Source organism: Silene latifolia, chromosome X (assembly GCF_048544455.1).
Source record: "Silene latifolia isolate original U9 population chromosome X, ASM4854445v1, whole genome shotgun sequence".
Classification (NCBI taxonomy): domain Eukaryota; kingdom Viridiplantae; phylum Streptophyta; class Magnoliopsida; order Caryophyllales; family Caryophyllaceae; genus Silene; species Silene latifolia.
This window is the reverse complement of record NC_133537.1, coordinates 333,880,347-333,952,435: the sequence shown is the minus strand read 5'-3', so window position 1 is coordinate 333,952,435 and position 72,089 is coordinate 333,880,347. Positions and strand designations below refer to the sequence as shown.

Here is a 72,089-nt window from a genome sequence, read left to right as displayed (position 1 = left end):
TAATGCCCACAATCTTGGAGTAATGCCTGGTTTTAGATCTCTAGAGCCTGGAAGTTGTCTTTGGTCGTTGCCTGGCCTATATCAGTCGCAGGGATAATTTAGGGCCCAACAATTGCCCCTTATCTTCTTATTCCTTTATTGGGTCCGGCCAGGAATGAGGAGATAAAAATTTGGGCCAGGCAAGTGATTTGTGCGGGGACTTTCTATCGGATTCAGAATTTGAGTTTGCTTCAACTTCTTGTAACGGTTACTTGCCATAAATAGGGTAGGTTCACAAAACCCTAGGAGAGTCATGATTGATCTTAACCACTTGCTTTCCTAGCCGTTATGGTTTTGCGGCTATAAATATCTTGTTTGTTTCGTGTATGTCTTCACATTCCAATCTCTAACTTTCTTCTTTCTCTTTCTAAAAAATTCTTCCTTTGCAAAATTTCATCTTTTAGAAAAAATAATATATGGCTGGTGGCAGGAGAAGGGCAAAAGACTTTCAAAAGCTCCTACGAGGTTGAAAAAGTTCTGTTGAAGTTGAAATGGCTTCCCGAGGTTGAGGGGTCCCCGAAGTCATTCCCGAGGATGACGTGGTGGAGGTTGTTCCTCCTCCGCAGATTCTGTCCATGTCTTATAAGGGGGTTGAGTATTCTCCTAATAAGGCTTTAGCAGTCTCTTTCCATGAGGCTAATCAACTGAAACCTGCTTTTGAGCATTATATCAAGGGCAGGGGTCTCATTCCTCATGGGGCTGAGGTTTGGATTCCTGAGAATGGTCCTATCAGGGCTAATTGGAGTAGCCCGGGTTGGTTCTGTATTTTTGAGTGGGCTTTCAGGGGTGGTGGTCAACTTCCCCTTTCTCCTTTTATGGCTGAGGTGGTTAGGGCTATTAGGGTTCCTCCGTTTCAACTCATGCCAATGGTTTAGAAGATTGTCCATTCTATTGAGCATTTATGTTCTAAGCATAAGTTGGTTATTACTCGGATGATTTTAAGAATGTTTATCATCCAGAGTCATTCTACTTGGGAGGTTCAATTTTCGGTCGGGTCAAAGATGGCTCACCCGATCACCAATTTTGATTCAGGGGATGATAAAGGTCAAACTCAAACTTATATGTTTATCAAGGTGATTCAATTGCTCCCGACTGGACTATCTCAATTATCCAGCTGTTGAAGGAGGTAATCTTTCTTTCCTGCATAATTTTTGGTTTGGTAATAGTATTTTTTGGAGAGTTTACTTACTTTGCCCATGTTTTCTTTTAGTAAATGATTGGGTGAATAATCCTGATGCTGAGGGATCGGCTGACCGGATAGCAGCGTTTATGGCGTTGTTCAAGAGGAGAGGGCTTGGCCTCGCCTGCAGGGCAAGTCATATGCCTCGTTTTAAGAAGGCTAAGTTGAGCACTTATAAGCCTGTGAAGAGCACTAAGGTTCCAGGGGCATCTTCATCGGGAGTAAGTTCTCTTGCTTGTTTTGTCATTCTTTTTCCCGGATCCATGCTTTTATTGCTGATTTTAGAAACTCGTCGTGCGCTACCGGGCTTCGCCAGATTGCTAGTTTTGGTCTGTCTTTGGTGAAGGCTGGGGTTTCTCAAATTACAGGGGAGAAGTCAAAGAGCAGTGAGGCAACGGGGAGTGATAGTCTTTCAAATTCGGAATCTGGCAGGAGCTCGGTTGGTATCGCTTTGAAAAGGTTGTGGATGAAAGTGATCGTCCCGAGAAGAGGAAGAGAGTGGATGAGTCTTTGGGAGGAGTTCATGAGGTCGGGGAGTCGGGGCTCGTATGGATGAGGTCCAGGTTTGCTAAGGATCAAATTCAGGCTCGGGCTTTTGTGGTTGATGATCCTTATTTTAAGTACCAGCAGAGGAGGCTTCGCTCGTGCTTTGGCCGCTATGTATCGTTCCGGGATTATGCTTGCCAACCTGGTTACCATGCTTCAGGAGGTATATATTTTTTGTCTTTGTTTTTTGTGGGTTTTTGTGTGTGTGTTTTTTTTTTTTTGTGGCTTAGATGGGCATTTTCTTTTGTTTTTAGAATGTTAATGATGTCTTTGAGGAGTGCCTGTCAACTGAATCACCCATGGTCTAAAAATGCCTTGGATTGGGAGGTACAAATCTTGAAAAAAGATGCTTTGACAAGTTTAAAGCGATTTGGAGGTGTCCAAGGCCGAGAATCATTCGTTGAAGGAGGATAATGAGGCGGGGAAGGCTCGGTTGCTGGTGGAGTCTGCTAGCTGAAATCGCTCAGATGCCTTGAAAGCTCTTCGTGCCAAGTTTGATATTGCCCAGAGGAATTGAAGGTCGGTGCAGGCTATGCAGAGCGATTAAAAGTAAATGAAGAATTGGCTGTGGAGAGGGACGAGGTTCGTGCCAGGTATAAAGATGCTTTGCCCGTATTTCTTTGGCAAGGGTCGTGTGGATGCTATGAAAGAGCCTGCCAAGTCGCCTTTTGGAATCCCGATCGGAATTGGGCGATCTCAATACCACGTATCCTGAGCTTTGTAAGTTGCATGCTGATGAGGAGGTGGACTCTCCTCCATCTAAAGGGAAAAATAGTGATGTTGAAGGGGATGGAGATGAAGAAGAAGAGGTCAGCGATGAGGGGATTGGCTCTCATCGTGTCCAAGGTGGGCTAGTTTGAAATGTTTTTTGTTTTTTGTTTGTGTTGTTTTGGCCTATTCAGGGGGGGATGTTCCCTGAACAAATGATTTAGGATTTGTTTTGGTTTTTGTTGGCTTGGCCTGAATGAACGGTGTGTTCTTTTTGCCTGGGAAGGATGTATTCCTGGGTAGGTTTGAATATATATGTCCTTTCCCTTCTTGATTTTCTTTCTTTGTTTATTGGAATTTGTACCTGCTTATTCATGTGATATTTTTGTTAGAATAATGCCTGTCAGGAGGGCTTATGGCCCTCATTCCCGTGTTTATGGGGAATGGTGGCTTTTTCATCACGTCGAGGGCTTTTAAGAATGAGGGTGGTTGCCGGTCAGGAGGGCTTATGGCCCTCAGCCTGTCAGGAGGGCTTTTTGACAAGTACTATGGTCTATTCCACCTTTGTACTTGTCTTTTTATGTACTGAGCTCAGTTTATTTTTCGGGTCAGGCAGGCAGGTGCCAAATTAGAGCATTTTTAGAAATGCTGTTCAGGTTGGGTGGAGTGGCCCTCAATCCTGAACATTTGTTTAAGCCTAAAGTATAACATATAATAAGTGAAAAGAAGGCGTAAAACAAGTTTTCAGGATTTGAAATAAAGTTTTAGGTGAAATTAAGAATGATAGGCAAGTAATTTAGCACATAGCAGGTATGAAACTTAGCACATGTATATAGGGTGAGTAGTTTTACCTGCTTCCTCGATATGAAATAGTTTTAAGTGGAGAATGTTCCAAGATCTGGGGATCATTTCTCCTTCCAAAGTTTGTAGCCTGTAAGCTCCTTGTCCCACTATTGAATCAATTAAGTACGGGCCTTCCCATGTAGGGGCTAGTTTGCCTGCATTCTTTTCTTTGGTGTTGGGGAAAACTTTCCTTAATACCAGGTCTCCTTCTTTGAATACTCGATATTGACATTTTTGTTGTAACTTCCTGGCTACTGTCTGTTGGTAGGCGGCTATCTGGACTTGGCTGCATCTCTCGGTTCCTCTCATTAAGAGTAGGTTATCTTGTAATAGGGGTCTGTTTTCTTCTATTGTGTTTAGGCTGCTTCTGGTAGTTGGCACATGAATTTCAGCTGGTATTACTGCTTCACAGCCATAGACCAGGGAATATGGTGTTTGGCCTGTGGCTGTTTTGGGTGTGGTCCTGTCAGCCCATAGAACTAGGGGGAGCTCTTCTGCCCATCTTCCTTTTCTTCTTTTCCACTTTTTCTTCAGTGCAACGATTACTACTTTGTTGCTTGATTCTGCTTGGCCGTTGGCTTTAGGGTAGCCTGGTGTAGATGTGACTAAATTGATATTCCATTGTGCACAGAAATTAGCTGTTCTTTTTCCCACAAATTGTGTCCCATTATCACAGACTATTTCTGAAGGTATTCCATATCTACATATGATATTTCTTTTGATGAATGATATGACATCTTTTTCTTTGACTTGCCTGTAAGAGTCTGCCTCTATCCATTTGGAAAAGTAGTCAGTCATTGCTAGCATAAAGACTTTTTGTCCAGGCGCCTGTGGTAGCTTTCCTACTATATCCATGCCCCATTTCATGAATGGCCAGGGGGCCGAGATGGAATGTAGTAGTTCTGATGGTTGATGGATGTAGGGGGAATGGATTTGACAGGCTTCACATTTCGAGTGTATGCTATGCGATCGCTCTCGGGTTGGCCAAGTAGCCTGTCCTGAGAATTTTGCTTGCCAGGCTTCTTCCACCTTTATGATTTCCGCAGTAGCCATTATGTATGTCTTCTATAACCTGGCTGGCTTCATTTGGTTCCAGGCAACGTAAGTAAGGTCCAGCCTGAGACTTTTTAAACAAGGTGTTATTTATAATGGTATAAGTGGATGCTTTGATTTTCAGGGCCCTTGCTTCGTTTTTATTTGCGGAGTATCCCTCGTAGGAACCAATCATAGTAAGGTTTAGTCCAGAATTTGTATCTTCCTGAATAGGGCAAATTGTTCAGGCTTTTCTATGGTTGGTTCCAAGGGGACGATGGGTATTTTGTCAAACACAAAGGCTGAAATTTGATCCCATGCTGGCTAGGGCATCCGCCTGGGTATTTAAGTCCCTTGGTATTTGGTCAATGTCAAAGGTTTTGAATTTTTTGCAAAGGTTTTTGACATATTCCAAATAGAGTATCATTTTTGAATCTTTTGCAAAAGATATACTCCTTTAACTTGATTGGAAATTAAAAGAGAGTCGGTTTTTACCTTGAGGTTTGCTACACCGAGTTCTATACATACCTTTAGTCCAAAGAATCGTGGCTTCATATTCACCTCATTATTCGTGGCTTTGAACTCACAACTAACACTGTGCAATCAGGTCTCCCGTGGTGATTTTAGGACTAATCCTAGGCCGCTGCCTTTCATATTTGTTGCCCCATCTACATGGAGAATCCATTCCTGGTCTGTTTTTTGTGTGTCAAGAAGGTTGACCTCTTTTATGAGGTCTGGTTCTAGGGTAGGGTAATTTGAATTGACCCACGAAGTCTGCTAGTGCCTGAGACTTAATTGCCGTCCTGGGTTCAAAGGTTATATCATAGGTGCTGATTTGTACTGACCATTTTGCCATTCTTCCTGACAGCTCAGGCCTTCTCAGGACAGATTTGATAGGCAAGTTGGTTCTTACAATGATTGGGTGACTTTCAAAATAGGGTCGAAGTTTAGTACAGGACATTACTAAAGCAAGTACATATTTTTCAAGTAGGCCATACCTGGTTTCTGCATCTAGGAGACTTTTGCTTACATAGTAGACTGGATGTTGTTGGCCATCAACTTCTTTGGTCAGGACTCCACTTATTGCTGTTTCTGTGACTGATAGGTAGACTGTCAGGGGTTCTCCTTTGTCTGGTTTGGCAAGTAACGGAGGTGTAGTCAGGTATGTTTTGAGTTCCTGGAAGGCTGACTCATGTTCAGGCAACCATTTGAATGCTTTATTCTTCCTGAGTAGGTCATAGAATGCCTTGCATCTTACTGATGATCTGGAAATGAATCTATTCAGGGCTGCAACTCGTCCTGTCAGTTTTTGAATATCTTTGACTGACTTGGGGGATTCTAGTTCTAGTATGGCTCTTATTTGTTCTGGGCTAGCTTCTATTCCTCTTTTGGTGACCATGTACCCCAAGAATTTTCCTGAGGATACCCCGAAATGGCATTTGGATGGATTGAGTTTCATATTAAAATCTTCTAGGATTTTAAAGGCTGTTTCCAAGTCCCTGACATGATCTTCAGCTTTCTTTGATTTAACTACCATGTCATCAATATAGACTTCCATGGTGTCCCCTATTTGATCTTTGAACATTGTGTTGACCAGGCGTTGGTATGTTGCCCCCGCATTTTTCGTGCCAAAAGGCATCGCTGCAGTGTAGCAAGATATGCCTCTTTCTCGTGATAAATGCAGATGTTCCTGATCGAGATGGGTGCATCTTGATTTGGTTGAATCCACTTGAGGCATCCATGAATGTCGGGAGTTCATGTCCTGCTGTGGCATCCACCATTGCATCTATGTGTGGGAGTGGAAATGGGTCTTTTGGACAAAGCTTTATTGAGGTCTGTGTAATCTACACAGACTCTCCACTTGCCATTCTTCTTTTGAACCACCACTACATTGGCTAGCCAGCTGGGGTACATAACTTCTCTTATCATCCCCATGTCCAGTGGTTTGTCTACTTCTTCATTGATGATGGCATGTCTTTCAAATGGCAAATTTTCTTCTTTTCTCACGGGACAGGCTTATAAGACTCATCAACATTTAGTTTATGTGTAATAATATTGGCATCTATTCCGGTCATATCAAAATGTGACCAGGCAAAACATGAAGATTTACTTTTAAGAAAACTTACTAATTCCGGTCCGATATTGTCGTGACATCGATCCTACCAAGACATGCCTGTCCAGGGTACTCAGGGGTCTAAAATTACTTGATCAGTCTCCATTTTGGTTTCGCCACATGAGTTGTCCCGACAGGGTATCGTAATTGCTAGGCGAGGGACTTACCTGTCTTGGAAGGCTTCAATGCCTCAAGATAACATTCCTGGGCAGATTTTTGTTCACCTTTAATGGTTGCTACTCCCATTCTCGTTGGTATTTTGATGCACTGGTGATAGGTAGAGGGTATGGCTCTTATGTTGTGGATCCATGGTCTTCCCAATATAGCATTGTAGGATGACAGTACCAGACTCCAAATCTTTCATATGAAGATACTCCTTCCACATATGTGGGTAGGTGTATTTCTCCTAGCGTGTTTCTTGTTTCTCCACTGAATCCTACTAGGACATTAGACTTTTTTATGATTTGGCTCTCATCAATCTTCATTGCTTTAAGGACATCAAGCATGATCGGGTTTATCTGATCGCTCCATCTACCAGGATTCTCATGACACGTGCAGTCCCTATTTGCATGGTGATTACCAAGTCATGGTGGAGGTCCGAATACCCTGCATATCAGTGTCGTCAAAAGTAATTTGAGGTAAATTGATAGATTTAAAAGGAGATTTCATTTTTGACTCCTGGCAATTTTCTTAGCAAAATGAACTGTCAAAGCCACAAATTTTCGATCCTCCATTGATGAATTTGACTTCATAAATGGGTGGTGCAGGGGGTAGGTCACGTTGTTGCCTTTCTGTGTTTCTTCTTGTTCCGTCATCTTCCCTGTTCTTTGTTGGCATCAAGTCTTTCTGGTATCCTTTCTTTAGCAGGTAAGCCACTTGTCTCCGTAATCCCGGCATTCTTCTCGTTGTGTGACCTATGTCCATGTGAAATTCACACCATCTGGTGGTATCCTTTCTTGAGTTGGGGTTGTCTGACTTCTTTGGCCACTTGACAATGTCTCCCATATGGTCAAGTCTCTTGATCAATCCTGCAATGTCAACAGAGAAGTTATATTCCTGGACAGGAGGATAAGTATAGGAGTTACCTCGTTGTTCATGTGTATAGTTGACTTCTGATCTGTCAGGTCTTGCGTAGGGAGATGGCCTGGAATTGCTTCCTTTGTTGTTAAAGCTTTTCCTGTTGGTTTTGTCATATCCTGAGTTGTTGTCAGCATTGTCTGTCTTGTAGCCTTTGTCTTCTTCCAGCCTGATATAGCCTATGGCTAATGCTTGGACATCTTCAAAGGTATGACAGGGCTTCATGGTCATTTCATCATAAAAGTCACTGTCCAGGGGTAGCCCTTGCCTGAAAGCTTCAATGGCTGTTCCAACATCACATCTGGGGATTGATACTTTTTCTTTGTTGAATCTTGTCATGTATGATCTGATTGATTCTCCAGGCTTCTGTTTAACCCTGTATGGTCACCGGATCTCTTCTCTAGTTCCCTGCTGCTGGCAAACTGATGATTGAAAGAATTGACCAGGTCAGCAAAGGACTTGATGCTTCCATTTGGCAGGTTTATGTACCACTGCAAGGCAGGTCCATTCAGAGTTGTTCCAAATCCCTTACACATGCAGACTTGACGTAGTTCACTGGGAATTGATGCTGCCAGCATTCTTTGCTTGTAATAGGCAACATGGTTTTGTGGATCAGTGGTTCCATCATAGATTCTCATTGAGGGAATCACAAACTTCTTTGGCAGGTCTGTTTTTGCTATTTCATCCACGAAGGGAGAATCAGCATAGCTTTCTGGATTTGCTTCTTCAATTGGGGTAGGAACTCCTGGGATCTTTTCAAATCTCTCATGAAGTTTTTGGATTTCCTGGAGCATAGCCATCATAATGGCTGTGTTAGTCTGATCTTGGAGTTCTTGACTTTGGAGTTCTCCTGAGTCCGTTTCTTCTCCTGCTTTGGATGGAGTTGGAGTACCAATATTGGAGAAGTCAATGTTCCTTATGATGGAGGAGAATGGTGTGCCAGGCTGGACTTTCAATTTTGATCCTGAAGCTTTTTCTCCCAGCTGTATCTTTAGGCTGGATTCTGATTCTTTCAATTTTGCCACTTCACTTCACGGATCATTTTTTGTTTCAGTTGTTCCATCTCCAACAACTGTTGTTTGGCAGCAGCTAATTGTTGCTCAATGCTATCTCCTGCCATTTTTTCTTAGTTTTTTGTGGTATTTTGATGGTGGGCTTTTGATTATTTTTGAGTTAGATGCCCCACGGTGGGCGCCAATTGTTTTAGCAGGATTTTCAGTGATCTAGAGCGTCCCCGCCAGGATTTATATGTAGGGTGATCTAACTCGAATAACTTGCCTGATTGGTGTAATTAAATGTAAAACAAACTAATAAATAATGACACAAGGATTTTATACGTGGAAAAACCCTGGGAATAAGGGAAAAAACCACGGGCACCAAGCCAGGAGTGATTGTTACTATGATTTTGGATAGCCTGACAGAGTATTGTTGTATCAGGCGTGACAGGCGAATATATTGCTTAAGAATACAAAGTATATGAGTAAAAGTGATGGTCTCTCGTATCCTCCTTCTTGTCTTCCCCACTTTCTATTTATAGGTGGTTGCTTTCAATCCCTTTGTGCCGTTTAGGTTTTCCTGGTAAATAGGAATGTCCCTATTTACCCGGAGATGGTTGCTTCTTTCTTAGCCGTTGCTTTGACTGCTCCCTATATTTTTGCCTTCTGGAATTGGTCTTCCTTTTTTGTAGGGAACATATGAGATCGCTTGTTTGTTGCCTGCAACGGCCTGGTGCTTTATCTTTTTCAGCCGCTTATTATTTCTCGCCTGTCTTTAATCAACTCCTGCTTAATGCCTGTCAATCTTGGAGTAATGCCTGGTTTTAGATCTCTAGAGCCTGGAAGTTGTCTTTGGCTGTTGCCTGGCCTATATCAGGTCAGGCAGGATAATTTAGGGCCCAACACTATAAATACTCCACCTCTCTCATTGAGAAGGGGATCCAGAATCTAACCTAAGAACCACTTAAATTGGTATTATCTCTCTCATCTCTCTACAATTCACATCATCAAGCAACATACTACTTAATCACAATAAGTTCACTGACTTGAGCGTCGGAGTGAGTACGCTTGGCACAAAGCCAAGCCCTCAGTTTGCTCGTTGTTGCAGGAGAAAGCCGAGGAGAGCAATCAAAGCTAGAAGGGGCATTATTCGACAAAGCTAGCGTGGTAAACAAACCTACTTCGGAATTCATACCCGGAACAATTGGCGCCGTCTGTGGGGATAGATACTAGAAGCTAGTCATTCCCAAACCAAAAAAAAAAAAAAAAAAAAAAAAAAAACCCACCCAAAAAGCTAAGAAGATGTCAAAAGAACAAGAGGTGTTCAGAATCAAGAGCCCCTCCACCCGGATGATACCGTCCACAATTCTGAGTTGTGCAGCCCTCCACCAGCCGGATAATTCAACCGGAGTTCGGGATGCCAATAATGCCAGATACGCCGCTGCCCGCCGACCAGGTCACCGTCATGGGGCGTGTGGTTGATGCAGCAAAGCTGAAGCAGCTCCTGGACCTGATTGTCAGTGCGCCGGCTCACACTGTCACACCGACAAGAGCGGCGGGACCCGTCCAGGAAGCTAGGGCCCAAAAGGTGACTCCGAGAAACCTGAACGAAGCACTAAGAGAGGCTGAGCCTACCAAGACGCCGGGAGCCCAGTGTCGTGGTAGAACTAAGCCCTTCCCGCACTCGCGGAAGGACGATGTCGCCGCGACGCCCACGAGGCATGCCCCAGACGAGCGAAAGGAGTCCGACTCACCAGAGTCGGAGAAGGAGTCCGACTCACCAGAGTCGAAGAAGGAGTCCGACTCACCAGAGTCGGAGAAGAAGCCCTTCCCGCCACGGGGAGAGGGGCCGACTAAGGATGCGAGGAGCGATCGCCGCGTGTCATTAGACACGTGGTCGACAGCCCCTCGGTGCCTACGTCCTAGAGACCCAGTGTGCGCCAAAGCTAAAGCTACCATCTATATCATACAAAGGAGAGGGCGACCCAACCGATCATGCCGAGGCTTTCGAGTCTCACATGTCGGTGTGGGAGCAACCCGACGAGGTCCGTGCGGAATTTTCCCAACGACCTTGGTTGGAATGGCGCAAAGCCGGTACAAGGGGCTACCCGATGGGTCGGTATACTCCTATTCCGACCTAAGAGACGCGTTTTTGGCCCAAAGATTCTACCAATAAAGGAGAGCCGTCGAGACATCGGATCTCCCGACCATCGAGCAGAGGGAGGCGAGTCACTCCGGGCTATGTGAAGAGGTTCGATGCCGGGTTCGGCAGATTAGGGAGCTAAACAAATAACTAGCGGCCTTCGCACGATGAAAGGCCTCCCAGAGGGGACTTGAAAACGAGCTCATCAAGTGCGGTGGCCCGAGCCTTGAGTCCGCCAGAAATTGGCCGACTGTGCCATTAAGGTCGAAGACTATCACAAAATATGGATAGCCACGGCGAGGCCGGCACTCGAAAGAAAGAGCCACCGGGGAGGACAAGCCGGATGAAGGGCGCCGTGACAATAGGGTCGCGGACCGACAGCCCGCCAGAGCGGAACCCGGCGGACGCCGGGGAGTTCAGTCCGTACTACCATAAGAAGTACAAAGATCACACCCCCTGGTCGTATCGGCCGAGGTCTTCTCCCCGAGCGAAACGAGGGGCGAAGTGGGAAAGGCCCCCAAACCTAGGGGGACGGTGACACGAGCCTGTCTTTGTGAGTACCACGGCCACACCGGTCACTTAACCAACGATCACGCATTTGAAGAATGCCATTGAAGAGCCGATCCGAAAAGGAGCCTCGGCAAGTATGTTGCCGGAGGCCAAAAGACTAACGCCGTGGCTCGGATAAAAATCCGTCTTTGAACGAATAGAACAATTCATGTTGTCATCGGGAAACGAGAACGGCGGATCCGCCGGACACAAACGGCACTGAACGGATCAGACAAAGCCGTCAACTTCGTGCCCACTACAGCGGCCCACGCTTCCAACATCCCGAACATAACTATTAGGAAGGAGGACTACGAAGGAATCATCGCCCCGCATAGCGACCCCCTCGTAGTCCACTTAGACATAGCCAACCACCTGGTCATGAGATGCCTGATTGACACGGGTGCTTACACGAACATCATGTTCAGGGAGTGCTTTCTAGGGCTCGGCCTGAAAATTGCGGACCTTAGCCCATGCACCAACCCATTGTGCATACGGCTTCTCCGGGCAGGCTTGGTCCCCCGGGGTCTATCAAGTTACCGGTGATGTTCGGCCGGTCCGACGCGCCAAGAATGTGATGTCCGAGTTCGTGGTCATCGACGGCTCATCCGCATATAACGTTCTCATCGGTCGTATCACCCTGAGTGAGGTCGATCTTTGCCGTAATGTCCATCCGGCCCGACATCGATGTATGTCTCGACCGCGGAAGGTTCATAAACTCGTCTCAAAGAACGAAAAAGACGAGGTGGTCAACGTCCAAATATCGGCCAGAGGATGCAACATGCAATCCTTCAAGGTAGCAAAGAAAGAGGAAAAGGGAAGAACCCATCCTTACGACAGAAGACGAACCGATGAGCACCAACCACGCCGGCATGGTCGAAGGGGCGAGACCGAGCAGATAGAGATCGATCCGGACGCACCGTAATCGCTTGGTGGTGCGGCCGGAGCCAAAATTCAGGGCCGATCTCCTAGACCTGGGAGGAGGAACAAAGACGTCTTTGCATACTCAGCCGCCGAGATGCCAGGTGTAAGCCGAGAGGTCATCGTTCACAAGCTGAACGTACTCCCAGCGCCCGCCCCGCCCGCGAGGCGGGGGTGAGAAACTCCTCGGCCGAAAAAGAGGATGCCATCAAAGCCGAGGTTGATAAGTTGTTAGAGGCAGGCTTTATCATCCCTTGTACATACCCCGAATGGCTAGCTAATGTTGTAATGGTTAAAAAGTCATCAGGGGGGTGGAGGATGTGTGTTGATTTTACGCAACTTAATAAAGCATGCCCGAAAGATTGCTACCCCTTGCCTCGGATAGATAGCTTAATAGATGCGACGGCAGGCTACACAATCTGAGCCTCGCCGACGCTTTTCAGATACCATCAGGTATTCATGGCAGAGGAAGACATGCCTAAATGCGCATTCATCACCATACACGGCACCTACATGTACAAGATGATGCCGTTTGGTTTGAAAAACGCCGGCGCGACTTACACAAGACTGGTGGACAAAGTATTCCAAAATCAAAAAGGGCGAAACATCGAGGCTTACGTCGACGATGCTATTGTCAAGAGCAAGTCCGACGGCGAGCACCTAGCCGATTTACACGAGACATTTTGTTCACTAAGGAAATACAAGATGAAGCTTAACCCTACAAAATGCAACTGTCGAAACCGGCCGGAAATTCCTCAGCGTGCTTGTTAGCGCCAGGGGAATTGATGCCAATCCGGAGAAAGTCCAAGCAATTCTAGACCTGCCGGAGCGAGGAATCGCAAAGAGGTTATGATATCTTGGCCACCGGAGGATGGCGGCCCTTGCCCGTTTATCTCTCGGTCGCCAGACAAGAGCACCCCATTCTTCAAAGTGCTAAAAGGGAATAAAGACTTCTGGGGGGAGGAACAGAGCACGACCTTCGAACAACCGAAAGCCCATCTCGCAAACTCTCCCCCAACCCCGTCTGCACCGACGCTGGGGAAACGCTATATCTATATCTAGCAAGAACCTCGGCCACGGTCGATCTTAATCGTCGTCGAGAAGAAAACAAACAAGCAAAGAAGACTCAATATACTTTATCACCATACACTGTTGTTCGCCGAGAGAAACTACCCGCTGATTGAAAAAGCAGCCTTTGCCGTGGTTGTTGCCGCAAGGAAGTTGAAACCCTACTTCGACGCACATCCCATGACGGTCTTAACCGACCAGCCGTTGGAGAAAGCACGGAAAAATTCGAACAATCAGCAGACTTATCAAATGGGCAAAGGAGCTATCTCAAGCTTCGGCATTCAATACAAACCAAGGCCTTCGATAAAAGGGCAGGCGCGGCGAGACTTCTTGGCCGAGTGCACGTATCGGAAGAGTCATGTCCCTAAGGCATGTGGGAGGTATATACCGATGGATCCTCCACAACGAACGGCTCAGAGCCGCATCCTTATCATCAGCCCAAGCGGGGACGAGTTCGAGTACGCTTTGAAGTTTGCCTTCTCAACCTCAAATAACGAATCCGAATATGAGGCAAAGATAACCGGAGTTGAGTTAGCCGAGACCGGGCAGAGCACATCACTTTGAAAACAGACTCTCTCTTGGTGACTAACCAATACGAAGGAGAGTACGAAGCTCGGGACGATGGGATGGTAAGAGACCTGGAAAAGGTAAAAGCCGAGACCTCAAAATTGAAGTCATTCAAAATGCGACACATCCCAGTGTCCGAGAACAACCGGCCGACGCTCTCTCAAAACGCCAGTTCAACCATCGAGAATATCACCAACCGTGCTAGTGGACATCGTGAACGCTAAGAGCATTGACGAAACCATCAGCGTGGTGTGCGACGTAGAAGCCGAGACGACATGGATGACGCCGATAAAGAGGTATAAACTGACACATGAGCTACCGGAGGACCGCAATCTCTCACAAAAGATAAAGAGGATCGCAGCAAGGTACTTGGTATTTGAAGGAGAGTTATACAGAGGTCCGTGACAAGGCCACTCTGAAGTGTGTCGGTCCAGGCGATGCAGAGCTAATCTTGACAAATACACGAAGGCATCTGTGGGCATCACATGGGGCAAGAACACTAGCCCACAAAGCTCTCCGAGCCGGCTACTTCGCCCACCATGCTTGAAGATTCCAAACAAAACAAAAAATGCAACAACCGCCGATGCATGCTCCGGTGATACATGCACCTTCCCGAGACCCGCAGCCTGCTTAGTCCTCTTCCTTTTGCACAGTGGGGAATGGATCTACTAGGGCCATTTCCGACGGCATCCGGAGGAAGAAGGTTCCTAATCGTCGCCGTCGATTACTTCACCAAATGGGTTGAGGCTGTAGCAGTACCTGCCAAGACCGCGACGGCCGTAAGAAAGGTGATCTGGGAAAACGTCATAACTCGTTTTGGGTTACCCCAAGTCATGGTGTTCGACCATGACCGAGAGTTTTGGAGTGATACAATAATGAGCTGGTTGGAAGAACTTGGCATCAAATTTGCATACTCCTCCGTCCGCCACCCCCCGTAGCAACGGGCAGGAGGCGCCTAATAAAACAATCCTCAACGGCTTGAAGAAGACAGTTGAAGACCTCAAGGGAAGATGGGCCGATGAGCTACCCGGCGTTCGTGGTCCCTTCGAACCACGGAGAAAGAGGCAACGGCATACCCATTCCACTTAGTCTACGGGTCCGAAGCAGTCCTGCCGATTGAAGCAACGGTGCCAACATTCAGAACGGCTACTTTTAACCCGGATGAAAACGAGGAAGGCCTAAGAACCTCCCTAGACCTGGTCGAAGGAAGCCGAGACGCAGCACGCCTCAACTTAGCGATATATCAGAGCCGAATGAAAAGGGCCTACAACCGAAGGGTCCACAAAAGGGATCTAACGGTAGGTGACTGTCCTAAGGAAGTCAGCCGCCACCAATAAAGGAAACATTCATGGTAAGTTGACGGCCAATCGGGAAGGTCCCTACAAGGTAGTTGAAGAAATGAGGCCGGGTACATACCGGGCGACGGACATGGGGATGTACCTCATGAGCCATTGGAACACCGACAATCTCGAAAAATACTTTGTATAGCAAATGAGGTGCCCAAAACAATTGTTGGCACCCCAATGCATGTTCATATCTAAATAGGAGTCATCCCCATTTTCCATCAAAGTGTTAATCCCCTCCATAGTCATGTCGAGGAAAACACAACGGCGGTCACCCCAATAAGAAGGCATGCTAACGTATGTACACAGCAGACAGAGCCAAAACCTCGATCACCTCGGCCTTTAACGGGAGTGACGAGGGGACGAGCCGATATGCTAACATATGTTCAACGGCGGTCAAAACGTAAACTCCGTTGCCCAGAATCGACCGGAAGAGACGAGTGAAACGCAATCGCCTCGGCAAATTAAGACCGAATCTAAAGACGTTAAACACAGGTTGAGATACGCATTCTAAATCGCCTCGGCTAAAGCCAAAGGTAAAAACGAAAAGCGCTCAATTAATTAACGAATCGCCCTCGGCAAATTAAGACCGAATCTAAAGACGTTAAACACGGTTGAGATACGCATTCTAAATCGCCTCGGCTAAAGCCAAAGGTAAAAACGAAAAGCGCTCAATTAATTAACGCAACCGCCCTCGGCAAATTAAGACCGAATCTAAAGACGTTAAACACGGTTGAGATACGCATTCTAAATCGCCTCGGCTAAAGCCAAAGGTAAAACGCGAAAAGCGCTCAATTAATTAACGAATCGCCTCGGCAAATTAAGACCGAATCTAAAGACGTTAAACACAGGTTGAGATACGCATTCTAAATCGCCTCGCTAAAGCCAAAGGTAAAAACGAAAAGCGCTCAATTAATTAACGCAAGAAGACAAGTGAAGGAATAAATCAAAGGCCTCGGCCAAGCCGCAGGCGAAGCAAGCAAATTCTCATTAAGAAAAATATAACGAAGTTACAAGAAGGAGAAATACAGACGACGGCCGTCCCCTTTGGGATAAGCCAAGATTCTACCTACCAAGGTTTTACAAAATACAAGGAAGAGTAAAGCAAAAGGTTACGGATGGTTCTTTGAAGCGCCAAAAGGATGGCAGGAGAAAAGGCTTAATAGTTGGCCCCGAATAGCTGAAGCTATCCGAGACGCCGGTGAGCCTCGGTGACGACCGCCCGTCTCCCTATGCCTGTTCTTTGCTTGCCCTTGCCGCCATCGCGAGATCATCCTTGGTGGGCGGCTTAGATGCAATCTGGGCGCCTTAGCATCCTCGGCCTCCTTGGCGCCTTATCATCCTCGCTTTCTTAGCGGCCTTAGCATCCTCGGCTTTCTTGGCGGCCTTGGCATCCTCAGCTTTCTTGGCGGCCTTAGCATCCTCAGCGGCCTTGGCCTTAATGGACTCTTCTCTGGCCGCCCTCGTCTTCTCAGCAAGAGCCGCCTTTTCCGCGGCCGCCTCTTCCTCCTTCTTGGCCCTCGCATCCTCGGCAGCCTTATCCGCCGCAGCTTTCTCGTTAGCCTCGAGCCTATCGTCGAACAGCCTGTCAAATTTTGGCCACGGAAAGGAGCCATCCGGATACAGCTCCCCAATCACCTCCCTGAAGGTTTCTTCGGTCAGGTCCCTATATTGAGCACACATGCGGGGAATAATCTTCTTTTGAAGCATCTCAATATCCTTCTCCCTTTGGGCAAGGATAGCACTGGTACCCCTATGTGACTCCGCCTGGAGCCGGTACGCCCTTTTCGACTCCTCCCTTTGGGCGACAACAACGTCGTAGCCGCCCTTGTACCTGTCCCGTTCCTCCCGCAACTTGGCGGCGGCGAGGTCAGCAGCCTCTAACTTGGCCTTCTCGGCCGACAGCAGCTTCTCAACTTCCTCCACACGCGCTCGTGCAGCAAGGAGATCAAGCTTAGCCTTCCCGGCTACCCCCTTTGCGGCTACAACATCAAGCTTCAGCCGTTCTATCAACGGTCCCGTCTTGGTCAGGGCCTCTTCTTGCTCCCTAATGCGAAAGCCGGCCAGTTCGGACCACTTCCCAATCCTCTTGCCCAGCCTTGTGCCCTCCGCTATGAGCTGGTCGTTGGATATCGACGCGAGAATAGAGTCGGCGGTGGCATTTTTTCCCGCCGTCTGCACAGGCCTCTCCTCAATTCGCCGCCGACTGGGGACAGACAGCGCGGTTGATCTACAAAAATTCAATCAAAGAGTCCACGTCAACGTTCACGGACATACCGAGAGCCGGTCATCGTGGTATATCTAATGAGCCGGCTAAATCTGAGCCGCAAGTTAGATCTGTACCGGAGGGCTTGCTCTTCTTGGCCGATTGACCCGTTCCCTCGGCGCCATCGTTAGCATGAGCTGTGGCAGCAGAAGCATCGGCGGTAGGGGTAGGCCTCTTCCTCTTACGCCTAAGTGGAGATCCCTCAGCATCGGAATCCTCCCCGTCGACAATGTCGACGATTTCCACCTTCTTCTGGACAGCGGGAGTTGGAGGCGGAACTGAGGTTGACACCGTAGCCGCCGAAGACTTGGCTTTTCGGACCCGGCGCGGAATGGCAGCAGCTACCTCGGCCTGAGCCTCCGCCTCGTCCAAGCTCTTCAGCTTTTGATCCATGAGGTCAGTAGGCGACGGACGGCGGTCATGTACATCGACCTTCGGATTCCTCTCCTGCACGTTACCATCTTTGTCAAGTCCCATCTTCTTGAGGAATTGCTCAGACAGAACGGAGCCAAAGTTCTCTGTAAAAGAAACAAAGTAAGAGTTAGACAAAGGAACAAGTCAAGGCACAAAAACAAGAACGCTAAAACAGAAATGGGCCTCACACCGACCCCACTCACCCCGTGCTAGGGCCGGTATGAGGCCGACGTGGCAAAGCGGCTCATCCATCTGGATGACTTGCGTCGGGGGCAACCAAACTTTCGGCGTCCCATCGTCATCGACCTCGAAAAGCTTCAATGCCCGCGTCTCGTCCTCGTTGAGACAGACCTTTGCGGCGTCCATCTTATTCTTGCCCTTAGGGATCATCTTCTCACGCTCCCCCCTACTCTCGCACCGCAAGTTAACGTGGTGCTGAAAAGACCGAGGCAACGGATAATCATCTGGGACCTCGACATACACCCACCGTTCCTTCCAGCCCTTGCAAGAGGTGAGCTTAGGCACGGTGAGATAGCCTGGCTCGGTCCGGGACGCTATACCACCCCCGCCACCTTGAACATTCATTCGAAGAAAATGAATTCGGCGGAATAAGTTTACCGTTGGGATCACCCCCCTGAAGAGACACAGCCACACGAAGCCGACTATAGTCCTAACGGCCAAAGGGTGAAGCTGCGCCGCTGCAACGTTCATCGCCTGAATTATGGTAGAGACGTACATATTGAGAGGAAACCGGAGACCATACTCCAGGTGCCTCATATATACGCCAATGTGACCCGGGGGAGGGCAACAGACGGCCTGACCCTCTCCAGGGATAACGATGTTGTACCCCTGGCCAAAAAAGAAGTGATCTTCGAAAAATTCAGAGCCAGAGCAGCGGATGAACTTATCGATAAAACCACGATCGGCGTCGGTAGTACAGGCATCATAATGATGCAGGACTGTTGACCTCTCCCCACCGGAAGGATTCCTTTCCTCATCATCATCAACATCGTCATCATCCTCCCACTGCTCCAGGACTTTGCGGTCAACTTCAGGAGAAGGAGACCTAAGGCCCCCCGACCTTAACGGAACGGCGGCTACCGCCTCCTCCTCATCAAAACGCGCCGGGGAACCCCCCGGTGCAAGATAACTGGGACCGGCGTCAGCAGAAGACATGGTTCACAACAATTACTTAAAACAAGTTAAAAGATGATAAGTTTTTTTTGGTTTACCTTGAAGAAAAGTGCTACGCCGACGTAAAAATTCTGAAGATTGGAAGAGAAAGAAACACTTGAAGTTCTAGATCTAGAAAGAAGAAAAATTTTTGGAATGAATGAAATTAGTAACCAATTTCACTTCAAAGATCTGGTATTTATAGGCCAAGGCCCACAAAGGAGGACCAATCAAAGCGCAGCCCATGAAGCGTCGACCAATCAACGAAGAGACACATGTCGGCATGCGTACACGGAATGTCAATCGACGCAACAAATTGAATGTCAATCAATGCAACAAGAATAACAAGCATCTTCAACACGCCCCTTCATATCCCTTTGCCTATTCATCTTCCTCAAAAAATCCTAAAATATCTGTTCTCCGCCGGCAATATGATTAACCAAGCTAGGTAGCACCGGCCCGGGGGCAATCAAAGAACACACAAGACTCTCAACCTTGGGTCCGCCGGCCAGCAGCATCTTCTCTTCCACATTTGATGTCCAATACCCATCCATGTGGAGGGGGGAAAAGGCGGCCTGTACAGAAGTAAGCCGAGGAAGAAGAAGCCGGGGCAGAAAATGTTCACTTGCGCAGAATATACGCTCAACATACATCGGAGCCCATACCACGGCATAGACTACGCTGGGGGCAAATTGATGGGGCACATTCTGCACCCGCTGACCAAGTCAACATATTGAGCGAGGTCAAAGATATCCACAACAACAACGACTTTAAACAAAGATATCCGTGACGGCCTATCGGCCACCACCCCTCTCGGCCGCTAACTAACCAAAGGGAGACACATCCGCGCGTACTCATATCCAAGACCCCTCGGCATGGAGTCGACTGGGCCCTTCGGCCTGCCATGGGTCCCTCGGCCGAGGGTAGATCAGTCTTTCCACCTGCTAGCCACTTGGCCACTACGTGACAAAAGGTGAAAGTCTATAAATACTCCACCTCTCTCATTGAGAAGGGGATCCAGAATCTAACCTAAGAACCACTTAAATTGGTATTATCTCTCTCATCTCTCTACAATTCACATCATCAAGCAACATACTACTTAATCACAATAAGTTCACTGACTTGAGCGTCGGAGTGAGTACGCTTGGCACAAAGCCAAGCCCTCAGTTTGCTCGTTGTTGCAGGAGAAAGCCGAGGAGAGCAATCAAAGCTAGAAGGGGCATTATTCGACAAAGCTAGCGTGGTAAACAAACCTACTTCGGAATTCATACCCGGAACACTAATTATAATAGAAAAATTTTAAATAATTATTATCTCCTAATTCTAATAGTATATTAAAATAATGTGTGATAAATTTCACAATAAAATGGAATATAGACATATAATACATCGCTCATATCTAAGATTTTATGTATGTCGCATGACCAGCAAATAATTCCCGTTAACATAATATTGACATAAGAATAAAAGAGTGTTTGATTAATAAAATACTTTTTTTTTGGGAAAATAAAACCAAAATGAAATTTATATATATGATACTTGGACTGATAGTTTTTAGAATTTGTTCATTAATACTTGTTTGTTTTTCAATTGGTCAAGGAAAACAATAATATCTACTCTGTATAATCAACTCAATGATGCAACGAATCTTCTTCTTTCGAATAACAACCATAATTTAACCATTGCTGGATCAAATTGTAATATGTAAAAATATTTAGAGGTAGTTAGAATGTTATATCTCCCGGTCAAACTATAGAAGTACGTTTGAATGTGATCCAAATTCCGACGCAATACTACATGGCTATGGCTGCTTTTGACCCCGCACTAAAGGTAGTTAGAATGTTATATCTCCCAGTCAAACTATAGAAGTACGTTTGAATGTGATCCAAATTCCGACGCAATACTACATGGCCAGGGCTACTTTTGAACCCCCCCCCCCCCCACCCATCTTCTCATTTGAAACAAAATCTTTCACGCAGACCTCTATTTTTCTTCCCTATTCACACACATGATCTAAAACAATCTCATCCCTTGAAAGATCGATCATTGTCTTCGAAACTTATCTCAAATTTATCCAACCAAGTGAAAAACTAAACCCCTACTTCTAGAAAAATCCACAATCCAATGGAAACTAACCCTTGCTCTCGACAATGTTGTTAGAATTAAGATTTTACTTTAATTTGGATTGATGGGGTCAAGATTAAGTTTATCAGTATGATCTTTTGAGGTTTCTTGTTATTATTCATGTTACCTATATGTTTTAATGCAAGCGATATTTTGCTGATAAATAACCTTATTTATTATCACTATCCTCGTTAAACTCATCACCCTCCTCAAATGCACCCTCCCTACACCCCACTAATTTAACAGCGAAATAAAATATCAGCCACTGTGATTAGTTCTTACTATTTGAAACAACCTCCATTCCACTACCACTATCACTACCTTTATGCCACGTTTTACATCTAAGAAGTCATAAATCATATTCACCTCCATGAAACATCAATCTTTACTCCAAATGATATGGATCATCATTTTCCTTATCAAAGACAATTTATTTCTCCTTCAACAAAGAAAAGTTTAAGAAGCAATCTTCCCTCTTATCTCTCTCCCTTTTCCCTTCCTAGTCTTTTTCCCGTTCCCTCCCCTACCTCCATTCCAGATACTCAAACAAAGTGTTTAGGTACTATGTTTATAAACTGAATAAGTTTGAATATTATATATATACACGAACTTTTCTATTTATTTCATTTTGCATAAATAAATCTTACTACCTCTATCTCATTTTTATTGTCCTTTTTTCTTCAAATTTTATTATCTCATAATTATTATCCTCTTTCTAGATCTAGTAAGGAAAAACTTTAGTCAACCAACTCATCGCAATCAACCTCATTCCCACTCGAAACAACCTTTAGCCCACTACTTAATCCCTCCGGTTCACACATAAAACGGTCTAAAATGCAAAGCTTTCATCTCTCTCTTGAAAAATCCATCTAACTAACAGAAAACTAACCGCTACTTTCTGAACTTCATCATTTTTACATCCCGTGAAGATTAAGTTGAACACGACAAAAAAAATGTAGAATCTTAGGTTTTGTTTGATAATGACAAATTGAACATTTTTTTTTAGCATTTTGAGAGTTTTTACACTATTTAAATAACAAATGTGTTATTTTGAGTGTTGATCATCGGCATATTGAAATAGTAGATTGTGGTGTAATTTCCTGTTTTACATTATGACCTTTAATTAGTATATTGTAAGAAAATAAAAATTAAGTTTTTTTTTTTTTTTTTTTTTTTATCTTTGAGGAAATTAAAGATCAAACTTTATCTTTATCATATTTATAATTAATATTCTTCACTTAAAATATATAAATTTAAGCAAGTTCAAATAAATTAGCTAAAAGTTATAAATAACAAATTGTACGAAGCAGTGTAATCATTTTTTTTATTAATATGAAATAAATGTCACAAACTTCATGAGAATATTAATGCGGCAGAGAACTATAGAAGAGTTGGCAAGTACGTGACCCCCTTTTAGGTTTAAATTTTTTCATTTATTTTTATATTTTTGCCTAAAGGTGGTTAAAGCATTGTATTATGCATGACGAATATGTCTCACCCTTCCGCAATTCGTATTTCTCCCTAAATTATAGTGATGATGTGCTCAATTTACACAAAAAAAAAATATATATAGCATCAACAATAATTTGTTTGCTCCATATAATTGAATAGTACCGTTTTTATGCATGTAAATTTGTTAGAAGAAAAGCTTGAAATAGACGGTCTTCACTATGTTAGAGAAAGACTAGTATTACCCTTTTATGTGTTTTTCATTAATTTTTTTAATGTTGATAGTTGCTTGAATTGAATCTTAACCTTATACATATTTTTATAATAAGTGTATCTACTAATTTACCTTCAAGCCTCATTCAAATCTATTTTATTACTCGTGGTACCATTTTTACTTTAAATTGTAAAACAATCGTACAATAAAGTTTTTCAAAACATTTACTCATTTGTCATAATATGATATTTCAATTCGCAAATTAGCAGCAACTTTCTTTATCTTTTAATACTCCTTGAAAAATAGATATCAAACTTTGTACTTATCAATAATTTGTGAATATCTTATTTAAATTTTGATTAATATACTTTTATATAATGACAAATGAATATAAATAATATGTAATAAATTATCAATAGAAGTTGAAGTGTATTGTGAATGTTTTTTTCCTTCTAATTTAATAAAAAGTGAACAAATACTAAAGAATAATTTTTTAATATTAATAAATTTTAGATAATTAATTTATTTCCCGTTTCTAGTAATAAAATTGTAAAATAATTAATTAATTCTCATTTCTAATAGGAAAATCATATTCCTAATTATAATAGGAATTTTTTAAATAATTATCATCTCCTAATTCTAATAGTATAATTAGGAAAAAAAAGCCTTAATAAATTGTTAATTTATTTCCTATTTCTAATAGGAAAATTGTAAAATAATTAATTAATTCTCATTTCTAGTAGGAAAATTATATTCCTAATTATAATAGAAAATTTTTAAATAATTAATAATCTCCTAATACTAATGCTAATAGTATAATTAGAAAAAAAAGCCTCCTTTAGTTATATATATTGATTGATTGATTGATCGATTGATTTAAACTTATTTTATTTTGTGAGGGAAACATTCCTCCGTTCTAGTGAATTATTATTTACACTTGCTTTATTTTATGAGGGAAACATAAAGCAAGTGTAAACAACTAACCGGATAGAGGGAGTTATGGTGAAAAATCATCTATACTACTAAGAGAATAAAAAAGCTACAGATTTTCCCGCCTAAAAGCATAAAGTTAGAAGTTGGGCCTAATTTGTTAGGGGCTAATCTAGATTTATGCTGGACCTAACATTGGAGGTTTTATAATTGAGCCTAATACATGTTTATTTATTATTATCCAGCTACTCTCCTATATGACCGTCTTATTGTATATGACGAGTTCAATAATAGATGCTAGCCCAATTACAAATTTTTTGTAAAATAAAAAATAAAAACAACTATGTAGTTAGGGTGAGATTATCAGTCAGACTCACCAAAATCTTAAGACTCTGCCACATCAGTTTTCCACTAATTTTTATTATTTATTTATTGTTCAGACTCACCTCAGACTGATCTCAGACTTCATACATTTTCAGTCAGACCCACCTCAGACTCTACTTTTTCACTTTACTTGAGAAAATGTGGGGTTTAAGAAAAAAAGAACAAAAATAATATAACACTTGTCATTCTTTCATTGAATGTCTTCTTTTAATAGTGGGGTCAAGACTCATGTAGAGTCTTAAGTTGAGTCTTGGATTCCAAGACTCTACTTAAGACTTTGTCAAGACTTTATTAAAAGTATGATAGATTATTGGTAGTCTTGAGTGAGTCTTGTCTTATGACTCACCAAAGTCTTGTCTCAAAACTAACAATAATCTTACCCTTAGATTTAAGAAAATGTGGAGCAAACAAAAAAAACTGGAGGGGGTCCCACACACTTTTTCTAATTCAAGCATTTAACAAATACTAGTTTTATTCCCGTGCAAAAAATGCACAGGTCGTAATAGCAGGCGCTATCATTAGATACATGAACATATAATTTAGCGTGATTAACTGTTCAATGCCGTGACAATATAAATAGTCCATATTTGGAGATTCGAATATTTGATAAATATTAGATAAATATTAGATAATGTACAATTGTATTTTATTAGAATTATATAAATGTATTTGACATGTTAGACCCGTTGAATGTATGTAAATTGCAATATTTTATGTAAATTGTGACATTTTAACTTATGTTTTAACATAAATAATTAAAATATGAATAAAAGATAAGAATAGGAATTGTGTTGGGAGAGAGGGTAATTAAATAGATAAGAAAACATGGGGGACCCACGTATAAAAACTCAGCAGCCAATCAAAAGCCAAGAAAAAACCCAACTTTTATACTATGTAGATTACGCAAAATCAGTAGTCAATACTTAATACTAGTGTAGGTTACATTCATCATATTTTTCAAAAATCACACTGCTCCATCTAGGTCAACGTAAAGTTTCATCTTATAAACACTGGATATAGATTAAAATGTCTCGTTCTTAAGTTAATCAATATAAAGCTTCATACATGATACAAATTCTCAAAGAATAGAACTCGTGAGTTTGCAACGTAATTATCTAAACAGGACAATCGCTTTTTTTTTTTTTGGCAGCCGTAAAGAAAGTTTTTTATATAAAGCACCTATGACTCGATAGGTCCGGTGGTAATACTACATTATTGATACAAAAACTTAAACTTAAATTAGGGGCGGGGTTACTTAACACACGAGGTTTCTTCAAAGAGTTGTTGGAGTAACACATTGAGGATGTCGGTCCTTTTCTTTTCTTCAGTAATTTAGCTTTAGGAGAGTACCTGCAACAAGACACACTCACGTTACGAGAACGTGGAAATTTACCTGGGTAGATATAAACATTGCGTCTCGGAGATTCTTCTCTTCGGCTTTGCATTTTTGTTGATTGTCTTCTAGCATGAAACACTTTAGGAACCTTTAACTTCGATGATGTGAAGACGAAATATGGAGGTTGATGAGAATTAACACCATATGAGCCACATAAATCCTGGTGATTGACGAGCTCAGAGGAAAAACTTGGAGCAGCTTTCTCATAAGCCAGGTCACAATCAATAGGCTTGATAAAAATCATAGAAGGTAAAGGCAACACATCACTTTTGGTCCCGTCTGCCACAGTGGTCAGAGTACCAGCCCGCAAACCTTTCGTCCTTTTTCGTCTTTTTCTTTTCTTCTTATGGGAAGTGACTGAACCTGTATCAGGCTCCTTGATACATGGTTTTGGTTTAAGAACTCGAATTTGTAGAGTTGACAAATGTGATTTCTGGAAAAAAAACTCACTTTCTTACCATCAAGAAGTTTTTTATAAGTACACGAATCAATCTTTAGCACGGAGTGTCCTCCTCCCTTTTTACTAAACTGAAACATTTTCTTTTCCACACCATGAGGATCCCTGTTCAATTCATTGTTAGGACCATTCTCATCCAGAGAATTAACCATAGCACACCCATCAAAATTACAAGAGACCTCACTTGATGAAGACGAAACATCAATAACACAAGATTGTTGGTCCGAAACAAGCTTATCACTATCAAGCTCCATATCACACTTCTGAGTCACACACGATTGGGTAAGATTTTTTCCAGAGGTATCATGATAACTACTAAGACCAACTCTAGAGTTACTATCAGAACAATTATCGGACTCTCTCATAGCTTTCAAAGGAGGCTCATCATCTTGAACCTGAACTTTACCCTTTCCAGTTGGATCTTGAAGGGGATGGTCAACAATGTTCCTCTTCCCATTCGAATTAATTGCAAGACAATTCTTAACTACACACAATTCCTTAAGAATGTCCTTATTCCTAGGCTCAACCAATAAAGCCGCTTCTAAATCAGATTTAGCTTCTAAGACCTTATTCAAATTCATAAAAGCCAATCCTCTTCGGAAGAGAGCCTTAACATTATGGGGAAAAAAAGATAAGACTATAGAACAATGGTCCCTTGATGCCTCATATTCAAAAAGCTTTAAAGCACAAGCGGCTAAATTTAAATTCAAAGAAACCGCAAGATCAGACAAAGAGTTAGTATCATAGTTACCCTCCATACCAACAACAAGACTTAGGAGCTTACAAGCTTCATCATAGCAAGACGCAGCAGCTTCAAAACAATTCTGTTTGTAAAGATTATTACCCCTAGCCTTCAAATCCTGTACTTTAGGGATGGGAGATCCCTTTGTTTGCAGAATACAATTCATTATATCCCATCCCTCATCCTCAAAAAAATCATCATCTAAATGAGAACAAGCAAATGATTGGAGAAACTTCACACATATCCGATTGGAATCCATACCAGCAACCACTTCAAATTTATACCAACAACTAAGCAAACAAAAGCTAGAAGAAACCCCAACCAGCCAACCAGTACCAACAAAACGATAATACGGTAATTAATTACCACCCCAGCCAAGAGACATAAAAGAAACAGAAGCTTAATGTTTATTTGAGCAAGACGAAGCTATTAACTATTTGAGCAAGACGAAGCTATTAACAGTCACAAATCACAAGGGAAAATGAAATCACCGGTAGAGATGCACGAGGTGAACTGAAGACAAGCGCTCCAAGAAATCGCACCCCTTGATATTATTCGCGATCTTGATCGAAAAACCAATCGATTAACACTGCAGCTATAAGAAAAAACGATGATCACTGATGAAAAATTGTTCGGCTCACCGGCGACGGAATGATGCTAGCGGTGGGATAGACGGCCGACGAGCCGAGGACAGGCGATAGTGTTAGGGTTTTAATTTGGGGGAAAATCGCCTGGTACTTTCTCTCTCCTCGATACCAACTGATAACCAACTTAATCTTATAAGAAGAAAATCGAGTTCTAAACAGGACAATCGCTGGAACTGTCTGAATATCGATTCTGAAATGAATTTGATCAAAAGTAAAAGTCTTTGAAACTGTCTGTTCAGATTTTGTTTCGAAATATGTGAATAAATCGAACCAATGGGATATTTGTTTGATCTAGACCTATAACTCAACTAATGGTGAACTATAATCAATACCTATTGATTATAACTCGGATTAATGCTTGAAACGCGTCAAACAGTAACAAAATCGGAACAAAAATGCGTCGATCCTATGTTTACAAAACTTGCAAATACAATAAAGCAACAACTTCAATTTTCTTATTCAATATCGTAATCTGAAATAAACGACACAAAAGACCTCGTTATGTTTCGTTTTATGCCTTTTAGTTTTGTTTTAGTTTGGAACTTGTTCTTTTTGGGTTAATCCCGCTTCTTTTCACCAAAAAAATAATATAGGAATAATAAACCGACCTATTTAGACTAAACACATGCCTAAACTGATCAAAACAATAAGCTAGAAACTTACCTAAAATTGCCTTTCTTAAAGTTAACACAATTGTCTTATTATTCTTATTCTTTGATTAGGAAACTAGTAAACTTTCCTAAACCGAAAAAGTTTAGAATTTAGGAAACATGAACATCCAACACAACTAGGAAATAAATAACGTAGTTGCTCATTCATGTACGAGTTTTACTCATTCATGTACTTTTTTTCATTATTTTTCCATAGTATACCCTTTGCCTAGAAACAACAAAAAAAGCTCTCTCTAATTCTCTCCCTCTCCAAATTACTCAAATCCACAAAATTATTCAAATCCGTCAAATTACACAATTATGAATACTAATTCTCGTAACGATCAAATAATAATTCTAATTCTTAATTTTATTAATTATATCAATCATGGCATTCAGGAAACCGGAAAGATAAATCAGACCAACCAGAAAAAAATTGTGTACAGTTCATCAATTTGTTGGTTTTCAATTCAAGTAATTAAATGGGCTATTGTGGTGTCTCGTTGGAAGCCTGATCTTTTCCTTCCGGCACGCATGGCCGCCATGTCGTATTAGTTGACAAATCCATAAGGCTGATGCCATTAGCAGTCAACTGACTTCAGATTTGGTTGCTCATTGAAAGGTCTTTGTTCTTCCGTGCCCTTGCTCAAATTCTCATATTTCATCATCCAACTCAACAAAATGATCTTACATACCTAGTTCTATAATCTTCAATTTGTCAAAATAAGCAAATAATTCATATATCTAAGAACAACAACAATTGGAATTTAATCGAATCAAACCGAAACGAATAAACAAGTGACGAAAAATAGACCTCATTAAGATAATCATTGGGAGGCGGATCTGTGAGATCGTCTGATGAATGGTCGACGGAGGTTGTTAAGAGGCGGTGAGGGTGGTGGTAGTTAGAGTGAGAAAATAAGTAAATTAAGAAGATAGAGAGATTGAAAGAAGGGTATTGAAATAAAATCATTAAAATAAAAGGGGTATTATGGTCATTTACGTCCATGAATGAGTAAAACCCGTACATGAATGAGCAACACCCATAAATAATTCCTACTACTATTGAGAAATAATAAAATTAATACTCCTAGGATATGATTTCTTTTAGGAGGAAATGGAAAGTAAGAGAGGAAATGTGGAGTTACAAGTTCTAAGAACCACAATTTATAGACTAATAAGGAAAGTGGAAGATCTTAGTGAATTAGTCATTTTAGGAAATGTGGAAGATGTTAGTTAATAGGAGGGATTAGGTTTTAAAAAAATATATATGTTTTAACTTTATAAATTTAAATTTTTATCATTTCCATATCATGTGAAAAACAAGAGTAGTTGAGATTTAATGTTGGGATTTCAACTCAATATGCGGTTTTTCAAATACAAAATATTAGGTTTTCATCTTTTCATCATATTTAACGTTGAATTTTCAAACTAATCAATCAAAAGTTTCATAGTTAAAAGCATGGGTTTTCAACTTAAAATATAAAAAACCTCATACTTATAACTCCGATTATTTAGTAAGGTTAAAACCTCTAGTTCTCAAATTAAAATACATATTTTTGTAACAACAAACCTAAGTTTAAACTGATATTTTAAAAATAGATCTCTAAAATACTTAAAGTTTTCAAACTAAAATTAAAAGTTATTAACACAATTCCGAGTTTGAGTTTTTTTTTCTTTCTCTCAAGTAGAACTATAATAATTTAGTTGAACACAAATACTTCTCAAAACAAATTATAATTAACACAATATAGTCGTTCATAGTTTTCAAAAATCACAAATATTCGAACCCACATCTTGTGCCATTGCACTTGTTCTTCCATTTGAGCTAGTTAGCTTTTGAAAGAAGGTCACTTACAACCTGAGTTTTTAAGTTCAAATCTCAAGTAATCTGTTTAAAGTTCAAAGTTTTAGTTTAATACCAAGTGTATTAAAAAAGAATAAAAATGACTGACATTCATTTAAGATTTCAAATTAGACTAAAATTCACAAATTTGAGAACTTGACAAAATTGAATGACAGTCAATGCATATAAACAAAATGATCTAAAACATCAAACATAAAACTAAATAAAAGACACAACATTTAAGAGTTAAGAAACCCTAACATCAAACCAAAATTCTAGCTAAATACACAAAATAACTCGAAATTGTAAAAGTAACGTTTCATACCCAAAAAATGTGATAATGACCGAAATTGGACTGTAAATTGAACGAAAATAAAATACAAATAAGCTAAGAGAGGCAAAAAATTATTTGCTTTGTCATATCCGGTAAAAAATCTTATTAGAAGTACTACTGATAGAGATGTTGAAGAAGAAGCAAACACGAACAAAATAATTAAGATTACCAGATGAGTGAAAATGAAGATAGAAAGGAAAAGATGGAAGGGAAACAAAAACTGTAATAATAAAAGTGGTGGGTGGTTGTATTTTTTATTTTTTTCCTGTAAAAAAAAACAATATAATCTGGGTTCGGCTTCAAATAGGGAAGTCTTATCATATAAGATCATCTCTTTGAAAAATTTGTGATTTTTATCCTATTTTTCTCATGTATATACAGTCATATAGGTGAGTTGCTGATATACTATTAAACAAGTTGAAAAATTCGTGTGATGCACGAGGCTCCCATTAGAATGATCTGTAAAAATATATTATTAAATTGATAAAAAAAAAGTTCAACTATGTTGAATCATAAATGAAAAAAATAAATTCGCGAATGGTGTAGGTGATAACCGAGAAATTATTAGTGCTTTTAGCATAAAAACTTTGTCATCGACTATTATAACATCTAGTGACATAGTTATATTATCTAGATAGCATTTTCATTTTTTTACATGCACAATCGATTTTTAATTAAATACAAAACACTATCTCTATAAACATGGTGCATCTCACCAATATGAACCCTTAATAACGGAGGCGTGTCTTTATAAGTTTTGCAAATTATTTTACTACTACGTAAAACTGAACGATGTTACAAAAACAACAGGTATCATAATTAATTTAGTGCATTGAGATAAAATGTTATAACTCTTACAACATAATTTTACCTTGATTATTTATAATTAAGAGTATTTGCTCCTTATAAATTCTCCCAAAATCAAATCTAAACTGAATTCCATTCTAGTAACTAACATAAGCAGTCTTTAAACACAATCAAAATATCACGATCACCTAGTAGTATCACCTATGAGACTGTGACAACATCAAATCGTAGTTTATGTCATTATTAAAAGGAAAAATTACAAATAACCACCACATATTTGTCATTTGATCATTTGATCATCCATTCCTCCAAACCGCGGGTGTGACCCAAGACTATGTCGTGGCCAAGTTGGGAGTTGTGGTGGAAACGATGACAATTATGGTGTTGGGTGCCAGTCCGGCGTTTGTAAGAGGGGTGTCAGTGTCAAATAACATCGTGACCCAAGACTTCTTTAATGGCATCATTACTAGCCAAGCCTCCTCCAGGGAGTCTTGTCCTTGGATGAACCTTTACACTAGAGATGCATTCCTTAGTGCTGTCTCTAGTTACCCTCATTTTGGTACCACGGGTTCTAGCGATGATTCTAAGAGAGAGATCGCTGCCTTCTTTGCTAACATTGTTCATCAAACTCGACGTAAGTGAATAAATGATTCAACAGAGGGTTCAAAATTTCTAAAATCATGACACATTTTTGTATGTAAATTAAACATATTATTGTATTATTCAGGGTTTTGTAGCACAGAAGGGAAAAATGGTGCAGCAACCAACAAATACCCTTGCGTGGGTAGCGACAAATACTATTTGATTGGCTCCAATGGGTTCAACAACCCGAAAATTTCAGCAAATGATGCTGTTACTTCATTTAAGTCAGTCTTGTGGTACTGGATGAACAATGTTCATTCAGTGATGAACCAGGGATTTGGAGCTGCAATTAATGCCGTCAGTGGTGCCCTTGAATGTAATGGGCAAAACTCGGATGAAGCAAATGCTCGGATGAAGCAAATGTTTGTAGCATAACCATATATCAAAAATTCTTCAAATCAATGCCCTTGATTTTCTCAGACGCTGATTTCGAAAAACAAACATGGTAATAGATCGCTGTCCATTCTTAATTTCGAATATCACCGAGGAGGCGAGGCCTCATCTCAGCCAGTGAAAAGCAGTCGTGAATCGTGACAACATTCCATCCCATAGAAGGACTAAAACACCGGATTACAATTTTGGTCGGACAATGAAACCTTTGACGACCAAGTCCAGATGATTCATGCGCTCTTGATAAGACAAGGCAGGCTCAATCTGTCCTTTCATTGTACGGTGTGTCTCAAATTCTCCACCTGGAATGCGTATCCATTCGTTTAGTCGCTTACCATATATCAGTTCTTCGTGCATCTCTTTCCCATTAAGTTGCGTGTTGATCATCGTAGCACCTTCCACTTCATCTGTGAAAATTCTCCCTTGCATGTTATTGTGGCATTCTAATTTTGCAGTTACCTTTCTTATGTTCTGCTCTTTGTTTCTGTGTCTTCGTCGAGGATGCTGGCGTTCTTTCTTCCCGTGCTTTAAGCCTTCACTAATGTCAGGACTCCTCTCAGAAGAATTTTCTGCATGTTCTGGTTCTTCGAACATGATTACCCAATCAATTTCATAGTCCACTTCCACAGAGAGATTCCGAAGGTCAAAACTTCCAATCACTTTAGCGTAACCTGACGATATTGACGATTTTACTTTGGCCACTCTGACCATTGTCCCATCTTCCAAACTTCTCACCGGAAAAAAAAATGCAAAATACAAAGTCAAAAGTCAAGCAACTTCAGTTACCGAAGAGAGGGTATTTCAGAAATGTAAATACCTCTCTGTCACTTCTTTGAATTCAATATAAGGACAACCTTCCCTCTTTTCGCACTTTTGCTGGATATCTTGTGTTCCAGGTCTTCTAATCTTCGCATGTTTTGAACATACGCAAAGGCCTGGCGCATATACCATAAAGCTATTAATGCAGCTACCGTGCTTCTCTGTGACCCAATACTTCTGCATTGCATCAACATTCAGGAAGTCAAGCCACATTTAAAAAAGTTGAGCAAATTAACCAGCTGATACCTAGGCAAAGTAGAGCTGAAGAGCTTACCTTGGTTGTATTATCCAGGAAAATGCCGTCAATGAGCTGCTCATAGAGCTTGCGGATGGAAGAAGAGTCAACAGGGGAATCCGAGCGTGTAATAATGGATGCAAAGTTATGAGGTAGCCTAAGCTTTAGAGGTGCCCATCCATATTTAGTGGCTTGACTGCTAAATGCATTTGGCATGTCAAAGAACTCCAGCTGTTCAAGTGTTGTGACTAAAGGTAAACCTTCCGGAAAAAAATTCAGACACCAACATCTAGAAATCTCTAGCTTCTTAAGACAGGGCATTGCTCCCTCCTTAATAGTCCAATTGTTCAGAATAGGGAAACTCTCGACATTGAGATCTTCAAGCTGAGGAAATGAGCCAGACCTGCAAGACAGTGTGGTCCCTATATAGGCATTAGAAAGGTAGAGTTGCTTCAAGTGGGCTAATGCACCAAGAGCATCCATGGGATCGGCATCTTTGATCATGCTATCCTTCAATTCTAACCTAACAAGGTTGACTGGCAGTATGAGCATCAAATTCATTTGAATTTCCCCAATGACTGTCAGTTTGAGTAAGCGCTTCTGAAGAAGAAGAGGCTTTACATTGCGAAGTGCTAGCCCGTCTCTTAGCTCAATGCGGAAGGTGTGGAGTACATCGTCCAAGAGGCTTGGGCAATGAAAGGCAGCCTTCAATTCATTCTCACTTGACATTATAATGTTTAGCTTCTTTAGGGAAGTGCTTAGTTTTGGCAACTCCCTCAAAAAATGACTACTATTGTTGTCCAGCCTCAACCCCCATAGAGTCTGCAAATTCCTCATAGTACTCAGGTTCAACTCTTGCACACTCCAGGGATATTCAGTGGGCAAAAATAGATGCCGTAGTAGCACAAGCCCCTGAAAGACATTGGGGATTAGTATCTTTACATTTTCTATACGTTTTTTGTTTTGCAGATCAATGTCCCTGTAGTCTAAAGTTATCAAGTTGCTCAATCTTCCAATTGAGCTAGGAAGAACGGTAATATTTGTAGCACGTATTTCCAGGTACCGTAAGTGAAGTAAACATCCAATTTGCTTAGACAGGATGCCACTGACAGTCTTAATACCCCAAATTCTCAACACCCTGAGCAACTTAAAGTTTTGAGACACAAACTTGAAGTTTAGTGCCTCCTTGCAACTGAAAGAAGAATGTGAGATGCTCGATCGTGTCGGCAATATAAGTGACCTCAGGTGGGGAATGTGCTCAGGCAAAGCAGTGCTGCGAAAAAAAATACGATTATATATGAGCATGAGAACAAATTAAACATGATCAGGCACAAGCAAGAGAACGGAGAAGTGTATGTAACAATACAACAATTCTACCCGTGCCTCAAAAGCTCTAACTGTGGCATGGTTAAAGTGTTGAATATAAACGAGTTAGCCCTACTTTATATCAAATTACTTAGTAACTACAGAGCGGAAGCACACACTTGAATCCATGGCAAAAGGTTGGGATGAACAGATATTCAGGATTATGGATCGTCTAGAGGCACACACACCTTAAGGTTTTTTCCACTAACAAACAATGAACTAAACGAATATAATTATGGCGGGAATTGCAAATTTTAGCAACCCCGGAATCCAGATTTCAAGGGAGAAATGTATTGTGCCATTGATGGGCTCGGGGAGGCTACAATGCAGAGGCTTACCAGTTACCACCCACTAAAAGGATGTGGACAGTTAATAATTTCATTCTATCCTCAATCAAAAGAAGCAAATTGGAAGAGGTCACATGGAAAAAAGTTGCTATGTTGGAATACATGAGCTAATAAAGAAGCACTGAGGGGATTTTTCCTTACTTCCTTAAAAGTGAGATCAAATCAAAAGTAATCAATCTTTTAGGGGAGGGAGGGAGGAATTACCTGGAATAAACAGCAGCTCGGCGAGGTTGGATCGCAAATGTAGACACACGACTGCTATCTGAATTGCTGAATGGAGTATAGATTTGTAGAAAACTTTGCTCTTTCGCCTTTTGGACACTGAGATCACGTAGTAGATCGTGTACCCTAATAGCTTTTATCACTCCCTCATAGTTGGTCCTCACAACCTGAATCATGAACCGGTGGCTCAACTCCTCGATGCGCTGCAATGCTACATCTTCCAGGGACATATCACTGTACTGTGTCGAGACAAGGCCCTCTGCTATCCACATCCTGGTCAACATTCCTACCGAGATTTGGGAATCTTCCGGGAATACACCCATATAAAGAAAGCAAGGCTTTAGATCATAAGGCAGATCATCATAGCTCAATGCCAGCAATTCCCCTACTCTACCATACACGTTTCCGCATCTTCCATCCATAATTCTTGACCTCACTGCTTCACCCACCCTATGCCATTCCCCAATGGTTGTTCTTGTGTTCAATATCCCAGCTAATGCAACTATAGCCAAGGGAAGTCCATCACATTTCCTTAGCATGTCTTTGCCCACACTCTTAAAGCTTTCCTCGTCATAGTTTTTTCGATGCCCAAGGGAAATTTTACTGAACAACTCCCAACTTGACTCTTCGCTCAAAGGTTGTGGCTCATGCACACACAAGTGTTCCTGGTGACTTACTCGGAATTGAATGATCTCACGGTTACGAGTTGTGATGATGATCTTGCTTCCTTTGTTGACACTTTCTCCCCTCGGTAGTCTTTGGGAGTATTTCCTCTAGCACCTCCCTGCTCCACACGTCATCAAGAACCACTAAATATGATTTCTTTTGAAGGATGCATCGAAGCTTATCCACCAGCTCTTCCACACTCAATGTTATTTGCCGCTTGGTCGTCGTCTTCTCCGGCCCACCAACCTTCCTTAGGATTTCTGATAAGATATGTTGGGTGTTCCACTCTTGAGAGATGAAAATCCATGCACTACAATCAAAGCATTCTTTTGCATATGGATGATTGTATATCTTCCTAGCAAGAGTTGATTTCCCGGAACCACCCATCCCCACAATCGAAACAACACCCACTTGAGTCCTCCCCTCGCCCATAACCATATCCACCAGCTTTCGAATGTCTTCCTCCATGCCAACTACAAGCTCTCCCTCACTATCCTCATAGGGGTAGCTTAGTGGCCTTTGCCTACGATATCCATCTTCACGAGGAACAGGGCCTCTCTGTAAGTTGGTAATTCTTCTCACACCATGACTATTTAATTTTTCGCCAACTCGTTTCAAGCTTGTCTGGAGGATCTGGATCTGCTCCCGAACTTCATATATATGAGGACTCTTGTACATCAAGTAAGCAAATTTCATGAGCCAGTTTCCGTTGCTCGGTCGAACCTTGAGAATATAAGTGTCAATCACGTCTTCTGCATCGTAGGCAAGCTTTCTAACTTGGCGTACCAAAGCACAAATCTCTCGATCTTCTTGCCTTGCATCAGCATCATGGAGGTACTGCTGCATGAACTCCAGCTCTTCTTGAAGCCCCTGAATTTGAGTTTCCACTCCATATAAAGAGTTGGCTTCTTGGATGAGCAAAGTGCCGATCAATTGGACGGCTGATGCCACATCTGATGCTGCCATAAAAGCTTTAGGATTCAAAAACTTTTAAGTTTCTCTCAAAAAATACTGTATATAGTTCAGCCAGAGTCTTTGATACTCCTTTATGTAATTGATGATAAGTCAGCAGTCAACTAATAATCTTATCAGTAATCAGGCCCCCTTACATTAACTACCACTAGAAATGAAATAATCAAATAAAGAAAAGTGAATACTTTGCCAAATATTCCAGAACGCGTTATAAGGTTCCTGAAGATTAGTCCTCAATAACATTCCAAAGGAGGTGGGTGCTATGTGACAATAAATGTACAGGATTATCAAAGACTCAAGAGCACAAGTCATGTACAGGATTATCAAGACTTAAGAGCAGAAGTCAACCACTCCAACTACAGGGAGTGTATAATAATGCTAAAAGCAGTACATGATTGATTGTAAAGTTTTCGGTTATAGATCCCACTCAAACAACCTCTCTTATTGTCAAACCAGGCATGGGCACTTTTAAAAACACGAGTCAATAGCAGCACGGGCACGGCACAGTTGGTTGCTGGCCTGCAGGTTCCAACGCCATATTTCTATTTGGACACACCACACCATGGCCACTTGGCCAGCCTCTTTGTCAGCCTATGCTGCCATTTTGGGGGTCGGGATATAAGGCATAACCCATTTCCACCTTTAGTAGAGGAAATGGCGTGGATGTCCGACTCGTTGCCCACTAGGAATGAGAGCATCTTCATAGACGATGGGGTAACGACCCTTTCAACAGAATAAATATCTTTGTTTAATACACTTCCATGCCATTTTTAATTTTCAAGCTAGAATGTGGAGACTAACAAGGACGGGATTATGGTTTAGAGATGAAACAAAGACGCTCAGATCATATTCATAGTCACCGTCACCATGCAGGTAGAAGGTTGAATGTAAGCATCATTTCCCCTATGGTAACAAAGATACTTTTCACTATGGTAACAAAGATTTTATTCACTCAGAAATCCGTAATCTTCACAATTAATAAAACAGTTCCTCTCTTCTGCCTATGAACGTAGCTAAAACACTGTTAGTGAAACACGTAAATCTACATGTTATTTTATTTGTGTTTCTTTAGTTCTTTCTTACATCCGTTATAACACGAAGAATGACTACTATTAGGCTATTAGCCCATATAGTATCAGCAATTGTGTCATCATCTCTTTGACGCAAAACATCAAACAGTTGGTGGGCAAGACAATTTATGCTTGTACTGATGAAAGTATAATCAAAGAAAAATCAAAGCAACAATCAAAGTGCAGGATATTAATCAATTGAAGATATAATCAGAGTAATAAATGCGTTATGAAATCAACTAATTATAGAGGAAACTTACTTTTTCAGCTGCTCTCCCTTCAGGTCGGCCATTTTGGTCTTTTTCAAAAAGCAACTGGTCTGGACTTTGAGCGAAAGCAAACTTAATACAAGCTTGTTAATCTTAGCTAGATATGGCTAAAATGGGTCGGTTTGGGTCGAGATATCTCGGGTCGGTTTAGTTCGGATTTTTCATTAATTTTGGGTTATTTCGGGTCGGGACAGCCGGACAGGTCATTGGTCTGTTTCGGGTTAGTTGGTCGGGTCTGATTCGGGTCAAGCGGGGTCGAGTTGTTTCAAGTCGGGTCAATGAATAATAGAGAAATAGTCATTTCAAGTCTTTTCAGTTCAATTAGAGTTATATTTTGTCGGGTCATTTTCGGGTTTGATGGTTTCGGATCGGGTCATTTTCGGGTCGGATCGGTAACGGGTCAAGAAAGATCGGGTCGGGACAATTCGAGTTTTCGGGTCACATTGGGGGTGATGTAGTTCGGGTCTCGGGTCAATCGGGCCGAGTTGCTTTTGCCAGGTCTAATCTTAGCTCCGAGAAAATTACTATCGACCTTTTTTCAACCTTGTCTTACGTTTCAACTTTCACGATCTTAGACCGGACAAATTGGTCAATCGAATAGAATTTGGGATGGGTGAATTCGGGCTCGAGTTAGCAAGAATCTGGGCTGGGTCGGATCATTTTGGGCTTGTGTAATTTTTAGGTGGATTGTTTTCAAGTTATTTGGACAATAGTAGTTTTCGATCAGGTCGGCTTGAAAAAGTTTGGGCCGGATCAGTTTTCCAAGGTCTACTCAGATTCACTTAAAATAGTACCCCATCCGATCATTTATTTATGGGTTTTTTGTCAAAAACTACCTTATATTTAGGTGTATTTGTAAAAATACTACCTTATATTATTTTTTTTGTTTTCAACTACCTTTGTTTTCTTTATTTTTGGTCAATAACTACCTACGCTAAGAATCTAGACATATTTGGTCTATTTTCCGGCTTTAACATATCTCACATGACTCTTTTATGTTTTAATCTTACCAAGGCCCGATTTTGGGAAGTCATAAAGTACTTACGCTAAAGTTTAGTAGATGTTTGTAGTTATTATTAAAATGAGAAATTCATTAATTTTGCTTATCTGAAGTTAAATTTTGGTTCAGACGCAGTTGATCATTGTTGTTTGATGTTAAGAAAGTCATGTGAGATAGGTTAATGTCACTAAATCGACCAAATCTCGCTATATTTTCAGTGTAGGTAGTTTTTGACCAAAAAATGAGAAAACAAAGGTAGTCTAAAACAAGAAAAATAATATAAGGTAGTTTTTTTACAAATACCCCTAAATATAAGGTAGTTATTGACAAAAAACCCTTTATTTATTATTAGAAGTTTTTTTTAAAGATACTATTAGAAGTTAATATTATTAAGTGATAACTTGTTAGATTTCAGAGAATGTTATTGCTTGGTTCATCTTATTCCAATAAAATGGATATTTATTTATACAAAGATTGTCGAATTTTTTGGCAAATGAGATTGGTTGACAAACTAATTGGATTTTTAGGGTTGATTTTAAACTATTTGAGGTCTCCATGTCATTAGTTATACTTCCTCCGTTTTTATATGATGTACTCATTGTTAAATATATGAGTGGAGTATTTTAATAAAATGGGTACATCATATGGGAATAGAGGAAGTATTATTTTTCTTGATTTTAGACAAAACCGCCACTTAAACCGGAGGCTTTACCTTATTTTCTACCATTCAACACTCGACTTTAGTCATATGGTGTTTTCAAATTTTGTAACCGATTCTTTAATAATTGGCAAATTTGTACGTATTATTATCTCAAAATCAAGGTGGTTGTAAATCAGCTAAACAAACGTGCTAGGTTACAACTATTCCAAAACCCCTCCATAAACAAACACCCATAATTACAATTAATCACCCCCTCCGTCTCAATCATTTGTCGCATAGAATGAAAGCAGAATGGGCCAAATGACCAAATTGGTAAAAAAAGTAGGGGTTAAGTGATAAATTGGTAAAAAAAACTTAGCAAAGTGACATATTGGTAAAAAAAGTTGATGGCAAGCGGCAAATTGGTAAAAAAACATTTCCGAGCACAATTTGACGGAAAATTGGTAAAATAAACATTTCGGAGGACAATTTGACGAAAAATAAAACATTATTTAGACTAACTTATTACCGGATTGTTCCTACCATAAAACTGTCTTATAAAACTTTCTGAATGGGTCCATCTCCTATTTCTTATTCTAATTCCTCCGTAAATTCCATTTCGCTAAATACTTAGGTTGATTTATAACCTCATTTTGACATTTTTTTTTAAATTCTCTTTCGAATCAGATCAACTTTAGAGTTAACTTTCGGGTCATGTTTGCCTTTCCAAAGTCTAATAGTTTGTTTGGCTAGACAAAGAGGAAGTACATGGCGGATTGGCAAGGAGGAATGGAAAAAATTTTAATTTGCCGATGTGAAATGCTGGGTTTCTCCTTCAAATACCTCCATTTTAAACTTGGCCCAAAACTTTAAAACTCGTTATGTAATGTCATAAAATCGTCTAATCTTTATTTAACAAAATTGGACAAAATCGTTGAATCACGGGTTTATTACGTTTTATGAAGTGTATATATCTTTGTAATAGTAAGTCGCCTGTGATTTAACAACTATAGAGTAATAAAAATTCAATCTAACATTTAGTGACTTCGTACCAAGTTTGGAAAAGAAACAACGAACATATGTCCATTATATTATACTCATAGTAAACATTTTCAGTTCAACCCCATTTACGCAATTATCTTGTCTTCCAACTAAAAAAAACTTAATTTCACCATAATTGTAGTTTTTCAAGAGTTAAAAAATTTATCATTTCATATTTTTCAACATAAGAAATTCAACACAAGAAAAAAGGAAAAAAATAATGATTATATTTCATGTTTTTTGCCGAATAAACGCACACTTTGACAAACAATGATAAAAGTTACTTTTACATAAAAATATTTGATAAAAAAACGTTTACTTATTTGGAAAACAAAATTCACGTTAATTAAAAAATATTTGTAATATTACCGTGTTTTATTTTCGGTTAAATTATCCTCGGAAACGTTTTTTTTACCAATTTGTCGCTTGCCATTGTTGGAACTAATTACTAAAAAAACCGAGATAGTAATTATTAATACGAAAAAGCAGTAGCAAAAACGAAGATCAGAATCAGAAATACCGACAGAGGAAAGGTAGTGACACGGTACGAAACCGCTGCCTTAAAAACTATTTCTCCGGTGCGACCGTGGTGGCGATCAGCGACGACCGGTAGTCCCCAAGGATTACACTACTGCTGCCTCACAAACTCGCCCACTCGAGTTTGGAAGACCTGGAACGATTTTACTTAACCCAGAAATTGTATAGAGAAAGACGAGAGAGGAAGAGGATAGTATTGATTTTTGTTGTTTTTAATGTGGCAGAGGAGGCTGCTATTTATAATAGCTGAAGAGCCAGAAACCGTCTCCAGCAAAACAGGAGTCAAGGCTGATAGTGGGGAGAAATTATCTCACCCACTAACAGTCATTGACTGACTGATTCAACAGCACACAACCAAAAAACAATACTATCCCGGATCCAAAAAGATAGGCCAAGCCCGCCGCAGGCGATTGCCAAATCCCAAATCCCAAATCACGAATCCGGATCCGGGCACGCGCGCGTGCGCGTGTGCGAGCTGAATTAAGCACCTCGCAAAGTCTCTACAAAAGACTCCCCATGACCACTAGTGATAAGGTAAGGGAAGGGGTGTTATATAAACCCATAAAACACCCACTTCCTCACCAATGTGGGACAAATGGAAACTAAAAAAAAAGCTCTCAAAGCCTCTATTTCCAACAATCCCCCACTAGAGGCGCCAAAGCCAGAGAAAGAAGAATTCCTGGGTAAAGGAAGGGTGGATACTTAGGTATCAATATCTTTCGATTTGAATTGACACTTTAGTGAAATGAGGAAACAACTTACTTACAACTAGAGAATATCTTGCGATTTGAATTCCTAGCTGAACTTCGGTCGATACCCCCCACTACACATATCATACCTTCAAATTAAGATCGTCCCGCGATTTCAGAGTGCAACGCGCTCTTTTAGAGCTTATGCGTTACCTTGGTACTGATAGGTGTGACCACAAGACTTCTCATAGTCTTAGGATCATTACACCTACGTAGATGGCTCAAGTGCTTCTCATCAGCACTTCTCACACGAGTCATTAAGGACATAAGTCCAACCTAGAGTATAATTCATCAAGTGCGTCTCAAAAGCACCACCATAAAGGCTATGAATCATACTACGCCATAGGAATGAAAACTTTGGACCTAGTCAATCTCAATCTTGACTCAAGGACCTAAGCCCCATTCCCCTCGACGTATTAACGACTAATCTCTTAGTCAACCCCTTAGTAAATGGATCAGCAAGATTACTTTCGGACTTCACATAGTCCACAGTAATCACTTCATTCTCAAGGAGTTGTTTAACTGCAGCGTGCCTTATTCGCATGTGTCTCTTTTTCGAATTGTAGACACTATTCTTTGCAACGCCAATAGCGACTTTCGAGTCACACAAAGATGGAGACCGGTGTCGGCCGTCCTCCCCATACTTGTACATCGCCCAATAGGTTTTTCACCAATCGCTTCTTGTCCCGCCAACTCAAGAGCTATGAACTCCGACTCCATGGTAGAGCGTGCAATACAAGTCTGTTTAGAAGACTTCCACGATATCGCACCTCCACCCATGGTGAAGACATAACCACTAGTAGAACAAATCTCATCGTTACTGCAACCCAATTTGCATCACAATATCTTTCTAATACAATGAAATTTACCATAATGCAAACACAGATCAACTGTTCCTCTTAGGTATTTAAGCAAACGACGAAGAGCATTCCAATGTTCATTACCAGGGTTATGTGTATAACGACTCGATCTACTAACCGCATATGCAATATCCGGTCGAGTACGATTCATAAGAAACATCACACTCCCTAGGATTTTAGCATACTCTTCCGGGAAATCTTTTACCCAAGTTTTTACTCAAATGTACACTAGAATCATAGGGTGTTCTAGCGAGCACAACATCAAAGCGATTAAACTTTTTCAACACCTTTTCAACATAATGAGATTGACTCAAAGAAATTCCATTGGAGTTTCGGATAACCTTAACCCCTAGGATAACATCGGCTTCTCCTAAGTCCTTCATCTCAAAGTGTGATGACAAAATTCTTTGGTTTTAATTATCACATCTAAATTATTACCAAAAATAAGCATGTCATCCACATATAGGCATATAATAACACAATCAGATTCTATCACTTTGGAATAAACACATGAATCAGAATTGTTAATCATAAAGCCATTACTCATCAAAGTAGTGTTGAATTTCTCATACCACTTTGTTTAGGTGCTTGTTTCGCACCATAAAGTGACTTGTTCAGTTTACACACTTTATTCTCTTGACCCTTAATCACAAACCCTTCAGGTTGCGACATATAGATCTCTTCCTTTAGCTCACCATTCAAGAAAGCGGTTTTAACATCCATCCGATGTATAATAAGGTTATGAATAGCGACTAAAGCGACAAGAGTTCTTATAGTCGAAATTTTGGTCACAGGAGAATAGGTATCAAAGTAATCAATGCCCTTCTTTTGTGTAAAGCCTCTAACTACAAGTCTAGCTTTGAACCTTTCTATTGTACCGTCAGTCTCATTTTCTTTTAAAGATCCATTTACTCGTAATGGGTTTACTACCTTTAGGTAAATCGACCAACTCCCAAGTCTGATTAGAAACAATAGAATCAAGTTCACTTTTAATAGCATCTTTCAAAAAATTAGCATCAATGGATTTCATTGCCTCACTATAGGTTTTTGGGTCATCCTCTATTAAAAACGCTGAAACAAACTCATCACTTGCACAAACAGAGTATCCATATTCAGATAAATGTGTTGTAACATAATCACTATAATCCTTTGGACATCTAGGTCTTTTACTCCTCCTAGGTTCAACAAAGATGATCAATAGGAGTGCTACTACAACTAGCATGTGAAGACATATCAATAGATGCAACAGGTAATGAAGTAGATGAAACAACATTTTTCTGAAAAGGGAAAACATGCTCAAAAAATTCGGCATCTCTAGCCTCAGATATAGAACGGTCACTTAAAGACATAAATCTATAGGCAGAGCTATTTTTAGCATAACCTATAAAAACACAATCATAGGTCTTAGGTCCAACGGTAGGTCTCCTAAAGTCAGGTAAACCCACTTTAGCCAAACACCCCCACACTCTAAGGTAACTTAGGTTAGGAGGATAGCCCTTCCAAATCTCGTAGGGTGTCTTGTCAATTTTCTTATGAGGTACACGGTTAAGAATGTGACAAGCGAAAGTATTGCTTCCCCCACATATCGTCGGACAGGCGAACTTAAAAGCATAGCATTCATCATTTCTTTTAAAGTTCTATTTTTACGTTCAGCTACACCATTGGATTGGGGTAAGTAAGGTGGACTAGTCTCATGTATTAAACCGTTTGCAGCACAAAAGTCTGCTAAATAACTGGATTTATACTCACCACCTCTATCAGACCTTACCCTTTTAATCTTCCTGTCGAGTTGATTTTCGACCTCATTTTTAAAGTTTATAAACGATTGTTCTGCTTCATCTTTAGTCTTAAGCAAATAAACTCGGGTGTACCTCGAACAGTCGTCTATAAAAGTCACATAATAATTCTTGCCACCTCTACTTGCAACATTTTTGAAGTCAGCTAGGTCGGTGTGAATTAACTCAAGAAGACTCGTAGTCCTAGTTGTCACAGGTTTACTAGGTTTCTTTGTGAATTTAGCCTCAACACAGCTACCACATTTAGAGAATTCTTGACTCGACAAACTTGGAATTAAACTCAAGGTTCTAAGTTTTTTAATGTAGTCGATATTCACATGTCCTAATCTACCATGCCAAACATCAATAGACTCAATGATATAAGCGTATAGATGCAATATTATTAAAAGCGAAATCGGTGTTCAAGATAAAAAAGACCCCAGACAGATAACCCTTGCCCACAAATTCCCCATTGCGCGACATTACAACCTTGTCAGCCTCAAAAACAAGTTTCAAACCAGCTTTGTTCAATAAGGCACCAGACACGAGGTTTCGACGCAATGTGGGTACAAATAAAACATTATTGAGAGCAAGTGTTTTCCCCGAGGTGAGTTTGAGAAAGATCTTGCCTTTACACGTGATCTTTGCAAACAAGAATTACCCATGTAGACGCATTCCCCATCGCCTATCTCCTCGAACTCAAAGAAATAACCCCTTATCAAGACAGAGGTGTCCGGAAGCGCCCGATATCAAGACCCATTCAAAAGATTACCCACCGTTTAGCTTCAACAACCACAAAGAAGAATGACATCATCATCCACAAAGATTGGCTTCACTTTCAAAGCAGCTTCTTATCTTATCCTTTGGTAGGCTTTGTGACCTGGTTTCCCACAAACATAGCAAACCAAAGGACCCTTAGGCTTCGAATCTTTGCAAACCGCTTGTGTACTTCCCCTGGATCGATCTTCTTTCCTTTACCCTTACCCCGACCAACCTTGGCCTTACCCTTACCCTTGAACTTTTCAAGAAAGATTTGACGGACCACCGGACTCAACCAAATTAGCTTTGACAAAGAAAAGAATGATGCATTCACGACATCGGTAAAAGCAAAGCGGGGTTGTCTTTGAGGCGATTTGCCTCTTCGGTCCTCATATGACTGATAAGTTCCATAAGGGACATGTCTTTCTTTTTGTGTTTTAGCCGATTTCTATACTCGGACCGGGAGGGAGGGAATTTTTCCAACAACACATTAGCAACAAAAAGGTCGTCTAATTTCATGCCCTCACTAACAATATCAGCACACAAGTTTTCGTAGACATGGACCTGTTCCATAATAGATTTCCCATCCACCAACTTAAATTGCAGCCACTTACCCACAACATATTTCTTTTTCCCAGCGTCATCGGCCCATATTTTTTTTCAAGAAGGACTCCCAAATGACTTTAGCCGATTTATTGTCGACAAATAAATCGAACAATGGTTAACCATGTTATTAAGTATGTGACACCTAGCGCTTTTGTTGTCCTTAACAAATTTAGCAATATCATCTTCATTTGACTTAACGCCTTAGCCGGAGGGGTAGTCTCGGATCGACGGAACAACGAGGTTTTGGCGGGTCATTAAATAAAACATAATCAATTTCCAACTACTCAAAAACATTAACAGCTTTACGGGACCAACGCTTATAATTCTGACCATCTAATTGCTCAATTTTCGAAATATCAGGTACAATTTTCGAAATCACAGACATGGCTACTGCACTTAATCAAATAGTTTTTAAATTGTTGGAACTAATTACTAAAAAAACCGAGATAGTAATTATTAATACGAAAAAGCAGTAGCAAAAACGAAGATCAGAATCAGAAATACCGACAGAGGAAAGGTAGTGACACGGTACGAAACCGCGCCTTAAAAACTATTTCTCCGGTGCGGCCGTGGTGGCGATCGGCGACGACCGGTAGTCCCCAAGGATTACACTATCTGCGCCTCACAAACTCGCCCACTCGAGTTTGGAAGACCTGGAACGATTTTACTTAACCCAGAAATTGTATAGAGAAAGACGAGAGAGGAAGAGGATAGTATTGATTTTTGTTGTTTTTAATGTGGCAGAGGAGGTCACTTATTTATAATAGTCAAGAGCGAAACCGTCTCCAAAGAAAAATGAGTCAAGGCTGATAGTGGGGAGAAATTATCTCACCCACTAACAGTCATTGACTGACTGATTCAACAGCACACAACCAAAAAACAATACTATCCCGGATCCAAAAAGATAGGCCAAGCCCGCCGCAGGCGAATCCCGAATCACGAATCCGGACCGGGCCGGGCTCGGGCACGGGCACGCGCGCGTGTGCGAGCTGAATTAAGCACCTCGCAAAGTCTCTACAAAAGACTCCCCATGACCACTAGTGATAAGGTAAGGGAAGGGGTGTTATATAAACCCATAAAACACCCACTTCCTCACCAATGTGGGACAAATGGAAACTAAGAAAAAAGCTCTCAAAGCCTCTATTTCCAACAGCCATCAACTTTTTTTACCAATATGTCACTTTGCTTAGTTTTTTTACCAATTTGGTCATTTGGCCAAGTAGAATGTGGGATATGCTTCCAACACAAGAACGTAGTATTAGACACTAAAATATACAAAAACAAAAACACAAAATGCACAATTAATCACCCTTACTGCCAATCTTGTTTATCGAAACACATCGTATACAAACTCGAACAAACCAAGACATCCTGCCCTGGTTGTCCCGAGCCACTTGACCCGGTCGGGTGCTCGAGAATTCTATCCCCACCCGTGTTCCTCGCATGGACCGATCTCTTGGCTGAGTCCTTAGTGAACAAAAGCGAGTCAAGACGGACTGTCTGCCCTTATGATGGTTGCAACGAGGTTTTAGTCGTTGACGAGTTTGAAAGTTTGCATGGTAGTAGTCAAGGAACGGCGTCGTGTCCGTGGTGCTTACGATTGCTTTGCTACCTTTGTGGTTCTAAATGGACGCCTTATCATTACCAACGAAATTGCGTTGATGACGATACGGTGTTTTTAAATGCTGCTCGTTCTTGGATGTTGCAGAGATGCCCTTCTTGTCGATTTTTCGTTGAACTTGCGTATGGCTGCCACAAAATTCGCTGCAGGTTTGAGTTAATTCCACTTAAATAACGCTTCTAAATCGCATTGTATTATTATTTCCTAGTGGACTCTGTATATCCGAATATAATAGGATATTTGTCTTCTAGCTATCTGCGATAAAAAAGCAAATGCTAGATGTCATATGCCCAAATTTAAACATAGACCTCAAAGTAATGTTAGAACATTTTAATTATGACATACGTTCATCGAGAATGAAAGTTGAAATATTATTTAGTCAATTGAAATAAAAGGTGAAATATCTATTATCATTTCTACTTTCACACTTTATAATTTTATAAGGATTCACATTCTTGGAAAAACCTATGCGTTTTTTGTCAGATAGCACCTAACATTTACGCTTTCTGTAAAAATAGTACCTAAAGTTTTTTTTTTTGCTCAATAACACCTAACATTTTCTATTTTTTGTCTAATGACACCAAAATCACTTTTCCGTCAAAAAAAAGTCAAGAAACCGTCTTGACTAACGGAGGAAAGGCCGAGTTGGTTGTAATTTGTAAACTCATTCTATTTCTTTCATATATATACCTCCATCTCACCAATCTTATTCTTAAGTGACTTATTTTCATTCAACAAGCCATTTATATCACTTATTTGCCAATAAGTCATATCCTCATCAATCCACTCGAAGAAACGACACCCACACAACCCCGTCTCCGCATTGTAGAACTTGCAGGCCATGAATCTTCTTCCCGGATTTTGGTGTGTTCATGATGTTTCTCAGCCACTAGAATGCCACAATTGCATTTCACCCGATTTGTTGAGTTTGGGGATGAGTTTGAATAAGGCATATTGGATTGAATGGATGATGAGAGAAAGGGAGAAAATTGAACAAGGCAAAAATTGGGGATTTAGAGAATGGAGGAATAAAATTGGAGAGGGTGGGGGTGTTAAATAAGGGATTTAATTGGAGGGAGTTTGAGTTCAATTGAAGGGAAAACAAAAATATGGGAAATGGAAGTTGGAATTGGAGGGTAAAACATAAAAAATAAGGTTACAATGCCAATTCATCCTTCCCTCCGTTAGTCAAGACGGTTTCTTGACTTTTTTTGACGGAAAAGTGATTTTGGTGTCATTAGACAAAAAATAGAAAATGTTAGGTGTTATTGGGCAAAAAAAAAAACTTTAGGTACTATTTTTACAGAAAGTGTAAATGTTAGGTGTTATCTGACAAAAAACGCAAAACCTATTGTACAATAGTTCCCCTCATATGTTAATATGTTAATGCATTAACATATTGCAGGTGCGGAGAAGTGTTTGCTTCAAGTATGGTAGCAATGAAACGGGTAGACATACCGATACCGCAGGACATCACTTCCCTAATCCCATACTCCCCGCCCCCGCCCCCGCCCCCGCTCCTAGCTGTGCTACTGTTGTATTTTTATAGTTATAGTTCTAGCATTTGATTTGTTGCTTATTTTCGCAATCTTATTTTTATAAATACCAAGATATTTAAAGCAATCTCATGCCAAATAGATCTTCAGTCTCATCTTGTGTTCCATTAGTTCTCCTAATCCCCCTTAAACTAAAAGAATAAGAAAACTGAAAATTTTCCCGCCTAAATGCTTTTAACTAGAAATTGGGCCTAATTTTATCTAGATATATATTGGACCTAATATATGGTCTTTATGTGTTAAAATATCTTATTAAACACCGCAACTTTTATAGTTGGGCCAAATTTATTTTTTTATTCATTATTATCTCATTAGTCAAATATATGGATTTTAAATGTCGTAAATTTTCTATTTAAAACATATGCAGATTTTACTCATATTATTAAAATCAGTGTGTGCTTTTCACTTTTTTATTCTTTCAATTTTTTACTCCGTTTAAATTGTTACTCCGTATATTGTAACAAAAATTACAAAATTAGTTATATGCTTCAAATGCGTAAAAATAAGAATAAGTTTTTGTAATTAAACTAACAAATCATAAACTTATTCCGAGTAAAAATGTAAAATTCGTTCTATTTTAATTCTTAGTATTTTTACATATTAACAATTGTAGATAATTACAAATAAAATTCAAAGTTCATTTATATATTATTATTATTAGTTCTAATTGTTAAGTTCTATCCACATGACATTCTAAAATACCGTGCATTCGCACGGGCTCTATACTAGTGACACATTAACACTTTAAGATATAATATTATCATTTTTATTATTTCAAGGGTGATGTGTCAAAATCTTAAGGGGGTGGGACATAAAAGTGGGACAGGTGATCTCTACTCATCTCATGCATCCACCTCCTCTACACAAGTTTATTTTTTAAATTTTTTTTCCCAAAAAAACAATAATGGTGGACCTCATTACTTCACATCTCAATTAATTTCTTTGTGATTTATGTTGTTTATTCTTTGTTCACCTTAGTTTTTATTAACAAAAAATTTGTACGTAAATAATACGATTATGAAATTATGCAATACAAAAATAATATATAGTCAAAAGTTTAATTACAACAATTGACAAAATTAAAAATAATTACAACAAATTACAACAATTGGTTAAAGTAAATAATATTACAACAATTGATAAAATATACATTTTTATTAATAAACATTATTAAATATGAAATACTAAATACAACTATCAATTTACTAATAAATAAAAATATTAAAGATAAACAATTCAGTTCAACTCTGATAATTATAGTTGATTCGAGCCAACAAGCAATAAACAAGACAGGTGATTTGTGACATAATGTAAACACGATCATTAAACAACACAGTTTAAATGACAGTATGATGTTTAAGAAGTGAGTTATCCATGTAGAGTACAAGACATATTAATAATAAGAGGTACACCAGAAATTAGCGGTTTAAATAAGTCTATTTTATTCTTTGAAAAAAAAAAATCAAAGCACCCTATAATCAATTAAATATATAAATTATAAACATGACATTTATAAAATTACAAATTCTCATTATAGATGGGGCATTTCCCTCTATAGCTATAAATGGGCCAAACATGACATATATAACGTACATTACATATATTTTTAAAGATTTTTATAATAACAATGTTTTAAAAGCAAGCCCGCACAAAATTGCGCGGGTTAAAAACTAGTACACATTAATCTCATCACATTACATTATTAATAATTATACCCTTTTTATTTTCCCCTCACATTTTCTCTCTCTAATTTCTCTCTACTATTTTCTCTCAAATTATACACCTCCATTCCGACCTCCTCCAATATCACATAATCTATCCGATTATTATTTTGTGTTGCGTACTACTACTTCAATTGTGTACAGTAACTGTTGAATGTACGTGTACAGTATACGACTACTTTTATACTTTCATAATTATTGTACTACAAACTTGGACTTTTCAAAAAAGTAGGGGTATAAGTGAGACTCATATTAGAAAGGTACAAGTGGGAATTTTTCTTTTTTTGTTTCCATTTCAATGTAGTACATCATTGTACATAAACAATTTACTCAAGACATACCTGCAGAAAGCCACCATCAGATTGCCATCGACGATCACATCAGGAGACGGCCGTAACACATCCGCCGGGGACAATAGAAAAACCCAAACCATCCCACCCCTATTAACCCTTAATTAATTTCAACATAAATCCTAATTAAAATATGATACAAAATTATTACAAAGAGTCAATTTAATCAATGTATATATATAAAAGAGGGTTTTTTCAGACACCGTGAGAGACTCCAACTTTTTTGAACCACTTATTTACTTTAAAAATATTAATATGTAGAATTATATCTCAACAATTGTATATTTATCAAAACAAAAACAAATTTTATTTTATTGAGATGATAGAGTTATATGGGTTACAAAGATCATCTACGAGTGAAAAATTGTTATATGTACAAAATACCAGGAAAAAAATCAGCAAACAAAAAAAAAATCCCTATAAAATATATGTGCAATAAAATAATATAAAGTGCATTTGAGTTTTAGATCTCCTAAGCTAAAACAAACTCTAATTGTGTAAAGATGGCTAAAAATTAACGTGTATATATACAACTTCACCCATCCTTTTCATAACCCTATTTTTCTCATGTGTATATATTTTTATTTATGTTCTTATCATTCTTTTTTTTTTTTCTTATCTTGCTAAATTGATTTATTATCTTTGGAGATGTCTATTTCTATAATCTAATACTGGTTCTTTTTGTTTGAATTTTTTTTAGATCTTTTCTAATGGTTTTTTTTTACTTTATGCGCAGGTAGTGTCTCTTTGTGAGTTTAATGAATCAAACCTCGAGTCTCAAGAATTAATCAAATTCTAAGGTATTTTCTTATATAAATACCTGACACTTTTCTAATGTATAATATGCCCTTTTGATGGTTATTTTGATTAAGCGTAAATATATAGCCTAACTAGTTTTATACCCGTGCACAAAATGCACGGTGATATTTACACTTGATATATGCTACTAATGCAAGGAATGAAAAATAACAAATTGGTAAATACGGAATGTGTAAATACTGCTATAAAAAAGAAAGAATTGTTAAAATTAAAAAATGTTTACAATACGATTCGAAAAACACAAATATATAAACCAAGTGGTGTTAGTCCAGTGATAGCGAGTTAATTTAGACCTTAAAGTTTGCAGAAATGTAGGAGTTGAGAGGTCTTGGGTTCGACTACCAGCTGAGGCGATGATCACTGCAGCCCCTGAAGAGGGTGACTTACATGGTACATGTGGTTGTGTGGGAATGCATGGTCCCGGGGGATTTAACTCTCTCATCATAAAAAAAAACACAAATATATGAATAGCCTTAAAAAAGGCTGACTTTGTAAATATTAGAAATTTCATGGTGAAGTACATTAGTTGTGGTATTAAAGGTATGTTTATTGCAAACATAAATTTAAATTTTCAAACTTCGTTTTCTTGTGACCCTAAAAATTGGCATCTTAAAGTATAAAAATGACCATGATTTAAAACTGGTCTTAGAAGATAGGTGCTCACTTGAGTAACGACATTTCTAACATTACTGGAACGTATTTTAGTTGAACAATTTAACTTTTTGCTCTTGCCGCCTTCACCTATAATTAATTGGGCCCGATTTTCATCAATTAACAAAAATTACAAATAAAACACCATAAAATAATGGGTCAATGTATAATATATTTTACAAAAATTCTCATATATTGCTTGCGACAGATTAAATAATATCTATGTGAATAGATAAGACAAAAGAAGAGTGCCTCAAAAATAGCATTCTGTTTTGTCTCATTTACCTACATAAATAATACTCCTCCTATTCACAATAAACCTCTCATTTCATTTTGACACAAAAATTAATAAAACACACCACCATATAAATAAGTTTGAACCACACAAATACATTACCCCACCATACAATTAAATTTAGACCAAACAAACACTTACCAAAAAAGAAAATAGAAAAGTTATTGTGAATAGACGAAAATGAAAATAGGGAGTTTTATCTTGAATCGCAAACTTTTGAAGTAATGTATAAATGTCTCTCTCGCACTTTATGGTCATAAACCAAATAATATAATGGGTCATACACTCATACACAATTTGGGCCGTTCATACCAAACCCACCCACTCATATCATTCAACCCTAGCTATAACACCAAATGACGCCTCCCTCATCCTCACATTCAAACAAAATCACAACCCCCATCTTCACCTCTCATCAGTAATACACTCCCTCATCCTCACATACAAAAAGATAGACGTCTCCCTCAGTCCCTCTCACAGTCTCACGCAGTCATGCCGCCATTATTTTGCCCCTCATTATGTCCTTTAGCACTTATCTGCCGCACTATAGGAGATCATAAATCAATCGGGTTCGAAGAAGATGAAGAAATGAGTTCATAATAACGGCGATCAACATCAAGGTAAACAAACTTAATTTCAACCTTTTTTTGATGACATGCGATTTGATTAGTGTCTGTAATTTGTCACAAATAATGTTAATTTACTTAAAACAATACCGATTGAGTGGCTTAATTAACCTAATGTTAATCCTATAATTTTCGGTTAATTTTGATGACATCCACCAAATTTGATTAGTGTCCTTAATTTTCACAATGTAAATTTGCATGAAATAGATTTGCATAAAACGACTTCTCAATCTAATTGATGTTTTTTTATTGTAATTAACATTATGAGGTTAATTAAGCCCATTTAATTCTCATATTAATTCTTTGTAAAACCCATATTTTTTCTTTTTTCTTTTTAAAAAAAAAGTACAAATATTTTTTTTTTAAATTCGTTAAAATATTTTGGTGTATAGGAATTTTATTGTTATGAATCTGTTTTAATTGTTATTAACACTTCTGGTTTTTTGGTGTATAGGAATTTTATTTGTGTAGCTATCAAGACGGAAATCATAACAAATGATTTAGTTTTTGATTTATTTTTGTAATTATATTCAATTTGTAATTTTTGGTCTTAGTATTAGGATTTTGTAATCATAATCCTTCAGAAATTATGATTTTTAATTGTTTACACTTGTATAAATTATGTTCGGGGATTTAATATGGGATTTATTATAGTATTGTCACTGACCATATATAGTATAGTATATGGTTTTTATTATGCACATGCTCTGCTCTGCTCAATGAAATGATCTTCCGAGCTTAATTAAATCCCAGTGAGAACGTGGGTTCCCATTCAACAAATTTTTTTTTACCCACTCCTAAAAAATAGGAACCAATAGGAGCCTTCTAAAGAACCTAGCTTTTATACTAGGTAGATGTTTGAGAAAGTGGAGTGGCGTGTTGAGAAGTTGTGACGAGGATGCAGAGAGAAGACACCTTAAATAACATGGTTGTTGGCCAAATTTACATTTTATTGTAGATTATATATGTACATTCAGCTTTTTATCTCTTTCTTTTTTTAACCCATATATACATATTGCAAGTTTTCTCAAATACATTTAACTCTATAGAGTTGTGGGATCAGGTCAGTCAGTGAGTTTAACTGTACAAAAGCCGATTTAGTATGCAATAATGAGTAATTGAATATTTAATTCGCTATTTGGTTATTCAATGAAGCTAGCGAGCGTAATCAAAGTGAAGCCCGATTTCGAAAGAGATACTTGAACCCTTGAAGAAAAGACGTAAAAGCAAAGAATATGAAGAAAGATGGAGCGATCCAAAAAATTGAAGATCGCATAAATGATTAGTTTAATGCAATTTGTAATTAAACTTTAATTTTAGTAGCAATAAAATAAGTTTAATTAATTAAAAATAAAGATGATAATAATTTGACATAATAATATTTTCTAATTATATATCAAGTATATTAGCGGCGTACATATTTTTTAGCTTATTATTGTAAAGATCGATACAATACGAGATGTTATATTACTCAAAAGCAGACCAAAATATTGCTTAGATAAGTCATTCTCACTATTGAAAAAGACACTTAACTCTTTGAGTCTTCCGTAAAAAGTAAAATATAAGTAAAAAGAACAATAAAAATGAAGATAAGTCGCTCATTTCTTCCCTCTTTCCTTTTTCATGGTAGTCGGATTTTCTTCCTCTTTCCTTTCATGGAAATTATGTGATCCAAATTCATTTGCATGTGGAGTAGAGTGTTTTGTGTGGTCCAAAATCATTTTCTTATTTCTTATGCAAAATGGAAGGGGAAGAAATGAGCGGCTAGGAGGGAGTATTACTTTTGAAGATGGATGGAAAATAGTATAGGAGAGTGATAACGAAATTGTAATTCGAATTACAAAAGTTCTAAATTTTTTGGAACGTTTTTTAAATCTTAATCCAGCTAAATAAATAGAACTAGACCAAATAAATAGAACTAGACCTGGTAAAAGCAACCCGATCCGATTGACCCGATCCAAAAAGGCTGACCCGAGACCCGAAGTGACCCGAACTACATCACCCGAATGTGACCCGACCCGACCCCGAACATGACCCAAGCTTTCTTGACCCGAACTGGTTTGACCCGAAAATGACCCGATTTGAAACCACCAAACCCGAAAATGACCCGACAAAATATAACTCTAATTGAACCGAAAAGACTTGAAATGACAATTTCTTTATTATTCATTGACCAAAAAATGACCAAACCCGAAACAACCCGACCCGCTTGACCCGGAACTGACCCGACCAACAAACCCGAAACAGACCCGAAACCCGAAATGACCCATTCCGACCCGAGTTAACCCGAAATCAATGAGAAACTCGAACTGACCCGACCCGAATTGACCCGACCCGTTGACCCGTTTTGCCAGGTCTAAATAGAACCCTCCAAAAGTTACTAATAACGACTACCGTTTATACGTGACTATACAAAATCTCATATTTTATATAGTTGATAATAATATATTTTCATGCAACGAGTTTTCAACTATTTTAAAACACTAGAAAAAAAATCATTAAATAAAAGATAAATATTTATGAGTCCTGATGCTACATAATTCCTATCTTCTTAGATCATGGCAAATAATGATGAATTTCATAAGAGCAAGGATGGCAACTGGATATTTATATGCACATATATCAGTTTTCAATTCATTGGTGGTTTTTACGTGTTTTAGTTTAGATTTCTAATTTTTCCTTCTCCATTATAGTTTGCTTGGAAAAAATTATAATCAGGTGAGCTTGCAAAACACTAATTTGTAATTACAGATTAATTGAGCTTAAGTTTTCATTACACATTAGGGTGTGTTTGGTCAGAGTTTTCAAAATATTTTTGAATGGTCAATTCATTCATATTTGGTTGGATTATTTTGGAGTAGAGTTAGATAGCTGATAGATTCTAATTTCATTAAAACACCTTAAATTTCATAAACAAGTTTGACTTTATTTCAGGCCAGAGTCGTGATTAGTATGTCTTGTCTTAGTCCTTGTCTTGTCTTAGGATTCATCTTATCAGTCTATTTTATTTTAAATATTGATATTTATTCAACAAAAAGTAATAGCCAATGAAATCGATGCAAAGAAATAGCCAATGAAATTGTTTCAAAAGTTCCTCTTTTACGTTTATATATATTGATTGATTATTATTATTATTATTATTATTATTATTATTTATTTTAAATATTGATATTTATTCAACAAAAAGTAATAGCCAATGAAATCGATGCAAAGAAATAGCCAATGAAATTGTTTCAAAAGTTCCTCTTTTACGTTTATATATATTGATTGATTATTATTGTTCTTATTATTATTATTATTATTATTATTATTATTATTATTATTATTATTATTATTATTTTTATTATTATTATTCCTCATTTTCGATTGAACCAAACAAATACAAACAAGTGTGTAACTCTAACACCACACCTATACGGTGTTACGCTCCATTTTAATCCATTTCCATTATTTTAATCATCAAGTGACCTTAAAGTCAAGAGTTATTTTACAAAGACTTACGAAGTATATTTTTTTCAAGTGCAAAAACTTACATTTTTTTACCAGCTCACTTAATTAAAATAGAACACTATTTAGTTACCGTGCAACGCACGGGCATGGAATCTAGTTAGTAATAAAATGGATTACTAAATTATATACTTATAACCTACTCCATGGTGGAATAATCATTCGTAATTGAAGAATTTGAAGGAGGTTGAAGGATTCAACAAGAGAAAGAAGAGAAAATTAGGTGTGATTTTTTTAGTTGAGGATAAACAAATGGAAAATATGGTATAGCGAAAAATAAATTCCGATTTTTTATTATTTGCTGTTCGGGGATTCTAATGCGGAGTAATAGGTTTCCAGAATTCCAGGTAAGGCCCAATACGATAGTGCTCGAGATAAACTTGGGCTTGGTTATGCTAGATCACTCGAACTGAAACTTTTTTTTCTTTGGTACATATGAGGGCATAGCCCAAAACTAAGTAATTAAACGAGGAGTAGCTACACCCATAATATCTTCACGAAGGATGGATCGAAGAGCAGAAGGGGGAGCATCGAGATGCATGATAGTAGTAGACGACTGGACTCCTTGATTGGCTAACCAATCACTTGCTTTATTAGCTTCTCGAAAGACGTGTAAGAGCCTGACTGTCCACCCGGGATCATGGATTAGACCTTTGCATTTAGTGACGAGATGACGGATACTATTGCTGACGAGTTCGTCTTCCAAAACGAGCTTTACACAAGTAGCATTGTCCATATGAACAAGGAGTTTGTCAATATTTAGCACCTTCGCTCTTTCGAGTCCTGCAGCAAGTGCCATCATTTCCGCTCTTACTGAGGTACATACACCGGCAGAGAACAAATAGGCTGAGATAAAGTTACCAGTTTCGTCCCTAAACACTCCACCACAACCAGTTGGACCCGGGTTCCCTTTAGATGCTCCATCAGTATTGAGGAGGACCCACCCGTGAGGAGGAGGATGCCAGCGAATGTAGACTTCTTTGCGTAAGGAACCGGTAGCAGGGATAAACAGAGAGAACTTGTCAAAAGTATGCTTAGAGGACTCGAATTGCTGGTGAAGTAACTCAATCGGAAAAGTCGGGTTCTCATGAGACCGTCCAAAGGCAACGTTGTTTCTCCATCTCCAAATCCACCAACACGTGATTGCAAATTTCATGGACCAATCTTGCATCCCCGTGTTTAAATTATTTGTAGCATTTGAAGATATCCAATCCGAGACACTACAACAAATAAGGTCAAAGGCGACCATATAAGGCGACTGAGAACAGTCGCCATTAAGAATATAGCGACTAAGGCCCGTCGCCCGCACTTGGTAGCTAGGTTTAGTCGCTTTTGGCGACGGGGCTTCGTCGCCAAATATGGCGACGAAATTTTTTAAAGCGGGCGACAGAAACCTGTCGCCAAATTGGCGACGGTTTTTGGTCGCCATTTTGGCGACTGTTTTTGGTCGCCAATTTTGCTTTTTTTTTAAAAAAAAAAAAAAAAAAAAAGTACCAGATCAGGAGAAGAATGACGCTGCAATTATTTCGTTTCATCACTATTCTTCACGAAATAACAACAATAACAACACAAGCTTGAAAACAAACCATGGTTATAGGACATCAATTAATTTACATTTGCTCATTTCTATATCAAATTTAAATTTACATTTACATTACATTAACTTTACATTCCATTACAATGAAACTTAACATCAAACTAATTACAATCAAACTACCAACAACAATACCAATTCGAATAACACAAAAAAAAAACAAATTACCGACACGAAAAAACTAATTACATCCCTTTCTTTCTGGCCTCTTCTCCTTCCTCTCGTCGTCGTTGGCGTGTCCTGCCATTTGTCGGCTTGTCGTCGACCAAAATACTTTGAAATTTGTTACTTTGAAATTAAAACAAATGAAATTGGTATTTTTGTAGGTTTGGGTAAGATTTGGTAAAGGATGAAGAAATGGTAAAGTAAAAATAAGATGAAGAAATGGTAGATTTAATAAAGAAGGAAAAAAGAGTAAAGTAGAAAATTGAGAGAAGAGGGAGATGGAACGACAATCAGTGAAATGAATGAGGGGAAAGGAGTACTTTTTTGATAATAAAAGGAAATAAAAGAGAATATGGGGTTATGTGGGGGAGGTGGGATCTTAATTGTCAAAATAAAAAGGCGCGTGAAAATGGCGACGACAATCAGTCGCCCGAATTATTTCGCCAAAATAACAGGCGATTGGCGACCGTTTATGGTCGCCAAAATGGCGACGAGAAGTGGTCGCTAAATTTGGCGACTGTTTTCGGTCGCCAAATTGGATAATTTTCGGTCGCCAGTGGATTTCGTACAGATTTTTGGATAAAAAGCAACAGTCGCCAAATTCGCGACTGTTTTCCGTCGCCCGAGTTTTTTTTCCTGTCGCCAAATTGGCGACTGTAGCTTCTCCGTCGCCTTTCTCTTGTTTTCTTGTAGTGAGAAAGACGAAAGATAGAAGGAGGCAGAGGAGGCAGAAATACCAAGAGCAGACCGGATTTCACGCGAAATAGGACAATAATAACGGAGGACGTGATCCATTGTTTCCTCCTCTGCTTGACATCGCGGACAACTAGGGTCGTCGTCTGATAAGTTACGTCTGACCCTATTCACATTACACATAGCTCTTCCATGTGCAGCCAACCAAATAAAAAATTTGATTCGTTGTTGAACCGGCAGCTTCCAAATGACGTGCCATTGAACTTGATTGACCTCCGGGAATGGGTCTAAGGCTTTGATAATATTCAGGGCAGACTTGATGGTGAACTTGCCATGAGACGTCCTATTCCAATAGAGGGAATCCACCAAATTGGGGTCTGATGAAAGCGAGAATGAAGCGATCTTCAGTAGGCTATCTCTTGGTAAATAGTTGGCGAAAATGTCCCACTTCCAACCAGTTGCCTCGTCCCACATATCACTGATCGTTGCTCCAAGTTGAGACTCCGGGATAGTCATCACTGCCCGGTCAGATAAGGTGCCTTCCTCGACCCAAGAGTGGTCCCAAAAGAGAGTTCGCTGGCCATTCCTTACCGCTGAAGTTGTACCCTTGATAATATTATTAGCTTGCGATGAGATACCCGCCCACACATTAGACATGTTAGCCTTGGATTTAAACATATCAACGTCACACCTTCCATTACAATATTTGGCTCGAATTACACGTGACCAGAGACTTTGTGGTTCCGCTAAGACTCTCCCAGTTTCGTTAAGAAGGCTGCGTTGGCTTGGCGAGATGATGTAATGCCGAGACCTCCCGTTGCTTTAGGTCTTTGAATAGTTTCCCAAGAGATGAGGTGAACCTTTTTCTTATTCTCGTCACCTCCTCATAAAAACCTTCTAGTTTTTTGATCCAACGAATCGCAAGTTGTCTGAGGTATCTTCGCCGTCTGCATGCTATAATTAGCCATGGATGATAAAGTGGACTGGACTAGTGTGTGTTGGGGTTGGTGTCCTTAACAGTTAGTGCAAGGACTTGTAAACCTCTAAAAGGATCAAAGGGCATACTTTGGTATTATTATCAGTTGATCCACGTTTATCAATAACGGTTGGCTTGCTAGATAAGTTTGACGTTATTGTCATACAGATGGCGGTGATCAACTGGTCCCTAAAAGTCACACCTATAGGATACGTTCGAGAGATGTGACGGTATGAAAATACTGTCATGTAGATGCCAAAATTGACTAACCAGTTAGTCCGAGTTATTTGACTAGTAATTAGTCAAACACGTGATGTTGAGATATTATATTCAATACGGATTAAATATCATGGGCTAAGGCGAATTAACCAGTTAATTCGTGAAATTAAATATACGTGATTTATATTTAATTAAATGTATATTAAAATAATTATACAATACTGTTTTGTCGGACACGTATTAATAATTCAGCTAACCCGTATTATTAGCTGATGCCTTAATTTCCGATAACCGATAACAGTTTATAATACAAACCCGTCATATACATTTTAGTATTTAACGAACCGGACCTCGAGTTAAAACCAAGAGGAAGTGGAAGCCCACTTCCCTGTGTGGGTCACGGCTCTCGGCCGAAGAGGAGAACAAAAGGAGACCTCCTCCTTCTGTTAAACCTAATCATCATTTGAGAGAAAATTAGGGTTTCGAAAGAGCATTCTTCTCTGTAGAAACTGAGATCTCACATCTCGACAAAACTCACAACAGTTCTCCCTATATTGCAAGGCAATCGGAGAACACTGTTCTAGCACAAGGGCATATCACGGACAAAGTCTTGGGTGTTACAATTAGGAGGAAATCTGGTTTGATTTACTTCTTTCTTACGCCGTTCAACAAGGACCCGAGGTTATTTCTTGTTCCTTATCGTTTCCTTGTATTTATCGTTTTATGACTATAAATTGCATGTTTAAATTTACGTTATAGTCCTGCAATTTAAGGGTAGTATACGGATATTAACCCACAAGTGGTATCAGAGTGGTTTCCCCGACTAGAGAGTAACTCAACTGATAAAACGAATCCGTATCCGAGCATGGCCATGCATTTCAGTTACAGCTCCTCGAGTGGCCCTGAGAAATATCGAGTACCTGATAAAGGCTGAATATTTCCTTCAACTCGACTCCTTCCGATCTAAGCACGCATGAAATGACCCGAGAAAAATCTACTTGGCCCCCTTGTTACGGATGACCGTGAGAAAGAAACCAAAGTCACCCAAAATCTGCCGTAGTCTCAAGAGACAGTCGATAGTCAAAGAATCGACTCTTAGGATCACCATGGAGGTCCTATCCACGACCGGGCAACGAATGTTATAAAACATTTAGGACTCCACGTCGATGTCACAATTGTGTCCTACGAAATATCTGTATAAATCGCCTCTGTGATTGGTCACCAACCTGTTGACTTATGGCTCGTTGAACCCACCATCAACCAACGTCACGAGAATAATTGCCGAGTTATCGCTCATGTGGGCAATTAAGGACTAACAAGATATGATGTTTGTTCAATTCACTTTGTGGTGTTCAAAATTGTCGTACAATTCCACATGAAAAACAAAATATATATATAAAATATCAAAACGATGATGTCGTATAGAGTACAAAGGAGAATGAATCGATCCATAAAAGAGTACTACAACTCAAGAACACGTTTGATTCCCATGGAATTTACGTGCCCTTCATGCTTATCTTGTCGTAATGCTTTAGTGAGAGGATCCGCTATGTTATCATCTGTAGCAATCTTTTCTATCACTACTATCTTTTGCTCCACGTAATCCCGGATTAGATGAGCTTTCCGTTGTACATGTCTAGACTTGTTGCTAGACTTAGGCTCCTTAGCTTGGAAGATGGCACCACTATTGTCGCAATAGATGGTGATCGGGTCATTCGAACTAGGCACTGCAGATAGTCCATGTAAGAATTGACGCATCCATATCGCTTCCTTTGTTGCTTCGTACGCGGCATAGTACTCGGACTCGATCGTAGAATCTGCTTTAACAGTTTGTTTCGAACTCTTCCAGTGATCTGCAGCGCATTAAGAGTAAAGACGAATCCAGATCGAGATTTCGAATCATCTCGATCCGTTTGGAAGCTAGCATCTGCGAACCGATTCGCATAGCGTTTGAGAGCCTCCATAAGTCAATGCCCAATCTTTAGTCCTCCGTAGGTACTTAAGAATGTTCTTGACAGCCAACCAATGTGGTTCACCTGGTTGCTGTTGGAATCGACTTGTCATACTCAATGCATATGCCACGTCCGGACGTGTGCATATCATGGCATACATGATTGATCCTATTGCCGAAGCATAAGGAATCCGTGTCATGCGCTCTTTCTCTTCCGGTGTCTCGGGTGCCGAGACTTGCTCAAATGCACCCCCGGGACATGGGAAGGAACCCCTTCTTGGAGTTAGTCATCTTTGAATCTCTCTAGGACTTTGTCTATGTAAGACTCCTGACTGAGAGATAACATCCGTCGTGATCTATCTCGATAGATACGGATGCCTAGAATTCTTTGTGCCTCTCCCAGATCTTTCATCTGGAAATGGTTTTTCAACCATACTTTCACCGAAGTTAAGAGAGGTATGTCATTCCCAATCAGGAGTATGTCGTCAACATACAATATTAGGAAGACAATCTTGCTCCCACTCGACTTGATATATAGACATGGTTCCTCGACCGATCGAGTAAATCCATTGTCTTTTATCACTTGGTCGAAGCGATGATTCCAACTCCTTGATGCTTGCTTAAGTCCATAAATGGAACGCTTAAGCTTGCACACTTTCTTAGGATGTACTGGATCGATGAAACCTTCGGGTTGTACCATGTACAACTCTTCCTCCAAAAACCGTTTAAGAAGGCGGTTTTCACATCCATTTGCCAAATTTCATAGTCATGAAAAGCGGCAATCGCTAAGATAATCCGAATGGAACGCAAAGATAACTACGGGTGCAAAAATCTCATCGTAGTGCAAACCTGGCACTTGGGTGAAACCTTTTGCAACTAGTCGTGCTTTGTAGATATCTTGCGACCTTCCACGAATGCTTTATCTTGTAAAGCCATTTGCATTGAAGGGGACGAACCTTAGCGGGTAAGTCAACAAGATCCCACACGTTGTTCTCATACATGGAGTCCATTTCGGATTGCATGGCCTCAAGCCATAGCTTTGAGTCAGAACTGGTCATGGCACCTTTATAGGTTGCGGGTTCACTACTCGTTAAGAGTAGAACGTCATCTATGTCATGTTCCTCGACCATACCGATGTATCTGTCCGGAGGAATAGAGACTCTTCCCGACCTCCTAGGTTCCTCAGAATATTCACTCAGCAGGGATTGAAGGAATTGGTTCCTCCAATAGTTGCTCGGTATTTGGTTCTGGAATCTCCGACAGGTCGAAGGTTCTATCACTCTTTGCAGTCTCGAGAAATTCCTTCTCTAAGAATGTCGCACTAGCCGCAACAAAAACACGTTGTTCGGTTGGCGAATAGAAGTAATGACCAAGTGTTCCTTTAGGATAACCTATAAAGTATGTCTTGACCGATCGCGGGCCGAGCTTATCTTCGTGTCTCCACTTGACATAAGCCTCGCAGCCCCAAACCCGTATAAAGGACAAGTTGGGGACCGTTCCCTTCCATAGTTCATATGGAGTCTTGTCAACACTTTAGACGGACTTGGTTAAGTATTAGAGCGGCCATAAGAGCATAACCCCATAATGAATCAAGTAAAACCGTGTGACTCATCATGGATCGAACCATATCAAGTAGTGTTCGATTTCTCCGTTCGGATACACCGTTCACCGAGGTGTTCCAGGTGGAGTCAACCGTAGGGCAATCCCACAATCCTTTAGGTGTTGATCAAACTCGTGAGAAAGATACTCGCCACCACGATCCGAACGCGGTGTTATTATCTTTCTACCCAATAGGTTACGCACCCTATTTTGGTATTCCTTGAATTTCTCAAAGGATTCACTTTTGTGTTTCATTAAGTAGACATAGCCATATCTACTCAAATCGTCCGTGAAAGTGATGAAATACCTATAGCCTTCTCGTGCGGTGATTGACATAGGACCACATACATCCGTGTGTATGAGCCCTAATAGGTCAGCAGCGCGCATTCCAACACCTTTGAAGGAAATCCGAGTCATCTTACCGATGAGACATGATTCACACGTGCCAAATGATTGAAAATCAAAGGCCGAGATAGCTCCATGTTTGATGAGCTGTTTTTTCTGGCTTCTCATTAATGTGTCCCATACGGCAGTGCCATAGATACGTTTGATCTTTGTCACCAACCTTTAACTTTTTATTCATTACGTGTAATTATTTCATTGGTCTGATCTAAAACATAAATTCCATTCATGGAAACTGCCTTGCCGTAAATCATATCGTGTAATGAGAAAATGCAAGCATTGTTTTCAATTACAAATGAAAAACCAAGTTTATCAAGCGCAGAAACAGAAATAATGTTTTTAGAAAGACTGGGTACATAATAGCAATCATATAATGATAACTCAAATCCGCTAGGAAGCTGGATCACATATGTCCCCTTGGAGATGGCAGCTACTCTTGCTCCATTCCCAACACGCAGGTCCACCTCACCCTTTACGAGGGGTTCGATGTTTCGGAGACCCTGCACATGATTACACAGATGAGAACCACAACCAGTATCAAGTACCCAAGTTCCGTAACTTGCGTGGTTAATCTCAATCATATGAATAAAAGTAGAAGAGAGAGAAGACATACCAACAGTTTAACACGACCGCCTTTAAGTCCTCATGATAAACAGGACATGTGCGTCTCCAATGCCCATTCTTGTGGCAATGATGGCATTCCATGTTATCACTCTTGCTCTTTGTCATGCCTGATGAGTTACTCGACTCACCAGGACCACTCTTCCCGAACCCGACTTCTTGAACTTCGCCTTACCTCATCGTTAGGTTTGCCGGAGCTTTGCCCTTACCTTTCCCTTTGTTTGACACAACGAGGACATCCTGTTTCGAACTCCCGCCGCACTTCATGTCCTTCTCGGTCTGTACGAGGAGGGAGTGCCATTCATGGGGAGTTTTCTTCAAATCATTCATATAGTAATTCGCTCTGAATTGCGAATAACCATCGTGGAGTGAATGAAGAATACGGTCGATAACAATATTCTCGCGATGTTACGATTAAAGGTCTCCGAGTTTTTCGACATTCTCAATCATGCTGAGAATGTGTGGGCTAACCGGTTGGCCCTTCTCGAGTCTCGCATCAAAGAAGCGAGTGGTATGCTCATAGGTCACGATTCTCGGTGCTTTCGAGAATTCCTTAGTGAGCGTGGTGAAAATCTTGTTTGCACCTTGGGCTATGAAGCGTTTATGCAAATTGGGTTCCATTGCAAAAATAAGTACGTTCTTTACCGCACCCGCTTCTAAAGCGAAATCGTTATACTTGTCGATTTCGTTAATTCCAAATGGGGCCTGGTTTAACGGCATGGGCTCAAGCGGATATTTGAGCTTTCCGTCGGCCAGCGCAGCATTCCGTAATCTTGCCTCCCGATCCATGAGTTGGATCCATCATTCTTCGATCGAGTAGACCGATTCATCCGATTCATGAAGATCCTAAGCCAAGACTCACGGTCCAATGTGGCACTTGGCATTGGGTTATCACTTGAACCACCATTTGATGTTTAGCGATTTAAAACGTGATCTACACTGAAAAAGAAAGAAAAGCAAAACGAAATAAGCAACTCATCGAGGTGATTTAAGTCTATTTTAAAATTCATTTTAAACATGTAGACTCTCCCACTTGCATAATTGATCTCCCTCAAGAATGATACAAGTGATCCCAAGACTCAATTTCGTAAACCGATAAGCCAACTGTTTAGCTAATTCTTCCTTAAGAACTCTTGGTCGATAGATTTCCGTAAATCCTATCTATAGTCCACCATGATCACAGGATCGTATGAGTGACCATAGTGTTGAGATAAAATAGGTCAATCGGTTCCAACTTACCCGACGTAGAAGGGGTCATAGTATGCCTACCGACGAAGAAGGGACTCATTGGAGTTTGACCTATAAAGACTGTTCTCAATTTTAGTTTATACGAGGAAGATCCCATCAACTAAATTATAATTCATTTTAAGTGAACGAATAACTAGCGTCTGTCGTGAATGAATTTATTTGGATGATGGCTTAAAACGTGTGACATGAGAATGTCAATGAAAACTAACTCGTGACCTCTATATGTGTCAGTTTTCATGCAATAAATTAGGTGGTTTGGTTTTTAGGCGGAATATGATGCATATTATCGTTGCGAAAAATAAATAAATGAATGCAAAAAACGTAAATAAAAATGTCCTAGTGTGGCCTATCCTAGTAAAAGAACATAATACAACTTTGGAATCCACCGTTGGACCCGAAAAGCTTGTCTTGATGTTCCATCTTGATCCAAGTAGCGGGAGTGAGCATCCGGTCTCCATCTTTGGTCTTCTCAAAAATTACAATTAAAATTACAAATATAAACCTATTTACATTCTAATTAAAACTGTAATTACAAGTGAAAAATCCAAAACGGAGATACAAGATCTCAAAATACAACCAAGACCGTGTTCCATCATTACGGTAACACGTTCTACTAAGGCCACACTAAGTTACAATCGCTTGTAAAATTAAATACGTAATTAAAAGGCATTCACGGCATTCAACAAAACGATAAATAAAAATGCATCAACTAAAACAAATTCATTCGTGACATAATTCTGTAATTATGTTAAATTTATCCAAACCACCTTTTAATGATTAAAATTCGTGTGATAAAACCGCTTCTATCATTTAATTTTAATCTATTATAATCCGTCATTTTAAAAACACTTTAAAACAACTATATGGGTACGTGAGTGAACCGATTCACTATTAAGCGAGTGTACTATATCCGGATAAAGTACATATTAAAGCCAAAGGAAAATTTAAAATCAAAAGAAACAAATTTTCAAAGTCATTAAGATTTTAAATCCTCGATCCAGGGACATAAGTGCTCGATCGAGGAACTATAGGGCTCGATCGATCAACGCAAGTTGATCGAGAGGAATGCTAATCAGGAGGTGCTCGATCGACTAAACTGGTGGTCGATCGAGTACCTATATCAAGAACACTACTCGATCGAGTACGAGGACAACTCGATCGAGCAGAGGGGTTTTGAAAGGGGTCGATCGAGTACAACAGGGACTCGATCGAGAAAAAGTTTTGACACGGGTCGATCGAAAACATCGGACTCGATCGAACAAAAACAAGACAAAAAACAAAGACTCGATCGAGTAGAAATACGCTCGATCGAATGCAAAAGTGGCTGAAAACCTCTGGAAAAACCAAAACCCTCGTGAAAACAAATTTCGAGACAAAAACAATTGCAAATTAGATCAAAATTGCATCAAAACAAATTTGACTATTTACAAAACATGACATATTGTTATAATCTCCGTATAAAACAACAATATGCAAAAACCAAATCGAGAAAGATGATAAAACCGTGTAATACATGACACGGTTTCAACAAAAACAAAACGAAAAAGATGAAATTGCCGTGTAATACATGACACGGTTTCAAGCAAATTCTGCCGTGTATACTGGGCACGGGTTTTTAAGCACAAAAACATCGAGAGCAACCGTGTAAACAAGACACGGTTCCCAAAGCAACCATAAAAAAACGCAGCAAATTAAAATAAAAATTTCTGCCGAGTTAAAAGGATGGCTGCCGAGACAAAATTTTTAACCAAAATACATCGTTTCAACAACGTTTTATGAAAAACACATGAAAAATTCACGTGGCCTCGCTCTGATACCACTTGTGGGTTAATATCCGTATACTACCCTTAAATTGCAGGACTATAACGTAAATTTAAACATGCAATTTATAGTCATAAAACGATAAATACAAGGAAACGATAAGGAACAAGAAATAACCTCGGGTCCTTGTTGAACGGCGTAAAGAACAGAAATCAAACCAGATTTCCTCCTAATTGTAACACCCAAGACTTTGTCCGTGATATGCCCTTGTGCTAGAACAGTGTTCTCCGATTGCCTTGCAATATAGGGAGAACTGTTGTGAGTTTTGTCGAGATGTGAGATCTCAGTTTCTACAGAGAAGAATGCTCTTTCGAAACCCTAATTTTCTCTCAAATGATGATTAGGTTTAACAGAAGGAGGAGGTCTCCTTTTGTTCTCCTCTTCGGCCGAGAGCCGTGACCCACACAGGGAAGTGGGCTTCCACTTCCTCTTGGTTTTAACTCGAGGTCCGGTTCGTTAAATACTAAAATGTATATGACGGGTTTGTATTATAAACTGTTATCGGTTATCGGAAATTAAGGCATCAGCTAATAATACGGGTTAGTCAATTATTAATACGTGTCCGACAAAACAAAGATTGTATAATTATTTTAATATACATTTAATTAAATATAAATCACGTATATTTAATTTCACGAATTAATCTGTTAATTCGCCTTAGCCCATGATATTTAATCCGTATTGAATATAATATCTCAACATCACGTGTTTGACTAATTACTAGTCAAATAACTCGGACTAACTGGTTAGTCAATTTTGGCATCTACATGACAGTATTTTCATACCGTCACATCTCTCGAACGTATCCTATAGGTGTGACTTTTAGGGACCAGTTGATCACCGCCATCTGTATGACAATAACGTCAAACTTATCTAGCAAGCCAACCGTTATTGATAAACGTGGATCAACTGATAATAATACCAAAGTATGCCCTTTGATCCTTTTAGAGGTTTACAAGTCCTTGCACTAACTGTTAAGGACACCAACCCCAACAAGCTCCCACTTGTCCGTACAAGTGTATGTGCAATGACGTTATCCGCACTAACTGGAGGACACAAGCCCCAACAGTGTGGTCCGACCCGCTAAGGAGAGATGCTTGGTACTCCAGCCGGCTAATCTTTGATTGAACCGTTCAATAATAATAGAAAAAGTATTTCTCGTTACTCTACCATTAATAGTAGGCATGCCCGAATACGAGCCGAGATCATTAGTAATGTCGAAACCCAAGGAGTTCGAAATAGCGTTCTGAACTTCCAAATGCGTATTAGAGGAGAAGAAAACACGAGATTTGGCAATACTTACTTTCTCGCTTGAAGCTCGACAGAAGACGTCTAATACTTTAGAAATAATGATTGCTTGATCAACATTAGCTTCCGCGAATAGAACCATGTCATCCGCAAAAAATAAATTAGATATTTGAGGGTCATCTTTACATACCGGGATAGGCTTCCATTGATGACTTCGAACCTCCGCGTCAATAAGTTGTTGCAATTTCTCTAGGCACATTACAAAAAGGTATGAAGAAAGGGGATCTCCTTGACGAACTCCTCTCGAAGGTTCAAACATTACTGTTGGTTCTCCGTTTCACAACAGCTGCATCCTAGAAGTCGTGACACACTCCATGACCACGTCGACCAGGTAGCCGGGTATACACATATCGTTAAGTGTATCTCGAATAAAGCTCCAGCAAAGGCGATCGTAGGCTTTTTCAAGGTCTATTTTTATTGCCATGTAGCCCCTATTTCCCTTTTTCTTTCTCATGGTATGAATTACTTCCTGGAAAACCACAATATTGTCGGAAATTTGTCGGCCTGGCACAAAGTGTGTTTCCCTTTAAGAGGTATGGAGTAAGCTGTTTTCCATTTTTTTTTTTTTGAAATAGAAGAACCATTTAATTAATAGAATGTCATACGTCACTTACAAAGAATAAGTATAATAAAAAACGAATCTATTAGAAACCAAAGAAAAATAAATTTCTCGTAAACTAGGGATCTCAAACCATGATCTGACAATTCGGCTCGGCCTCGTATTGTTATCTTCATGCAACTTTTGATGAGGGGATCCTTCGTACGATAAATTGTAAAAGGAAAAATACCTCTTACTATTAGTTTCATAGATCGTTGACAAATAACTTGTATCCATTGAATTAATGTGCAACGAACCATCAACGAATTACTCTTGTAATATTTTGATTGAAACTAAATCCAGGATTAACTGGAAAACCCCCGAAATGAAGGACAGAATAAACTGAAAAACAATTTTCCCAAAAAGAGGGACTTTTATTGATTAGATGACAGATACGCATAATATTAATTGAAAGATGAAACAATTTTGTGGCTTACCATTGATTTTTTATCGATGGGAGCCCCGAATTTGATGGATGGAGGATAAGATTTTTTCAGAGAAAAGGGGGAGAGGGTTTTTTTACCGTTGTTTTCCATTTCTTTTGATTACTATGGAATTCGCATTCACTATATACTTTTGATGTGTACCGGTTAGCCACTCGGGGTGACTGTCCCAGACCGTGCCTGATGTTACATTTTTCCAGCAACCTGCTCTTCAGAAATCATCTATTCAACTGTACCTGACAAAGCATGTTGATTTCATCATCTGAACGTTTCAGTAGTGAAAAATGCGTGAGATCAAATTTCGTAAAAAATGGAAAGCTATAAAACTGTTAATTCAATAAGACCAGGGAATATCATGATTTGCTTTAAATGCCAAAAGACAAGGTCCCTTAGGTTGAACCACTCATTTTGTTGTCTTCATGACCAATATACCACCACCCCAGGTAGGGGTGATATTCAGACGAGACAGCTTGCGAGCAATTCCTGATTGATTCGGTCAAAGCTCAGCTCGTGTGATCTCAGCTCCTATGAGTATGCGAGTCTCCTATAAAACATTTTAGAGGAAGAATGAGGTCATGCACAAATGCTGGAGAGTCACAGTGTGAAGCAGCACTTGGAACCTGGAATCGAAGGCCCGACTGAGAGTAAGCTCAACAAAGTCGCGAATTTCAATCAGAAACAGAACCTGCTCAGTTCATGCAATATTATACAACAAAATACAACATCAGTTCATACAATATATGCAATAAAAATGCAACTCTCGTAGGCGCTAGATCTTGTCCATTCAGATGTCTGTAATAATCATGATTAATAAAAGAATAAAAGAATTCCTCGCTTCTGCCTATGGACATAGCTAACACCACCCTAGTGAACCACGTAAATCTGCATGTTATTTATTTGCGGTCTTTAGTTCTTTCTTGCATCCGTTAAAACATGAAGAATGCCTATTAGGCAGTTAGGCTATTAGCCCATATAGTATCAGCAATTCTGTAATCGTCTCATTGACGCAAAACATCAATCACTTGGTGGGCAAGACAATTTAACCTTGATACGAAGAATCTTCAACTACAGACTACAAAAAGGAAACAAGGTATGAATCAATTGAAAATATAATCAAAGTAATAAATGCGTTATGAAATCAACCAAATGAACCAATTGTTGCTACTAATTAAGAGGAGACTTACCTTTTAGAGGATAATAATGATGATGATGACATTTTTGGTGTGTTTGGGGGTGAAGGGTGAGCAATCAAAGCAGGGTAACTACAAGTCTACAATTAGCGGGGTAAGAAATTCAAGTTTGGGAAACTGTGGAGGGGAAATCGGCAAGAGGTTGGTCGATTCGATCTCGAGTTTGGGTAAAACCACAACTTTATAGGATTTTTGGG

General features: G+C 39.5%; 1 long non-coding RNA gene and 2 pseudogenes across 1 annotated transcript; 2 read left to right on the top strand and 1 right to left on the bottom strand.

Moving 5' to 3' along the window:
- The first annotated feature begins 30,319 nt into the window (after window positions 1-30,319).
- Window positions 30,320-32,070, top strand: LOC141620912 (endochitinase EP3-like; annotated as a pseudogene).
- On the bottom strand, window positions 32,035-36,687 carry LOC141618829 (putative disease resistance protein At1g50180; annotated as a pseudogene).
- Window positions 36,688-52,766: 16,079 nt separating this feature from the next.
- On the top strand, window positions 52,767-54,258 carry LOC141622348 (uncharacterized). Its single transcript, XR_012532938.1, has 2 exons — window positions 52,767-53,551; window positions 54,012-54,258. It is a non-coding gene; the product is annotated as an uncharacterized LOC141622348 (long non-coding RNA).
- Window positions 54,259-72,089: the final 17,831 nt, after the last annotated feature.